Genomic DNA, 61,400 nt, shown 5'->3' on the forward strand with positions numbered 1-61,400 from the left:
CCTGGGATGACAGGTGTGTGCCACTGAGCCCAGCTGGACAGTGTCTTTTGAAGCACAAAAGTTTATGTTTTGATGAAACAGTTTTCTTTTGTTGCTTGTGCTGTGGTGTCATACTGAAGACACTGTAGCCTAACTCAAGGTCATGTAGATGTGAACTTATATCATCTTCTCAGAGCGTTTGAGTTTGGGCACTAACATTTGAATTTTTAGTGTATTTTGTGTTAATTTTTGTAAAATGCTATGACGTTGGGGTTCAAGTTCATTCTTTTGCACTTGGATACCCAGATTGTTTTTTTAATCATTAGCAAGAAACATTGGAGTGGACTTCCTTTAGTTTCCTGGTGGCTTTTTTTTTTTTCAATAAATAGCCATTGAATTTTGCTGAGATGTACATGGAACTAGCCTGGAATTACTAGTTATTTGAAAAATGACTTTTAACATGGGACAGCTATTTCTTTTGTTGTGTGTGTGTGTGTGTGTGTGTGTGTGTGTGTGTGGTGCTGGGGACTGAACTCAGGGCCTCATGCGCCATAGGTAAGCACTCTCTGACTGAACCATGCCCCTCTCAAGAGAGCTGTTTCTCCATTCAGTCCCATAGTCACTATTTATTGAGCACCTACTATGCATTGGTGGCTAAAACAAAGCTTCCTGCTCTCACAGAGCTCATCACATAGTATATGGGAGGGTGGTAAGTACCATCCAGCCACAGGTATATGAGGCTGGGGTGGGGCTTGCAAATTTGAAAAGGGTGGTCAGGGTGGGCCTCTGGGGAAGAGCATTCCAGGTGGAGGCCACTGCCACTGGGAATCACATCAGGCAGGAGTGTGCCTGGCACCTCTGAGGAGCCTGGTTGGCTGGAGCAGGGTCTCTGGGGGGTCTCGCACACTGTCTTAGGGAGTTTGACTTGTACTGTGAGGGGGCTGGGGATGCACGGGGGCATCTGAGCTGAGCCCTGAGCTGATGTGGCTGTGGCTCTAGGCGTCTCTCTACTGCTGGGTTAAGAATGGATTGTGGGAGGAGCAGGAGGCGGTCAGAGGCTTCTGGAAGAGTCCAGGTGGGAGGGAGGGTAGCGGGGCCTGAGAGGTGGCAGCGGAGGTGGTGGGAGGGATCTGGAGTCCCAGCTGTCCTGGCTGACTGGAGGGCAGGGACGGCCAGGAGTCAGAGGTGACTGCGGGGATTTGGGCCTGGGCACTGGAAGGCGGGTATTGCCGTCAGCCATGACGGGAGGTGGGTTTGGGTGGAGAGTTCATCTGGGACCTTGGAAATCCTCTTCGACTTCCAAGAGGAGTCAGGGAGGCACTTGGGTATTTGAAAATGGGAGGTCGGGCCTGAGATGTAAATGTGGAGGAAGCAGACGCAGGGAGATACCTGAGAAGACCGGCCGAGAGCAGGGCCGGGCCGCACCCGAGGACCCTCCAGCATCCAGAGGTCAGAGGTGACAGGAAGAAGATCTGGAGGCTGAATCCAGGGCAGTCCTGCTGCTGCCTGGGAACGTCCTCTTCCCCCCCATGCCCACCCTCCTTTCCACCTCCTTCCTTTAGGTGGGCACCTCCGGGTGCCAAGAACTGGAAGCACACGCTTGGCCCTCATCGACTCACGGCCTCCCACAGGAGAGAAGGACGAGGCACCCGAGCGATAATGTGGCCACAGGCAGCACCACAGTGTGGGACTGGGCGGCCAGCTCCACGCAGGGAAGCAGCAGGCGTCTGGCATCGCAGCTTGGGCCTGAACCAGGAATCGCGTCACCCTTCCCCTCCGTGTTGACTGTAAGGACTGTTGGAAGACACTCACGAGATCACTGAGCTGAATCCACTCCTAGTTGTGGAAAGGAGGACACAGAAGACAAATCCAGATCCCCAGTGTGTCCCCTGTCCAACACAAAGCTAGCCAGGCCAGCCCCTGGGAGGCGAAGTCACAGAAGGCAGCATTTGGCGCGGGGCTCCCAGGCCTGAATCACCAGGACCTTCTGAAATCATTCTGAGCCTGGCACCAGCCTCGGCAAGCCAGAACCTTTGGTCTAAGAACCGAATTTTATTTTTCCCCCTTTCAGAGATGGGGTCTGGCTACGTGGCCCAGGCTGACTTCAAATGCCTGGCTCAAGAGACCCTCCTGCCCCAGTGCCCCAAGCAGCTGGGACTATAGGAGTGTACCACTGTGCCCAGCCAAGATGAAAAAATTTAAAAGCTTCAAAGGACTTCCTAAGGTACAGTTGTGGGAGACCAACCTCGCACGTGCTGGGCGATGTGGCGTCAGGCACCCGTGCTGCTAGACTGCCCCGCTCTTCTAGGGTTCGAGTGACTGTGTCTTCCTGCCCAGGCTTGTCTTGCTACAGCCCCATGGGTGGAGCTAGCTCACCTGTTCCTTTGTAATATAACCCCTTGCCCTGTTTAGGATAGAATCTTCCATGGAAGTGCTTTGTGTGTGTCCCCTTCTCTTACCGTGCCCTTGGGTGTGGCCTACCCAGGTGTCAGTCAACCTGCTGACAGTGACATCATGAAGATAGACTCAGCCCCCTGAAACCTGACCCCTTGCCTCCTTTGAATAGCTTCTCCTCAGTAACAGGGGTCGGCGCGCGCGCTTGTGTGTGTGTGTGTGTGTGTGTGTGTTTTCTCTCTCTTCCTGCGGACCCTTAAGGTCAGAGGAGCCCTCACAGCGATCCCAAATAAAAAGGTATTTGTGTCTCTTGTGTGGTTATTTTGCTCAGCCCAGTTAGCCCAGTTCAACTGGAGTGACCTCTGAGCCTTTTAGTCATGAACAGAACCCGGCAATATAGTCAGGAGAACCACCTAAGATTTTATTAAATAATACTAAAATTTGGGAACCATATAATACTTCCTCAAAGTATGAAAATCTTTTTTTTTTTTTTGGTAGCAGAGATTGAACTCAAGGGCACTTGACCACTGAGCCACACTCCCAGCCCTTTTTTATATTTTATATAGAGACAGGGTCTCACTGAGTTGCTTAGCACCTCACTAAGTTGCTGAGGCTGGCTTTGAACTTGCGATCCTCCTGCCTCAGTCTCCTCCGACGCTGGGATTACAGGTGTGCACCACTGTGCTCAGCTAAAGTATGAAAATCTTAGTTTCGGTTCATTCCTTTGGTAACAGACCTTAAGGAAATGGTTATAATCTGACTTTGCAAATGATCCACAAATCGGCCTGCTCTGGGATTAACACGTCCGTCTCTGTTCTGGCTGCTGGAACCAAACAGCGCAGGCTGAGTGGCTTATAAACACAAAAATGTCCTGCTCACAGTTCTGGAGGTCCTGGAGTCCCAGGTCAAAGTGCCAGCAGATTCGTGTCTGGTGACGGTCCCCTCCACAGAGACGGCATCCTCTGTGGCACAGGGTGGAAGGGCTGTTGAGGCGTCTCAGGCCTCCTGTATCGGGTGCTAGCTCCATTCCTGAGGCCTCTACCCCTGGCCTGGTCACCTCCTAACGGCCCACCTCCTAGGACCTGTGGGTGGAGGACAGTGTTGAGACCTCAGACCCCACCCCAACACACACAGCTCAGAGCAGAAACAATGAGCCTTCAGCTGACGCCACGGACTTCATAATCTTGCTCAGTAAAACTTGAACCTCAGGTTTTAAACTGCCATTTGTCACCAGTGAACTCCAGCTTTTCCCCCTTAAAGGTCCCTGAGGCTGGGAGGGAGCCCGGGGTACAGCACTTGCCTAGCAAGCTAGCGGCCCTGGGTCCCATCCCCAGCATCACAAACGGACAAAAAAAAAAGATTCCTATTGACTTACTGATTCATTCTTGAAGCTGAAGGACAAAATTAAGCACGAGACCAAACAAGGACCCGCTTCCTTTGCTGCAATTTGAACGGACCCGGTGACCTATGAGCCTTAGGCGTCAGGCTGCAGGAAGAAACCAGCACTGGAAAGCTTTATTAACGAAAAACGAAAAACTTGTAGTTTATTAACAAGATTCACATAATAATAACTGTACAGTTCCTTCTCCGTCAGTGTCACTCATGAAACGGCCACTGTCTTTACAGAAGGGAGGAGTAGGCAGACTTTAAAGTCGTTCTGATAAATAGATCGCCGCGCTGCACCCGGCCTGGATAACGCTCTTCAGGACGACGTATGCTGGGGCCTGTTAGAAACCACAAGGGGGGTGGAGGGGTGGAGGGTGTGGAGGGGTGGAGGGGTGGAGGGGGTGGAGGGGGTGGAGGGGTGGAGGGGTGGAGGGGGTGGAGGGGTGGAGGGGTGGAGGGGGTGGAGGGGTGGAGGGGCACCCTGTGTAGTAAAACCGACCGATGGTCCCACCCACGTATGAATGGCCCTCTGCAAACCTACCTTCATGTGTCTACAGAGCACTGATTTAAAAATCAACAAATAAACTAAAGGAGTTAAAGGATACAGGGGAGGGACGAGAGGCGGGTAAGAGGACGTACGGGAGACTCAGACGGGTCTAATGATAGTCCACGCACGGGGTTGTCAAGATGAACCCCACTAATAAAAACACATCGCAAAAACAAGAGCTGGAGACGCAGAACGCGTGTCCAACACTCGGGAGGCCCTGGGCTCAGACCCAGCACTGCACAGCAGACAAAAGCCACAGGAAACATGCCACGTGCTCACTTCTGTGTGAGTCAGGGCCACCAAGCAGAGGGGACTTCTCTGAATCAGAAAGAAGATCTGGGGGCTGGGGACGTGGCTCAAGCGGTGGCGCGCTCGCCTGGCATGCGTGCGGCCCGAGTTCGATCCTCAGCACCACATGCCAACAGAGATGCTGTGTCCGCCGAGAACTAAAAAATAAATATTAAAATTCTCTCTCTCTCTCTCTCTCCCCTTAAAAAAAAAAATTTAAAAATTAAAAAAAGAAAAAGAAAAAGAAAGAAGATCTGGGGAGCAATTTATTTTAACTTGGGACAAAAGCTATTTGAGAGACAGGAATGCGTCTGCCACTGCCAAAATCCTGGCGTCACCCCGTTTCTCACAGGAAAGGGGACGTTGCCAGGCCCTGGGGACAGGACAGGGATCAGGCAGAAGCGGGATCCCCCTCTGGAGCAGCGCGCACTTGCTGCTCTGCTTTAGCGAGGGGCGGGGCGGCTCCCCTTGGGCCAGTTCTTCTGGGAGCAGAACCCTCCACGCCCCACGCGCACCGTGACGTCAGCTCCTACCGATTCCGCGTCGTGCTCCAGGCCCAGGTCGTGGTGCTCAAGCTCTTCATCTCGAAACTTCTTGATCACCTACTTAGATAAAAGGGAGGTGCCGCAAGTCGGGCGCCACTCGCCCCGAGGTTCACCTCATTCCAAAGGCCGACCCTCCGTGTCAGGTCTGGGGCTGGGGAGGCCACTGTCCCCAGGAGGGGCCACAGAGTGCCAGCGAAGGCGGCTGGGGTGCTCCCTGCGTGCAACTGCGGCACTCCACTCCACCACTGTGCTGTGTGCAGGGGCAGCCCCAAGGCAAATGGTGGGCACGGCTGGTTCCAATAAAACTTTATTTATAGAACAGGGGTGGACACAGGCTGGGGTTTGCCAGCTTCTGATTTGGGCTTTAAAAACTGCATGGTTCCATAGAGCTGGGTGTGCAGGTGCACACCTGCAGATGCAGCCCACGGGAGGCCGAGGTGGGAGGATCACTGGAGCCCAGGAATTCCAGCCAACCTGGGCAACGCAGCAAGACCCCATCTCTAAGAACAGGAAAATGAAACTACCCAATTTAAACAGTTCCCCAATTTGCTATGGGAAATTATCTGAGGACATCTATTACTTCATCTATTTAGTCTCATTCACTCTTCAGAATCCACCAATGATAGGGATGTGCAGCAAAGCACAGGAGACATGGGGTGTAGCCCCGCTCACCCCAGGCTATGTGACCACAGCAAATGGCTACACCTCTCTGTGCTTCGTTTTGTTCAAATCTTTTTATTTTTATTTTTTTTTTTAGGTACCAACGATTGAGCTCAGGGGTGCTCGACCACTGAGCCCCATCCCCAGCCCTATTGTGTATTTTATTTAGAGATAGGGTCTCACTGAGCTGCTGAAGCTGGCTTTGAACTCGCAATCCTCCTGCCTCAGCCTCCCTAGCCACTGGGATTACAGGCGTGTGCCACCGCACCCAGCTATTTTGTTCAACTTTAAAATGAGGAGCTAACAATTAGTTGTCTGAGTCATCCCTTAACATCCTTAGTCTGTCTTCCCGCCAACTGTGCCAATCTGTCCTTCCTCCCTTGGGCAGCCCCTTTCAAACGCCGTCAGTCACCTGAAGAAGCTCCTGGTACTTTCCAGGGTCCTCCTCCATCAGCGTCCTGATCTGGTTGTTGTAGTGATGCGCTATGGACTCCTCCACCGCCACGGTGCAGGCCATAGCGCCTTCCTTCCCCAGCAAGGCAGTGCCGGCCCCTGGAATCGTCAGACGCAGAGTGATAAAGTAGCAGTGATAAAGTACGGGACAGAAACCCCCGGGAGGCAGATCGCCTTACGCCAGGGATTCTCTGCACAGGACATTTGAGGCCGGGTCATTCTTTGGGGCAGGTGTGTGCTGAGCACTGTCAGATATCTGACATCCCTGACCTCTGCCAGCTAGATGCCACGGCACCTGCTCAGAGGTGACCCCTGAAAGCGCTTTAGATGCTACCGTGTGTCCTCAGGGGCAAAGTTAGAGGTGAGACGGGACCCCCCTTAGACTCTGAATCACAGGGTGAGAAAGCTCTTCCTGTTCCTGTGCTTCCCCCCTCCCCTGCAGGGCTGGGCACGGAAACCCAGGGCCTCGCTCAGCACGCTCGGCACACGCGCTCTACGGCTGAGCTGCCCCCCAGTCCTCTTGAAACTTGACTTTGAGACAGGCTGGCCTTGAACTTGAGATTCTCCTGCCCCAGCCTCCCGAGAAGCTGGGAATGCAGGCGTGAGCCGCCTCATCCAGCTCCTGAGGGTCTCCGAACCTGATTACTGCCAAGAGGAAGTCTGCTCTTGGGGTGAGTGTGACCTTCTGAACAGGCTACTCTCCTCCCCGCTCCCTGATTAAAAGGGCTTGCAGACCTCAGGTTTAGATCTGGGCCAGGGACAGTGTCTGGCTACAACTGAATTAGGCTGGCTTGTTCCCCCTCTTGTTTGTTTTTATTGTACTTTCTATTTATAAAAGAACACTTAAAGAAATTTAAGAAAAAGAAAAAAGAAATCCAATCAATTTAACTTAAAAAAAAAAAAAAAAAAAAAACCTGAGTAAACAGGACCCACGTGATGAATCACCAGACCCGGAAGCTCACACAAGCCTCACCCAGGGCAAAGCCCACCACGTTCCAAAAGGGCATGAGAACCGTCGGCCGGACCCGGAAGGCGACCATCAGCTCGTTAAACTTCTTCAAATGGTCCTTCTCTTGATCCCACATTTTCTGTAAGAAGCAGAAGAATGAAGACAGGCAGGCGCTACGGAGGCCACCCTGGCAGGTGGGAGGTCAAAGGGAAACGGGGACCAGGACAACCGCTGTCTCCCCAGTCCCCAACGTCACTGAAAAACTAAAACATCAGATTAAAAGGAGTCTTTGTCACCGAGAAGGGAATACCAACAAACCACCAGAGGAGCCTGTCATCTCAAGTGCAGCTAAGGATGCCATGGGCCATGGTCCCACAGGGTCCCCCAGAACCACAACGCCCACTCAGTGACACAGATCCACGCACATGAGCAATATGTCTCACCCATTTCAAAACCAGGAGGACGGAATGTTAACTAGTGCTAATTCCCTTCCAGATCACTAGAATGTGAGCACAACTGCTATCAAATGCAAAAAGTAGAATGGAAACAGCCAACACGCAGGTGGCCCTTCTTAGTGCCAGCTACTGTCAAATGGCTTCACACAGGTCACATGCTCAATCCACAACCACCTGGTGAAGAGCAAACTATCATTATCCCCATTATACAGGTGAAGAATGTGAGGCACAGAGAGGTTAAGTAACTTGCCCAAGGACTCAGAGCAGGCAACTCATCTTGGATGGTCCCCACACCCCAACCACTGGCTTGAGTGAGCTTTGAGATCTGGGGTGAAAGCACGGGTGAATGTAAGTACTATTGGTATCAAATGTTTGTTCATTATTCTCTTCTCAATGTTCTGGGTCACTGCCTGTGCCCTCCATGAAATCTGAATGCCACCCACACACGGTTGGTCTCCTCCTGCCCTCTGCATCTGTGCTCCACACCTTGCCCCCAGGAACCAGCATGCGCTCTCTGGAGGGTGGCGGCACCTCCCTGGGGAAGGAATGCGTGACTGATGTGGTCATTACTGCAAGGCCTTCAGATCCACCCATCGGGGGACCAGGCTGAGAAGAACAAGGAAGTGCCCACCTGAATGACCGGCCCGACGCTTGTCCGGCCCAGGATGGCCATCTGGCCCGCATAGATTCGGTTGGCTCCATATTCACCTGCATGATCCACCCGGATGATTCGGTCCAGGGCGACGCGGTTGACGTTGTCTAAGGTCATCCCAGAACTGTGGGCCCTCGCGGCGACTCTGCCTCCGCAAGCTGCAATGTGGGTGTGGGTCCTTCATTACTCCCAGGAGAAATCCAGACGCTTCTTTCTCCCTCCCTTCCCGCCTTCTGCACTGGGGATGCGACCCAGGGCATCACACGTGCTAGGCCTCTACCACTGAGCCACATTGCCCCAGCCCTTCTGATTTTATTTGGGGACAGGGTCTCGCTGTGTTACCCAGGCCAGCCTTGAACCTGCGATCCCGTCTCAGCCTCCTGAACAGATGTGCCACCTTGCCTGGCTGAGATACTTAACAGACAGGGGGCACTTTAGGACGAAGGTCATGAACGACCTCCTCTGGGCAGACGTGCCCACGGTGCGTTCTGCAGTGTTAAACGTGGAAGTGTTTAACAGTGTTGGACAGTGTGAACCTGCAGTGTTAAAACACAGAAGATCTCACCTAACGATCTGGGCTTCCACTTCACTTTAAGGGTAGAGATCTGGAAAGGCCAGGGAATGGTGTCTTCTCACCAGGGAATGGTGACCCTGGCGGCTGCTTCCAGGGGGCATGGTTCCCAGTTCACCCCCTCCTCCTGCTGTTCTCTCCAACCCAGGCTGTGGAGTGGCTGCAACCTCGACTCAAAACCACTCGGCCCCTCCCCAGCTGATCTCCAGGAAGCTCCCGTCCCACCCCACCACAGGTATTCTACAAGCCTCTGCAGGCAAAGGTGGAAACCACAGCTGACGTCCTCCTAAACACCACCCTGTGGGCACTGGGTCTTCAGAGCCTGGCCTTGTGACTCAGGTTTTTTTTTTTAAATCATTTGGTCCCAAATCACTTCAACTGAACTCCTCTTATCTTCAAAATGTAAACTCTTTAGGACACACGGGATTTAATTTATTAAAACATCAATAAATGGTTAATCTGAGCCGCAAATTAGGGGATCTCAAGAAGTACCCCCCCAAGAGAAGGGTATGCTTAGGTGTCTAAGGTGGGTTTGCCCCATTTGGTAGATAGAAAAATTGAGACACAGAGGTCAAGTAGTTGGTAGTGTCAACTCTGACCTACACTGGAATCATTTTGAAATGTGTTTCATGGCACTTATGCTGTGACTATTTTATCTTTTCACAACCAGAATATGTGTGAAAAAACTTATTTTGGGTACACCTATGGTTCTTCCATTTAAAAATGCCTGAGGGCTTTGGACACAAGGCACATAGGCTTGGTAGAATCTGGGGTGGTTCTTAATTTGAACTTTTCTACCAGTTCAGGTCTTTAAACAAAGAAGTGTGGAGATGAGATTCCGAAGTATCCTGACTCTGCTTTGGTCTCCTCCTCTGCATGACCTGCTCCGTCTCACTGAGCATGTCTGACTGAAGAATCTGGATTGAGTCCAAGAACCAGAGATCAAAGACCAGATGGGGTCTAAGACCTGCCAATCATACTACCCCACTCAGGGCTGTGCCATCAGACAGTGGGTCACTGTTGCCATGGTCATGTTTCATGTGGAGAACAATATGAGACCTTGCACAAAGTCAAAGTAGCCTGACATAAGTTTATGCCTCCAAGTCCAAGGACTGGTGCCTCCAGCAGACTGATCTCCTTGTAGAAAGATGGGATCTAATAGTGGAAGTTGAAGAGTTGGCTCAATTTTTCAAAATTATCTCGTTTACTTGTTCTTTCACTTGTACCAGCACCCAAAAACATATTATGGGAAACAAAGTTAGGGACAACCCAGTACATTTTAAAAAGTTACTGAGAAATAGCAAGGGGCTGAGTATACAGGTTGAGTTCAAACCCACACAGATTAACAGGGCTATTAACAGGCAACAGGCAGGATTATGTTTGTATTTAAAACAGACTAGACTGTTCCCTAACATGACTTCACTCTTCCAGATTCAGGCACCCTGCCGCGCATGATGGTGCATGCCTATAATTCAAGCAACTTAGGAGGCTGAGGCAGGAATATCACAAGTTTAAAGCCAGCAATTTAGTGAGGTCCTAAGCAACTCAGTGAGACCCTGTCTCAAAATAAAAAATAAAAGGGCTTCAGTGGTTAAAGGCTCCTGGGTTCAATCCACAGTACCCAAACAGAACAAAAAAGAACCTACCAGATGCAGGTACTTGATAAGTTGAGGTTTTTTGACAGGGGTGGTGGTGGGGGTAGTGGGGTTTGTGGAATGGTGGTGAGAGGCCTGGGTATCATAATATTTGCTATTTCCATTTTTTCACAATCTCAGCAAAGTATCTTTGTAAAGCATGAGATGGGCCCCAGAATGAATATGCCTAGAATCAGAAATACATGTCCCTGGGTCTGCAGATAGCAATCATTTTTTTTTCTGCAAAGCATAAAAGGACCATGTACAATTTAAAGAACAAAGAAAATGTTTTTCCAATTTCTAATTATAAATCACACAAATCAGAATATTTCTTACATAAAAAAAATTCCCAATAATCAGGCTATCCCCCCATCCTCCCAGCAATGGGGACTGACCCAGGGGAGTTCCACCACTGAGCTTTGTCCCCAGCCCTTTTTAGTTTTATTTTGAGACTGGGCTTACTAAATTGCCTAGGCTGACCTCACACTTGGGATCCTCCTGCCTCAGCTTCCCACACAGCTGGGATGATAGGCATATGCCACCACACTGGCCAAGGTATTTCCTTTGAAGGGAAAACATATAATAATAAAACTTTTCTTCCTGAGTTATCATGAGGATAAAATGTGATCTGGGAAGCAAAGTAACTTTATAAATAAAATGAATGATTCTTATTATGTTACGCTCATCGGCTCAGCAGGACTGCATTAAAATCCACATTCAACAACTCTTTGAGTTCTGATCGCATTATCACATACTTTGCAATCTAGGGTCAGTGCCCTCAATTTTATCATTTTATATCCATGTATCCCATATCCAATGACGGTCCCTGGAAATTCTTCAGTGGTATAGGGGAGGATTTTAAAGCAGCTTATGAATTGATAGTAAATAACACTCGTCATTTTAAAATTTAAAAATTTTAAATTTAAAAATTCGAATCCATTTATTAATCAAGGAAATATCTCCACTTGCAGATGGCACACTGTAAACATTTTCATGCTAATCTCCATTTTAAAATTAGCACATATTCATGAGAATAGTGGGTATCGTCTCATATTTGTAAATGTATATAATAGCGACATTTTTAGCAGAAAGAAAAACGATCTCGGGCTCAAGCCTGGGCAGGCAATACTGTCTATGCAAGTTCAACATTTCGGTCTTCAGTGTATTTCAGGGCAGGTCTGCGGTAACGTCATCACCCACCGAGCCAACCCTAAGCCGAAGCCCCAACCAAGCTTCACCTCCGAAATCCACCTGTCACTCTCGCGGGGTACTACAAACCCCGCCCGCCGGATGACGTCACGCAGTCTCGCACCGTCGCGTGCCTGTGACGTATAAGAACGTCTTCCCCGTGACCTCTCCGACCCGAACCTGAAGCTTTCCCCGGCCCGTTGACCCAAGGCAATATTGCGGCCGCGCGTCCCCGCTTTACCTGAGAGAGGCCGCCGGGCGCCCAAGCGCAGAAGCCATAGGGAGGGAGCTGCCGCCGCCCCGGCGCAACTCATCTCCCGGCTCACAAAGCAGACGCTCTTTAGCTCTGCGGGTCAGTTTTGCTCTTGGCGCGGAGTGATGATGTAGGCAGACGTAAAGAAGACGCAATTCGCCCTGGTACCAGTGGAAGCGCCCCGGGCCCACGCTTTCACGTGATTGGCTGAGAGGTGCAAATGGACCCAGTCTATTGGATGCGGTTCCTATCAATCACTCAGAAGCAACCTTGGGTTGCTATGGCGATAAGAATGCTAAATTGCTCTTAAGAAAGGTCTGGACAGGCTCAAGTTTTCTCATCGAAATTCCCGGGAAAGACGACCAGGAGGGTTATTGACATAGCCGTTGTAACTTTTGCTTTACCTCTGTGGAAGATTTTTCTGTTTCCTACTTCTCTTAAAAACTAGAAATTAGTGGGGTGCAGTGGCGCACCCCGGTAATCCCAGGGGGGCCGAGGCAGGAAGATCCCAGTTTCAAGGCCAGACTCCGCAATTATTAGCGAGGCCCACAGCAACTTAGCAAGACTGTCCCAAAATAAATAGCTCAGTGGTAAAGCGCCCCTGGGTTCAATGCCCAGTACCAAAACAAAACGGAAAACCAAAAACACACACAGTAGAAATTACATAGTGAAACTCAGGTGGCCACGGGGTCAATAGTGTTGCCTTCAGTAGGCCCGACAGCCCACTTTAACTTTCTTCCCAGTCCTCAATTTTCAGATAGATTTCCTACAGAATATATATTGTACTTTGTACCCACTTTATTGCTGTGCCTTTATACTGTTGCAACTTTTTTTTTTTCAAGAGGGAAAAGTTGCAACATGTTTTTTTTTTTTTTAGTTTTAAGTGCCTTTGTTTATTTATTTATTTATTTATTTATTTATTTATTTAGAGAATTTTTAAATATTTTTCAGCTTTCAGTGGACACAACATCTTTATTTTATTTTTATCTGGTGCTGAGGATGGAACCCAACGCCCCGCGCATGCCAGGCGAGCTCGTTACCGCTTGAGCCACATCCCCAGCCCCCTTTATTTTTATGTGGTGCTGACGATTGAACCTAGTCTAGGTGAGTGCTCTATCTCTGAGCCACACCCCAGCCCTGCAACATGTACTTCTGAAAGCATATTTACACTAAGATGACAGTCCTACTTGTAGGGGATCTACCCAACAGATATAACTTTTCAAATGAGTGATGTATTATATGAGGCCAGAAAAAGAACCAAAGATGCACATCTGGAAGAATATAAAATACAACGTTTGATATTGGTTAACATCAGAAGGTTGAGACTTTCAGAAGGGGGAACTTTCATTTTGCACCCTTGGATTTTTTTATATAGTTTTCCCAAGTTTACTATAAAAATTTTTAAGATGAACCGATCTTATAAAATTGAATTTAGATTGCTAGTTGTCTACAGTGTTCAAATTAATACACTATATATACTAATTCAAACTTATGATGAATCTTAAGTTCTTAATAATGATGCAATGTAACAGTCTCACATAAAGCTACTGAAAATATAAATTTGGCTCCCAAATGCCTTAGCATGTTCAATATCTTAGAAAAGTGTTGACAAACATGTATGATGTTCCAGTCATTTATTATTGGGATAATTTGGAAATAAGATATTAAGAGCTAAGGGAATGTTAAAAACGGAATCATCTGACTGCTGTTATATTATGTAGCCCACTGCAATGTTGATAATGAACTTTTGATAACACAACTCTTTGGTGAAAAAGAAGAGAGAAGACTAAATTTTTCTTTCTTTCCTTATTTCCGGTTTTCTTCTCTTCATAACTTTCTATACTAAAAGCAATTTTGCCAAGATTAGCAGTGGGTGTCCATACATGGTACTCAGGAATGATTTTAAATTTTCTCTGTAGTTTCCATTTTTTTAAGTGACACAACAAAATCTCAAAAATAAAAAACATTACTCCCTAATTCAATTATTAAATCTAAAATCAATTTTTGTATTGTTTTTCTATTTTAAAAATAAGGGGGGGCTGGGTTGTGGCTCAATGGTAGAGTGTTCGCCCAACACATGTGAGGCACTGGGTTCGATCAGCACCACATAAAAATAAATAAATAAAATAAAGGTATTGTGTCCATCTATTACTAAAAAGAATATTTTTTAAAAAAATAAGGATACTTTATTGCAGAAAAGACAATTGTACAAAATCACAGGATGAGGGCTGGGATTGTGGCTCAGCGGTAGAGCGCTCACTTAGCACGGGCGGGACCCGGGTTCGATTCTCAGCACCACATAAAAAAAAATATAAATGCATTGTGTTGTGTCCATCTACAAAAAAGAAAAAAAAAAAGATTCTCTCTCTTAAAAAAAAAAAATCACATCTTCTTAAATGTGTATTTAAGATGCAAAGCTATCCATGCCCCAAGCACATTGCATACATTAGACACAAAATACACAAAATAGAACTAAGTAAGTAAAGTCACACACTACATAAAGGAGATAGGCTCAGAAGTTCTCATTTCTTAAGAATTGGACCTTGTATTGCTACCCTGGCGACATTAATTCCTTCTTCTCCAATACCTAACACAAGTGGGTAGCGGCAATCTGATGTGTAGCTGCAGGAATTCACTTTGCCAACTGAAGGGTTGATGCAAACTAAAGACTTGCCTAACTGGATTCTTTCCTTTGCTGGGATAATAACATTTTATGATTGCAAGAACCTGCAAGTCGGCCTTACGAAAAACAACAGAATGGGGCAACACAGAAATGTTTGCAGGAGCTTTAAAAATTCTAGCTCCCAGTGTTTTGCAAAGGGTGAGGGGGAGGCAGAAACAATCCAGACATCCATTAATGGTTGCATAGTTAAATATCCACAGGTGCAGTGGAATGCTACGCAGCCATAAAAAAGAATGAGGTCACTGCTTACATGGAAAGGTCTTCAAGATGTTATTAAGGAGAAAAAAGAAGTTTGGAAATCTGTATTTCACAACATACACTCACATGTATATGCCTGCAAGAATGTATCAATTTTCTGGAAGAATAAAAATGAATATTATCAGTGGTTTTCTCTGGAAGTGGGATGAGGAATGCCTGAAATAATTTTATGTGTTATAAGTTTAAAAAGCACAAGTACACTTCTAGGCTTCAACAGAGCCAAGGAGTCTTAAAAGCATTCCTCTGATGGTTACATTAAACAGTTCTTTCATCTAATTTTCAGAAAAGGCCAAGAGCAACAACAGACTTGTTTTTCATGATCACTTGATTGCCAATGAGAAGCCTCCATGGGTTCGAATATATACAATTACATCTTAAAACCTTAAAGATGCTGTTTAATCAGTAGTTTTAATGCACATGTGTTAGACAGCCATACTTTAAAAATTATACAGACATCACTTGGAATTATTAAACTTATCAAAACATTCAAGTAAGAGGTATGCAAATTAGCAGCATTTTAACTAAAACTACTGTTATTTGTTTCAGTATCAGTTTTAAAACGGAATGAAAACAGCAATATATTTTCATTTTATTCAACACACACACACACACACACACACACACACACACACACACACGACTCTCTTTAGAAGCCTGGTACAGGCAGAGACATAATACATACAGAGGCACAGAGGCACTATGCAGAAATGCTTACAATTAAAACTTGTTTTTTCAGAAATGCTAGAATGAACTTTTGGTTTCTCAATATGCCATGACGCCAGTTACATTTAGAAACTCATCAACTGTAACAAAACTTGAAAAACTCATCAGTCCAACAGGAACAAAAATATTCCTGTTAATACGACTTTTGTGGAAGAAGAAGGTTGAGTTGGAGCTGGGGTTGTAGCTCAGTAAGAGTGTGTGCTTAGCATGTGTGAGGACCTGGATTTGATCCCCATCCCCAAAAAGAAAGAAAAAAAGATTGCAACAAAGGAACACGAGTATAGAAATCTATAAGCTCCGACAGCTTGCTTTCCCCCTCAGAGCAAGGAGCTAATCAGTTTTGAGTCTGGGATGATGTTGAGGGGGTAGGTGGACATTATTCTTAGAAGCAGCTTTCCAAAACCTGTATGCAACTTTAAATTCCAGGAAAGGTTTGGAACCAGAGAAAGGAAGAAAAATAATGGCAGGAAGAAAACGGTCTATTACAAAATTACAGTACTTTAAGAAAAGATTTTGAGACATGTAAATGAAAACAGGTTATATTAAGCAATAACTTAGGCCTTCTACTAAAAGGTCCAGGGTTATCAATTTCAGGTACGTTTAAAATGAGGTATTTATTGCATATGGTCTTCACCATGACAGAAATTGCTGTTACCATAACGGAAATCTTAAGAGAGATTCTGCTCGTGTAATGCAAAATAAAGGCCTATGCATTTAAAAATGTTCAGCACAGGAAAGCAAACAATAGCTCTTGAAAATGTGGAAATGTGTATTTAAGAAACCAGGGCTGGCTGATCCAGTCTGGTTTGGTGTATTTTCACTGGACTGTTGGACTGGCTGAGTTGTGATCTCCACCCTGGAACACTCAGGCATGTAACTCTCAGCAGCAGTTACTCAACAGCTCTTTCCAGAAAGCCTGGCTCAGGAATGTGAAGTGTCCTTTAGAAATGGGGACCTTGGGGCAAGAAGGGCAGTGGAACACTGAGATGAACAAGCCTCCTACTTTTGATGGTACAGGTTCCTCTTGCCAAATCTCAGAACTCAGGACCAGATGGAAACTGAGGCTTGTAGAGGAGAGTCTGCTGAAGGAGGTTTTCCCCTGAGTGATAACTTAAGGCTGCAGGAAATACCCAGATAGCTCAGAAAACAAGGCCACAAGGCCCCTCCTGGAGAGGACTGATAGGGACACTTCAGGGACTGCTTATTCATGTATTCACAAAGCAGGGACCCACTTTCCTTCCCTTCTGCTAGCAGGTAGCAGATCATGATGATCCTCTCCCTGTTCTCACCACCTATTCTAAACATCAAGATTCAAGGATTTCTCTTCAGACCATTCAAGAGGGACACGACTTTTTTTTAAGGAACCCTCTTCAGTTTCTAGACCTGGGTTCCAATGAAACCCAGTTTCAGAAATGGATGACCTCTGGTTAACTTCAAAAGACAACACAATAAGCTTTTTAAAAAGTATGTCTCTCCCATTCGGATTTTGTTGTAAAGGCTTAAATGGCATAAGAAGTTCGTTTCTCAGGTAGGGTCCTCACTGAGCTGTTGGGTCTACAGGCGAAGACCTGGCACTTGACCTGCTTTTACCATGTCACCAAAAGCCCTAATTAGAGGCTGGGTTCTGTAACCAGGCCACCGGAGCTGCACAGAGTCCCGTCAGGAAAAGCCTAAATTCCAGAAAAATATATTTTGAAATTTCTGCTCAAAACCCAGGGGGGGCTCCGTGGGTGCGACAGTCACCAGCTGAGAAGCACGCAGCGCGGCGTCTCCAGGCTCAGCCTAATGGCTCCGCACATCCTTCTGGGCTTCTGTTAGCTTCTGGATCAGATAGCGCTTATCCCGACTCTCCTAAAACCAGAAATGAGTTTGAAAGTTACATTTCACGTACTTGAAAGCGAAGATGCTTTCTACCTACTGAATCACCTCTCAGATTCAGGGCCAAGGATCCCAACCCCTGGGCTACTACAGTGGCTTCCAATGTAGTCTCTTCTCCTCGCGTCCCTCACCACCGTCCTGTGTTCACCCAGCAGCTGGTGAGTTTCCAAAAATGCACATCTGACTTCTCCTTCACACTCTGCAATGGCTTCACACTCAGAACAAACCCAACCTTCCTGCCAGGTCCCCCAGGCTATGCTAGGACTCTGGCGGACGTCCCAGGACCCTCTTGCTTCTCCCCATCATTTAGCACCCTCTGGCCGCCGCACACCCTTCTCCTGTGCCCCAGAAGCGCCTGGCTCCTTCCCTGGCTGGAGTCCCCACATCCTACTCTCTTCCCTAATGAGGACACCTCCAATAACTGGCTCTGTCTGTCATTCAAGCCTCAGCTCCAGTGTCACCTCCTGTTGTGGTTTGGATATGAGGTGTCCCCAAAAGCTCACGTGTGAGACCGTGCACGAAGGTTCAGAGGAGAAATGACTGGGCTGTGAGGGTCTTAACCTGATCAGTGAATTAATCCCCTGATAGGGATCAACTGAGAGTGACCACAGTGGTGGGCGTGGCTGGAGGAGGTGGGAATTGGGGGCGTGGCCTTGGGGTGTCTATTTGTATCTGGCAAGTAGAGATCTCTCTCTCTCTCTCTCTCTGCTTCCTGATCACCATGTGAGCTGCTTCCTTCTGCTACACTCTTCCGCCATGATGGCCTGCCTCACCTTGAGCCCCAAGGAATGGGGCCTGCCTCTTATAGACTGAAACTTCTGGAACCATGAGCCATGAGCCCCCATGTAAACCTCCCTGCTCTATAATGGTTCTGGTCGGATCTTTTCGTCACAGCAGTGAAAAAGCTGACTAAGCCTCCTTAAGTCTGCCTTCCGCTATAGCAGCTTCTCGCAGGCGGGGTTTGGGGACAGTGGTGGTGAGCAGGAGCCACAGCAGGTCCACTCCCTCCCTGGGAGCAGTGCAACTTTCCACACCAGGTCCTGGTTTAGTGCCACCAGCATGGCCCTTGGGCCCTGAGCTTCCTCACCAGGGACAGCTGCTCTCGGAGCTGGACAACCACCCGTTTGTGCGCTCCGGCCAGGGCGATGAAGTAGAACATGACGAGGCTGCAAGGCAAGAGGACAGGTCAGGGGACGCCCGCCCCTTCTTTTCTTTTGCTTCCCAGTCATCACGAGGTCAACTGACTTCCTCTGTCACATGCTTTGGCCTGATGTACTGGGCCACCGCATGACCAAAGCAACAGGGCCAAGTCACCATGGACTGAAACTATGAGACAAAATGAACCTTTCCTCCTTTTTAAGTTGATTACCTCAGGCATTTTGTCCCAGGAATGGAGAGATGACTAACACACCTTCCATTTCCCAGTGGGGGAGCCATGCGTTTCAGTGGGAGAGAACTCTCCAGGGTCGGGGCGGTTCTCACTCACCAGATGATCATGAAGAAAGGCACCGCAAAGGCTTCCGACGTGATGCCATGGACCAGGGACTGCAGCGAGCTGGGGAAGGTGCTCACCGTCCGGGGGACGACATCCCACGTGGTGTTGAAGCTGGTGAACGGCCCACAGGCTTTTGAGGAAGGGATGCTGCAGAACATGAGCCAGAGGGCTCAGGGCCAGGCTTGCAGGACAGGCCACGTCCCACTGCTGGACACCCAGAATGTCTTGTAAATCAAGGCCTCAGAGGAAGTGCCTCATCCCCAGGCCTTCTGGAACATTCTGGTCAAAAGTGCTTACCATAAAATTTTCATCAAGTTTCTAGGTCTAACTGCCAGTTTAAAGAATGTTCAAGAAAGAAGAACAAGTGAAATGTCTTGTAGGAAAATAACCAGACAAGTCCAGAATTCTACTATCCAACCTATAACTCAACTCTGATGAAAATGGTCTAAACTATTCATAGACGAAGTTAAAGCAGACATAACAACTGAAAGCAATGTGTGAAACTTGAAAGATCAGTATTTTAAAAGCAAATTTTTTTTTGGTGGGGGTTACTGGGAATTGAACTCAGGGGCACTCGACCACTGAGCCCCATCCCCAGCCCTATTTTGTATTTTATTTAGAGACAGGGTCTCACTGAATTGCTTAGCACCTTGCTTTTGCTGAGGCTGGCTTTGAACTTGTGATCCTCCTGCCTCAGCCTCCAAGCTCCTGGGACTAGAGGCATGCACCACCATACGTACCCAGCAGTATTTTAAAAATAAAGCTAGAAAAGATAATTTTGGAACAGTTTTTTGAAAATGGCAGGAATATTAGTACTAAGTTAATTAAGTGTAATAATGTCACTGTGTGTACACGTAAAGGAAAGTGTCCTTATTCTTGGGGACTCACATGCTGAAGCTTTTAGTGGTGAGATCGCATGGTGATCATAACTTCATTTCAAATCATACATCATTAAAAAACAAAAATTATGTAGGAAAAAATACAGCAAAATGTTAACTGGGACATTCCATTGAAAAGAATACGCATTTCCCTGTTGCTATTTTTCTCAGCTTTTCCATAGATTTGACAGTTTTCAAAACAAAAAGCGGAGAAAAGAAATGTCAAATGCACTCTACTCCACGTCTATCTAAAAAGAACAAATTTTTAAGATTACAATGGAAAAACAGTCAAATGAAGACCTGAAAGAAAGGCCCACATTTATATCACAGAGGGTATATGTAAAATTGTTCATTGCTGCCCTGTTTTGTTTTTTTTAACTTTTTTATTTATTTACGTGGTGCTGAGGATCAAACCCAGGCCTCATGTATGCAAGGCAAGCGCTCTACCACTGAGCTACAGCCCCAGCCCCTGCTGCCCTGTTTTCATGGGTAAAAATAAATGCCTGGAAACAACCCAACTGCCATTTAAGAAAATGGATGAACAACTTATGGTCCATTCATAGGACTGGATACTAGAGAATCACTGAGCGAGAGGGAGAGAGAGAGAGAGAGAGAGAAGAGGCGGTGGTCACAGAGGGACGACTGTCTCCCAGGGAAACAAATCAGCTTGGAAACAGAGTTAGAAAATGAATTCCACCATAGATTCTTTTGCGCTTCTTAAATACTGTACCATGTGAATGTATTTATTATAAAAAAAAAAAATCAAAGCTAAAATCTTATTTAAAAGAATAAGTGGCAATTTTTCTCTCCAAGTTGTATCTTCTGCACTGTTTAAATGTTTTAATATAATATGACTGTCATGCAAAAATTAAGGCAAATATAGAATTGAATTGACAAAAAACTTTTTAAAAATCTGAGAGAGGGACCCAATGCTTTATAGTCTTTTAATTTAAAGAGATGAAACAGAATTCCGTGAGCACTGAAGGCAGGAATTGGCAAACTATAGCCCATGGGCCAAATCTGGCCCGCCACCTGTTTTTTTTTTTGTTTGTTTGTGTGTTTTTATAAATAAAGCTTTATTGGAACCCAGGCATACCTATTTGTTTATATGTGATCCATCATGATCCAGCAGAGTAGTTGCTGAGACCATATGGTCTGCAAAACCTGGATTGTTTACTCCCTGGCCCTGTCTAGAAAGTCTGCTGGCTTCTGGTGTAGGCGGTCACCACACACAGAGCCACATCACCGAGGTTCCAACTCTTAGCTTCAGATCCTTAGTCCAGAGCATTTCTCTCTCCCCAGTTCCACACTAGATTCTCCTCCGCCTGTGTCCTTAAGGTCTTCGTAACCTCGCACCTGGCTCAACACCTGGCGTGCAGGAGTGTGTGGTAAATGTGCGCTAGGGGTGAGACCCCCTCCCTCAACCAGCCTGTCAGGAGGTGGAGCACCTTACTGCTCCTCTCTGCCTCTCCCAACCGGCCAGGTCTTCTGCAGTGACCACACATTACTTTGACAATCAGAAACAAGTGACCCAAAAGGGGACCAGAAGAGAGGTCCTTGGGAAAGGGTAGGAAAGACCCAACTGGCCTTCACAAAAATGATGCCCATGCTCCATGCCAAGTTCCAGGATTGGACCAAGACCCTCCAGGGCCCAGAGGGAGGTTCTGAGAGGAGGTGGGTCCCTGGAGAAGCCAAGAGGGGGACTCACTGACCTCTGCAGGTGGACACCGTGAGAAGAGCCAACAAAGAATGCAGGGGACCCTTTAACACAAACGACAAAGCAAGGGAATGTTCTAGAAAACCAAGTCACACTTACCGGGACATGCTGATCGTCAGAGGTATTATCGCCAAACACAGCCCAATCAACAACACCAACAGGAAGAAGAAATTGGAATTGGATGCTCTGAATTGCCGTGGGGAGGGTCTGCAGGTATAAAGAAGACTCAACTAAGGGGAAAAAAAAAGGAAAGAAAAAGTTAAGGAGCAATCAGCATCCGAGAGAGTCAGTGAGCACATTACGCATTACGGTGGGCATGAAAATTAGTCTCAGCTTTCTAGAGGAGATATAAATCATAAAGCAAAATGTTTGATCCAGACTCCAGCCTCAGGAATCTCATGCTGATGAAATAAGAAAAATGGACCAAACACCTGTATGTGGAGGCTGACTGCTGCCCTTGATTACAGAGAACAACTGGAAGCATCCTGGATATCTATCAGTGGGTATTCTCCACACAGCAAAATACCATACAGCCCTTAAAAAGGTTGAGAGAACATTACGTCACTCATGAGGCACTATGAAATAAAAATGGCAGACTTCAGAACTTTACATGGTATGAACTCATTTAGGCTTTTAAAGGATTCATCCTTTATAGGAATTTAAATTTGTATAAATGGGTCTATAATAATGGCTACCAAATTAAGAATTATTTTGCTTAAAATTTTTTTACATGCTCATATAATTTTCCTACATACTAAAAGTAAATATTTTGGGGCTAGGGATGTAGCACATTGGTAGAGCATTTGCCTAGTGTGTTCAAGGCCCTGGGTTCCATCCCCGACACTGGTGGGGAGAAGGGAATGGTCCAGGGTATGAGCCCCCTACTCTCACCTCCCCTTACCTCTTTCACGTAAAAGATAATAATGAATTTCAAGGTTGCAATTGCAGGAAGAAGGGGTGAGAAAAAGGCTCCGATCCAGCAAATGGTCTGCCCGTACACGATCCCCAGGACATTATCGGGAATGGCAAATTCCTGCTCTCCCCAGCACCGAATCAGCTTCCAAGAGGAGCAGTAGGTCACCATGAGCCTGGAAACAAACCAGAGAATTTCTCACCTGCTGCAGGTGTCTGCCAAGGTCACAGAAACACACCCACCAAATCAAGGTCATCTGCACAGAAACTGCTTTGCCTGGGTCAAACATACAGAGAGGGAACTCCGGAATCACTTAAGTGTCAGGTCCATAATTTAGCAGCCAAATCAATACAAGCTTCTGGATTTCTTCAAGCCTCATCTTTCTCACCTGGAGTTTGGGGGTGGATTATACTACAAATACTTGTGATGAACCTCAATGACACAGGGGCCTCTGTCCCCTGGCTTGTAACTCAGCACAGAAAGTGCTGAGCCTCTGCACAAAAGGACCCTCCCCGCTAGCAACGCCACTCCCCAGGACCCTGGAGGCTTCCTATAGAGACCAGAGGCCCAAGGACCTGAGATCAACACACACAGCTGCTCCCTGCACCACGGCTGTGCATTAGCGAAAGTACCAGAAACAACCAATGCCCGCCAGCGGGAGCTGGGCTTATAAATGAGAAGCCATGGACGCAGTGAAATGGACATTCTCTAAAATGGATGAGAGAATCCACATGATTGACAGGGAATGTCGTTCATGATATTTTGTTTGTCTGAGGGCTGGGAGGTGGGGGGCAAGATGCAGGCCAATATGGGTGACACGGGATTCCTTATTTCTTCCAATAAGACCATGCGACTAAACTGGGGATTCAGCTCCGTGGGGAGCACGTGCCTAGCATGCACAGGCCTGGGTGCAATCCTTACTACTGAAAAAGAAGTAAAAAAAGGCTGTATATATTTACACACACACTTAAGTAGATCTGTGTTTTCACATATTAGAACCGATCCATCCTCCCTCAAAGTATGGCCACCCTCAGAGGGGAGGGTAAGATTGGGGAAGCAGGGGTTACAGTCATTAAAAAACTCCCATATTCTCTAGACTACTATATTTGATTGTTTATTTATTTTGGAAGAAGGGATTGAATTCAGGGCCACTCGTCCCCTGGGCCACATCCCCAGGCCTGTTTGTATTTTATTCAGAGACAGGGTCTCACTGAGTTGCCCAGCACCTCCCTTTGCTGAGGCTGGCTTTGAACTCGTCGTGATCCTCCTGCCTCAGCCTCCCCCCCCCCCCCCCCCCGAGCTACTGGGATGACAGGCGAATGCCACAGCAACCAGCTTGTTTAATTTTTAATAAGTACATATTTATTATATTCATATATTTTTTTCAAAGTTTCTCTTTTTTAATGTTTATTCTTAAGGTCGCACTGGCCCCTCTGGCCCAAGCCAGAATTTTATGCATGTGTGGTTCCGTGAACAAAGACACCCCTGACTTAAGACCACACTAAGGACCATAAAAATGACATTGCAGTCATGAAAGTCACAAGGGCAATGCTGAACGTTGTGGTGGGTTCTCAGGGCTTCTGTCTGTATTATCTCATTTAACCCTCACCACAAGGTTGTCACTGGGGTCCTTCTTCCACTCCCAGTATCACAGGTGGGAAGCAGGCAGCAAGCGTAAGTTGCCCAGGGTCACGTGACTAGAGCTGGGGTTTGAATCCACATCAGGAAACCCTGCCTCCACTGCAGCCTGGGGGTCTACACTGATGGAGCTGCAAGCAGGGAGGCCCCTCAGGGAAGACTCAGAAAACGGCACCTTTCCACCCTCAGTGCCACCTTAGATGGGGCAGTTAGCAGGGCCTGGTTTTCAGTGGTCCTGGGGCCGTGCAGTCACCCAGCGGCCTCTAGGGGGCAGCTGTGAGGGACGTGTCCGACGTGGGGCAAACTGTAGGAGGGGACCCCTCACTTACTTTCTTGGGAAATCTATAAAGATGGTCACAGCCAAGATCATGATGAAGTCGAAGATCATCAGCTTGTACATTTCCTGCCCGACTTGGGTCTCCCAGCACTGAAACCAGAGAGCAAGAGACACTGAGTGACCCTGTGGGGCAGAGGGAGGCAGGCCCCCAGACCCCTGCCCCTCAAGATCCTGCTGCCCACAGGCTCCGGCACAAACCTGGGTGATCAAGCCCCTGAACGTGTGGGGCAAGGTGCAGACCTGCCTTGAGACTAGAGTTAGAGGGAGGAGCAACTTTGCGGCTGCACTCTTGACCATGACCCTATGGCCAAGTGACACCCCCGCCGGGCAGGTTGCTGCCACCCCCAGGGCTCACCGGGTAGAGCTTCTGGTTGTAGCCACAGAGTTCACACAGGGTGTCGTTATCACAGGACGTGATCTTGGAGCCCAGGGTGAACACCAGCACACAGATGGTGGCCAGTCGCATGAAGACACACCTTCACGGAGGAGGAAAGGAAAAGGGACAAGGAGGAACTCAGAGCGGGCAGGCTGAGAGGACCTGGGGTTACAGAAGGCAGAGGCCACCTTTTATTTATGTATTTATGTTTTGGTACCAGGGATTAAACCAGGGGCGCTTTACCACTGAGCCACATCCCCAGCTCTTTTTATTTTTATTTCGAGACAGGGTCTTGCTAGTTTGTTGAGGCTGCCTTCAAACTTGCAATCCTCCTGCCTCAGCCTCCCAAGTTGTTGGGATTACAGACATGTGCCACCAGGCCCGGCCACAGGCCACCTGCACATGGACACAGAGGTTCTATTGGGGGTGATGAAAAAGTTCTGGAGACGAACAATGATGATGGGAATGGACTTAAAGCCATTGAAGTGTGGACATTAAAACAGCAACTTTGATGCCATCGATCATTTACTATCCTTTTTTTAAAAGGCAAAAAATTTTTAAAAAGATGAGAAAGCTGGGAACTCGTGATTCCTGGTGAGGCCGTCACACAACAGAACACTACACGTTCCTGAAAAGGAGGAATCAAATCTTTCTGTACGGGCTCTGAGGGACATCCCATAGAGGGAAGTGGAAAAAAGCTAACTATAGAGTGTCACGTGGACAGGATCCTATTTTTCAAAGTTAAAAATAAATGTTGGTACAAACTGCAGGAACCATAGGAATGAATGCACAAGGACACGGGCCGTCCCCATGGGTTCCTGGAAGAGTTGGATTCATGGGAGGTGAGAGAAGAGTCATCTCTCTCTCTCTCTCTCTCTCTCTCTCTCTCTCTCTCTCTCTCTAGGATGCTTTTCTACTATTTGGTTTGTAATTAAATTAAATTAAATGGAAATATTCAAGTGGGGGAGGGGGTAAAAGGCATCCCCACACCCTCGCTGGCTCACCTCCCTCTTTCCTAAGCAGGTCCCACCCCTGACCTCTGGCTGCAGGTGACTTGCATCAGGTGGGAACACCTGGCTCCTGGACTTTCCTAACACCAACAAACCTGCAATGGGACCCTGGTGGCACCTGGCTGCGCAGCAGTTCACAGCCTCTCTGGGCACGGAAAGCCACACGGAGCTCACCATGACCAGGCGACAAACAAAATTCAGACATCAGGGGCATTCCACAGCGCAGATGACCCCCCCCCCCATCCTCCCAAGGTCGAGGGCGGAGCCGTGAGAAGGAACCACCAGCAGGCGCAGAGCCGACCACGTGAACAGGCGCCTGCGGCTCCATCGGGGACAGCTCAATTCCAAGAGGTGTGACAATGGGGCTCATGTTAAAACCAGTCCCCGTCACCCAGAGGGCTGCTGAGGTGTTCACAGGGGAGGGGACAGGACATGTCGTTGGATATTTGCTTAAAATAATTGAGTAAAAGTGAGGCAAATGGATGAAGCAAGATGGGGGCAAAAGGTTGGGAACAGCTGGAGCTGACCGACGGGCAGAGGGGCGCTCATGATACCATTTATTCTGTTTGAAAATGTCCAAAATATAGTTTTTTGAGATTGAAAATGCAATTTCAGGGATTTTGAGAAGGAGAAAGAAAATTCTCCCATTTCACACATTGCCCCCCCCACACACACACCATTTGAGTGACCTCAAAGGACTCTGCCTTATGTAAACTGTCAATTCTGAGATATTCACAGCAGTGACTCCTCCTAGGGTCCCATCCTGTCCCCTCAGCTGTCAAAATAAATAACACATGGACCGAAAGTACAATACTGATAGGTAGACTCTAAAGTCAAAGAGGTTTCACTGCATGGACAAGTTCATTCCTTCATGAAGATTAAGGAGGACCCAGCTCAGCAGGAACATGTACCACCACCGATTGGCATCGTCTGCCACGGCAAGTCGGTGGCCTGGCCGGCATGCCCACAACCAGCATTACCTAAGAATGGTCAGCCGGATCTCAAAGCCTGGGGAGTAGTCCTCGTAGTGGATGATCTTGGCGAAGATGATGGGGGTGATAAAATTGGCCAACGTGATCACAATGGATGGTAGGTACAATATCAAGAGGTTCTCTCCAAAAACCATCTTGTCGATTTCCTAGAAAGACGATCAAGCGTACTGGTCAGTAATATAATAAAAGAAAATGGCAAACGGTTAACTGAAAAAACTCGACTATGCCTACTGGGCACACAAACATAAGAGACCTGCCCTTCGACACGGCCTGTAAACACAAGCCATCTCCTTCCTGTGGTGTTCAGATACCTAGTGCCATGCCAGAAGAAAAATGAGCGCTATTGGACGTGCTAAGGATTTTAAAAAATCCATGTATTCTGTATGAACGGGGAATTTAAAATATTTTCAAGGATGCAGTACTGATTGGAATTGTAACAGGTACTTTCTCCTTCTTCCCTAGTAACAGGTTATTTGGCCACCTGTGCAGGTGCAGCTGGTCCAGGACAAAGATTTAATTGCAGCAGGATGCACTGGTGCATGCCTGCCATCCCAGAGACTCGAGAGGCTGAGGCAGGAGGATCGCAAGTTTGAAGCCAGCCTCAAAATAAACAATAAAAAAAAGGCTGGGGATGTGGCTCAGTGGGAAAGCACCCCTGGGTTCAATCTCCAGAACCAAACAAACTAAGAAACAAAAACCACCTAAATGGCTAAGGCGTCCTTGAAGCTAGGTGCAGCCACGAGATTAAACTCTGGCCAAGGAAGAGGAGTGGAAATTTTAAGTCCAACTCCAGGTAGTGACCCTGAAGGTGCACTCTCCCCAGCTCCTTCTCTCTCTTCCCTCTGGCTAGATTGTGGATGTGGTGGGGCGCTATCTGAACATGCAGAGGAGGACCACACCCTCTGGATGGTAGAGCCACCAGGTGGATGGCCCTGGGCCCTGATGACTGATTTCACCAAGCAGAGCTGCTAGACCAACTTGGATTGTGTGTGTGTGTGTGTGTGTGTGTGTGTGTGTGTGTGTATGAATAAGGGATGGAACCCAGGAGTGTTCTGCCTCTTCGCTACAACCCCAGACTTTTAAATTTAATCTTATTTTGAGACAAGGTCTTGCTATGTTGTCCAAACTGACCTCAAACTTGAGATCCTCCTGCCTCAGCCTCCTGTGTAGGTGGGATTACAGATTCATGCCGCTATGCTCAGTTCAACTGGATTTTTAAAACTGCCACGATTTTAGGTAAACTGAGGCTCCAGATAGTGAGTAGATGAGGGATCAAATGCAAGCAGTTCAGCCTGAATTCGCATATTGTGAATTTCTGGAAGAATGGGGTATCTCGAAAACAACTTTAGATGCTTTCTAAAATTTCTCTTAAAAGTGATCACTGATCACCTCTGATTTTCAGTTCTCGATCAGTCAAACTTCAATCTCCGTGTGTATGCAGAAATGACGTGGGCATCGACCACTCAGGTTTGCACTTCACATAATGCCCCACACCAGGGCACCCAGAGTGCACATTAAATTGACTCTCGTGGGGGGCTTACCTTCTTCATGTGTTCTTGGGAGAAGATAGTTGCTATGTAGATGGCATAGAAGCATGCTGCTAAAACAGCCAGAACAATACAGTTCAAAAACAGTCTCAAAGAGTAAATGCGTATCGTTTCTTCTGAGGTCCTTTCAGCTATTTTCTGCCGTATTCTTTCTTCCTCTAGATCCGCCTGAGGACCAGAGAAAGCTCATTTGTGAGCACTGAGACACAGAGATATTAGGGAATGGACACGGTGATACCCTCCCCATCCATTTACAACTTCCTTTAAATATTCACAGCCCAGAAGACACCTTCCCAGACTAAGCCCAGCTACATTTTATGTCTATTAATGGCCTATATTCAAGGTAGAGCCTTTTATGTAAGACAGAAATTAGGCTTTACAATAAATATGTAAACTAAACCATTAATTTATTAATGACATTACTCACACATTTCTTTAAACAGCACATAGGTGGATGCTATTTTTTAGGTCCATCTGGTAGTCTCTGATTTCAATAGGAAAATTTGATGTGTTCATATTTAGTGTAAGAAATAACACATTTGATTTTATTCCTGCCCCCCTTACCTTATTGAGCTTTTGGTTTTGGCTTGTCCCACCCTCCATTTTTTTGGGTGGATTTTACCAAAATATTCTTCATCACTCCTTTTCTCCTTCTTAATTTGGAAATTCTCTTGTACTTTCTCATAATCTCTCCACTCTACCCTATCATTATAGCATTCCCTCCTTCGTCCCATTTCTTGGCACAAGTAACATTGATGACAGGCTTTCATCAAGTGGGGAAATAACAGGGTCAGATACTAGGGAAGAAACCCACTGGGTCCCTGCCTCCCTTCCTAGCCCCCATTCACCAGAACCCCTGTGTGGGTTGAACGTAATCAACCCTGATGAGCCGTTTGCTGCCAAGAGCCTTGGTAATGACAGAGGGGAAGCAGGCTAAGCACCTGAGACAGGTGGGCCCTGTCTAGATCCTCTAAAAGCTGCAAACAGCCTCCCAAGGCCTGACCTGGCTGATGAGGACCCCCCCCCCCCGGGAAACCCAGCAGCACTCACTCGGAGCTCGTACCGCAAGCTGCTGTGTTTCAGGTCCGCCATGCTGCGGTTGGTGATGCAGAAGTCCCAGCCCGCAAAGATCTTGTTGCAGTAACTCTGGAAGTGCTCCTCACTCCGAATCAGGTTGATTTTGAACCCTTCCACCGACCTGACCCCCAAACACAAACATCCTCCTTATAACAGCAGCAGCAAAATACAGGCCCATGAATAAAGCGCTTTATCCAAAATGAGAAATAAGAAGTTAGACATGGGTGTATTGGGGGCCCATTTTGATAACGTCAAGTTTTGGACCATTCTAAACGTACGTCACAGCTGACCACATAGACCATTGTTGAAAATAGTCTTCTTTTATACATCTAGTAAATTCTATCATCTAGTAACTTTTATACATCTTGGTTCCCAAGATGCCACTCAATTCCCCTCTGTCCCAGTGAGACAGAGTTGGATTTCCGCCACTTGCAATGGACGTGGAATTGCCAGATATGCCCAGTAACAACTGACTGAAGAACTCCAGCTCTCCAATCCTGACTCCCTTTTCCTCCAGGGCTTCCCCACAAAGCCCAACCTGGACTCTGCTCATCTTTTGGGCAACAGTTTCCAGAGTCCACAGAGTCCTAAGAGACTCTAGTCACCAACAGTAATTCTTTTTTTTTTTTTTTTTAAAGGCAATGACAGAGTAAACTTACCTTTTCACGATCCAAAGGAGGCTCAAGGCCAGGTAGGCAATTGTGCTTATCAAGTAAGCCAAGGGCAGATCATAGGTGAAGTTCTGGAACTTTATACCATGGATGGTGTAATGTCCATAAAAGAGGCTGGTCTCCTCCAAGAAACCCTGAAATCAAGTCAAGGACATGAGGTTGGCCTGGTGAGCTCAGGGCAGGCAACCAGAAGAGTAGTCTCTGACTCAAGGAACTCACATACCATGTCTTTGTTCATCTCTATATTCCCTAGACATCAGAAGAGCCCCAGGAGACTAGGGGGTCCTCAGTTAGTGTCTGGGGAATAAGGCAAAACCCAAGCATAAAAATATGGGGTGAAATCATTCAAAATAAATTTGTGCCACAGCACCAAAAAAGAAAAAAAATAATGGAAGTGCAAATCTTATACTCTAAATACTATAAATCATTGTTGGGGGAAAAAAATCAAAGTAAACAGGAAAACATCCCATGTTCATGGATCAGGAGATCCATGATAATACTCTATAAAAGGATCTACAGATACAACACAAACCCTGTGAGAATCCCAGCTGGCTTCTCTGTAGAAATTGACAAGTTGATCTTACAGTTTACAAGCTGCAAGAGACCCAGGAAGCTGCAAGAGACCCAGAACAATCTTGGGAAAGAAAGAACAAAACTGGAGGACTCATGTGTTCCCACTTCCAAACTTACTACAGAGCAACAGTGACCACGATGGTGCAGCACTGGCAATAAGAATAGACATGTTCATCAACAGCACAGACCTGGAGTCCAGAAATGAACCGATATATCTACAGCCAATTGATTTTTTTTTTGATAAGGGGAAACAGCAATCTTTTCAATGAATCACACTGAGACCATGAGCTAATCACATGCAAAAGAATGAAGTTGGACCTCGACCTCACATTGCATATGAAGATTAGCTTAAGATGGACCAAAGGAAAGAGCCCAAACCATAAAGTGTTTAGAAGACAACAGAGAACTGAATCTTCATAACCCTGAACAAACGATAGCAAATGCGATATGACTCAGTCTTGGGAAGGCAGGAAGTCCTACTTGCTACAACTCACACAAACCTTAGGGACATTATTCTCAGTGAGAAAATCCAGTCACAAAAAGACAAAGACTGCAGGATTCTTGATCGTATGAAGTCTCTAGAGTAGTCAAGTTCACAGACACACAAAGTATAATGGTAGATGCCAGGGACTTGGAGGGAGGGCAAAGGGGCAATTGTTTAATGAATATAGAATTTCAGATTTGCAAGATGAGAAAGCTGGTAGAGATCTGTTGTGCAACAATGTGGATAACCTTGACACTTCTGCATTTACACTTAAAAGTGATTAAGATGGTGAGTTTTCTGCTATGTGTTTACCACGATAAAAATAAAAATCCTCATGCCTTAGATTTAGTAATAAATGCTTAAGGACACCCAAAGCACAAGCAATAAAAGAAAAAAACATAAATTTTAAAAATTCACCAGCAAAATTAAAAACATTTATGCTTCAAGAGTTGTACCTAGCATATATAAAGAACTCATAACTTGGGGCTGGAGTTGTGGCTCAGCGGTAGAGCGCTTGCCTTACACGTGTGGGGCACTGGGTTCGATCCTCAGCACCACATAAAAATAATAAATAAACAAAATAAAGGTACTGTGTCCATCTACAACTAAGAAAAAAATACACTTTGAACATTGTTTTAAAAAAAAAGAACTCATAACTCAACAATCAAAAGACAGATAATCCAATTTTAAAACAAGCAAAGAATCCAAATAGATGCTTGTCAAAAAAAAAGATGCAGAAATGGCCACTGAGCTCATGGAAGGATGCTCAGTGTTATTAGTCATGAGGGAAATGCAAATAAAATCCACAAAGAGATACCACTCCACACAATCTAAGATGGCTAGGATGAGGTCAGATAAAGACAAGTGTTGATAAGGATATGGAGAAACTGGAATGCTCATGAGCTGCTGGAAAGAATGCAAGGTAGAGTAGGTAGCTTGGAGGAGGGGCAGTTTCTCAAAATGCTAAACCCAGGGTTACCATGGGACCCAGTGGTTCCATTCCTTGGGTATCTACCCAAGAGGAATGAAGGCATATGTCCACACGATGGCAGCACTGTGCATAGCAGATCAAAGATGTGAAACAACTCCAACATCCATCCTGAGCAGATGCACACCATGCAGACTTCCTCCATAGACACATCCTCCAACAGGATATTGCACCAGGAAAAGGAACAAGGTACTGACCTCTGCAGCCTGCATGAACCTTGAAAACGCGACAGCAAGTGAAAGAAGCCATTCACAGAAGGCCACATAGTATATGATTCCATCTGTTTATTTTTTGTTCTGTGTAATTTTTTTTTTTTTTAAGTTCTGGAGATTGAACCCAGAACTCTGTAAATGCTAGGCAAACACTCTATCACTGAGAAGATTCCAAAATAGGCATTTTTGAGACGAAGTATATTAACAACTGCTCAGGGCAGATTTGGAGACTGGGAGGTAATAGCTAAGAGGTATAGGCTTTCTTTTGAGATAATGAAAAGGTTTTAAAATTGGCTGTGGTGATCATAGCATGCCTCTGAACATACCGAAAACCATTCAACTGTATGTTTGAAGTGACTGAATTATAGGGCAAGTGGATGTTATCTCAATGCAACTTAAGAAAATAATAAAAAAACAGGCTTGGGGGTATAGCTCAGTGGTAGAGGCCTTGCTTAGCATGCAAAGCTCTGCAACAACAACAAAAAAATAAAACAAGGATTTATTTTCCAACCCCAAAGGTATCCTTTGTAAAAAACAGCACAGAAGATTCTTCTTATGGTGTGAAGGAAGGGACACTTCAGATAGCTCCGTGGGTGGCAGGGACATGCCAAGGAAGGGAAGAGGCCACACACAAGGAAAGTAGGAACAGGGCAGGCAGCAGAGAGATGTTCCCCACGGCGTGTTTACCAAGGGGAAAAACAGAGGCGACCTGATATCCATCAACAGGGGACGTGAAAAATCCACACCACGAAACAGCAAGCAAGACCATGAAGTGGGCTGCGCTCAGCGGTGCACAGCAGGTAATCCCAGCAGCTCAGGAGGCTGAGGTGGGAGGATCGCGAGTTCAAAGCCAGCCTGAGCAACTCAGCAAGGCCCTGTCTCTAAACAAAATACAAAATAGGACTGGGGATGTGGCTCAGTGGTTAAGTGCCCCTGGGTTAAATCCCTGGTACCAAAAAAGAAAAGACCATGAAGTGTATAAAGATCAGGGAGAGGCAAACCCTGGTGTGGAAGGTCTGCTGCCCTCTGGTGGCGGGGGGAGGCACTTTCACTCTGTATACATTCTTTTTCACAACAACTATGCAGCAGTCTCACATTATCTAAGTAATTAAGTGAATCTTCTAATAGAAACAAAAGTACACATTCTCTTCTCCTCTCCCAAAGCCTTGGCACACAGACCATAAAAAACTTAACCCAACTACATGAATCCTACGGGGCAAAACTCCCCAGGGCCTGGAAATATAAGATTTATTTCATCTGAAGCCAAGGGATTAGCCTGGGATCAATAAACATTTAAGGGATTTCCAGGGAACTGTGTATGTCCACACGTGTGCACCGTGTGTGTGTGCCTGTGACGGGCAGGTGGCCACGTGTGCTCTGAGTCTTCGAATCACACGTCTCCATGTGGGGTTTCTGGGTACAGGAGCCTCAGCCTCAGCCACGCCCTAAACTTTTCAGGGTCAGAGGAATCAATCGACTCTCTCCAGCTCTGTTGTCTCTGAACCTTCTTTCTGTGGGCAAACTCAGCCTCTTGTTGTGGATCAATATGAAGGTGGCAGGGACAAGGGGAAAAGGACACCGCTGAGAGCCACAAAATGCATTTCCCGTGGGTCCCAGCAGGTCACCACGCATCCTGCTTCTTTCACCGGGTGAGGCGTCCACACTGGTGTTTGGCTCTCACCGTGGACATGCAGGAAACCGAGCTTTGCGTCAACCCCCTTCTAGCACTTGGAAGGGTCCAAAAGAAGGTTGGGTTAAATACTTACAGTGCCAGAAAGCAAGTCTATGATGTAACTGTAAAAGTAAATAAGTCCAGAACTACTTATGGGGTATATGGTGCACTGGATATCTGCAAGACACAAAAGCAAGAAGGTCGGTTGGCCACAGTCTGCGGTCTCTGGGACTCCTTCCTCTGTGGCAATTTGCGTGCATCAGCACATAACTATGCACATTTACATGTGTCTCAGAGATCTGCATATCTGTGCATGCATGTGTGCATACCTTTCTGATTTTTTGTTTCCAAACCCAAAGCATCTAAATACGATAACATTTATCTTTATTTCTATTTTTCTTCTGCTTCTCTTTCTAGCAGTTCCTTCATAATTCTTCCTGGACTTGGAGGCCATATATCTTTTCTGTGCATTTTGTACTGAGTTCACATTCAGAACACTTTCTGCTTGTGTGTCTCCTGCTTCTGTGTTCATGTTTGTACGTGCTTTGAGATATGTGATTGACAGAACTGTTATCCCATTTTAAGCACAGCTGATATATAAGATCTTTTACATCTGTATCATCCCTTCAGTTTCATTAAAAATGCATATATTTACATATCTGTAATTATTGAACACAATCCTAGCACCGGTTTTAGTGATACTACCGTATGCTCGGACCACTCCCTCCCTCCCCTGATGCATGTATCAGCTACCACTGCGTAACAAATGATCTCGCAGTCTCAGTGACCAAAAAAGTCAAAGGTTTGTTGTCTCACTCGTGGGCTTGCAGCTGCAGTTCATTCAGCTGATTTAGGCTGAACGTTTGTTGGGCTTGGGTCTATTCCACAGAACCTCACTCTGGAGCCTGGGCTGAAGAGGCAACGTGTACCTGGGGCATGCTCTTCTATAGGATGTCACAGGGACACAACAAGAGGGCATTTCAAGTCAGCACTTTGCTAGACAAAATGAGTCATGCAGCAAGGGTCAGTAACCATGAGATGAGGAGAATTCACTACCCACAGTGGGAGTCACCTTAAAGTCACACTTACAGGAAAGTGACAAATTCAGGAAAAGAACTCAATCTACCACCTCTTTTGGACGGCTTTGGTTTCCCCTTTGTTAAAATAAAGGCATTACCGGGTGCAGTGGCGCACGCCTGCAATCCCAGTGTCTGGGGAGGCTGAGGCAGGAGGAGCAGAGAGTCAAAGTCAGCCTCAGCAACAGCGAGGCCCTAAACAACTCAGTGAAACCCTGTCTCTAAGTAAAATATTTTAGAAGGGACCTGGGGAGTGGTTAAGACCCCTGGGTTCAATCCTCAGAACCAATAAATAAATCAAATAAAGGTGTTGAATCAGTTCCCCCAAAACCCAATCCCAGCTCTACCATCTTTTAATTCTAACATGAGTGTGTCTGTGTATTCATTCAACAAACGTTTCTTCACCACTATGCCCTAGATGGATGTTGGGGATAAAAACATAAATCAGAGGTGTTTCCTGCCCTTGGAAAGCTCACCACCAATGGCAGAGAAAGACTAGCAGCAGTTGGGTGTAGATAAGGTGCTCAAAAGGCTGCATGAGCCCAGGAAGGTAGACAGAGGAGACGCCATCTCTCTCTTCTGAGTCAGGCCTGCTCTCCTTCCTCACCATCCTCCAGCCCAGAAGTCGGTGGCCAAGTGCAGCTGGCTGCCCTGGGTTGTTAATAAGGTATTACTGGAACCTGGCCACGCCCACTCATTACCTATACCTAAGGTGCCAGGGCAGGGTTCAACAGTCAGCTAGCTTACAAAACAAAAAAGAAAGAAAGCCAGACACAGATGACGTCTAAGCTGCTTCCCAGCCAGCCCTGCCCTGTGCAGGATTGCCAGCCGGCATGCCAGGCTTCCAGCCCCTCTGAGACGCAGGCTCATTTCCCGGCTCTGAGCCTTGGCAGAACCCATTCCTTAACCTAGAAGTTCTCCCTGTCCTTCAATAGCTGCCTCCTCCTCACCCCATCCCCCAGGCTCTGCTTAGAGGCTCTGCCTTCAGAGAGGGATCTGGGGATCCTTCAGCCTCCAGGGACCCAGTGTTCAACCTAGCAGCACCCTATTCTTTGCCCCTGCCAGGGCCAAATTCATGTTACATAGTTCATCGTGTGCTGTAATTTCACAAAGCTCATCTACTGCCAGAGCACACAGACGCTGTGGATGAAGACAGGAACTGTCTGCTGAAGTCCCAGTGGCTGGCTGTCATCCAGCACATGCCGGTCGGTGCTCCATGAATATTTGTTCAAGGAATGAAGATCCTGAGCATCACCCTTAACAGAGATTAAAACCTCAAAGTCCTGGAGGAGGGTGTTACATTATGTTTGCTAAACATTTCCACTTTCCTACCCTGCACTGCTCCTCCCAAATGCTCTGATGAATTCTGAAGTGGCTGAGTGTCTTGCTTTGTCCACAGAGATATGGCAGAAATAAGGCCACGTGGCATCTCCAAGCAGAAGCATCAGGAGCCAGTACTTTCCCCCTGAGCCACAGTGACTATGGCCAGAGAGTGGCAGCCCCATCAGCTTGGGCTCCAGAGTGTAGACCACCAACCCATGATAGAGAAGGAATGTGAGTGAGAAATAAACCTTTGGAGTTATTAGGCACTGAGGGTTATGGGGTCATTTGTTTCTGCAGCACAATCTCACTCATCCTGACTAAATACAGTCACCTAAGACTCAGAATGAAGATTCCTCATATAGGAAGCTCTGTAGTGAGTTCACAGTGAAAAGAGTAAACCAGTAAACTAGTAAACCAGGCCTCAAACTTACCCATATCTTTTAACGGAATGAGCACAAAGGTGCTGTTGGTGATTTTGTATTTGGTCAACAAGATAGGGAGCAGGACCAGCATAAAGATGATCAGAAATATCACCAAATTCAGCAACACCAGGAACCGCAGGAAGGAAAAATAGGACTGAATTCCAGTGCCAAATTTCCCTGGGGAAAAAAAAAAGAGAAATTTGGACATCATTCATCAGGAGTATTGTCCTACTACGCACAGGAGATTCAATCAGCCAGACAAAGCTGAAGATGGAGGAGTCTTGGCGGGGCGCAGAGGGAAAGAATGTCTTATTCTCCTGCTGCCTTTCAAGTTCTAATTTCCAGTGTTTGCATTACTCACATACAGACCTACTCCCAACCTTGAACCAAACACTTGAGAACCCTGTAAAGATGGGGAAGGGGCCCCCTGTCATTTCCTATGTGAATATCTGGATGACTCAACAGCACCGACGGATCCTCCCACTTTTGGAAATCCGTTCACTATATATGCACGTACATTTTTCTGAACTCTGTCCTGTTCCACGGGTCTATCCTTACCTCAAATACCGGACTGTCTTAATTATGGCACATTTATAGTAAGACTCCGCGTGTGGAATGGGGCATCTTTCAGCTAGTTCTTCCTTATGACAGCCCTAGGACTGTATCCTTGACATTTTGCATTTCAATACAGATTTTAGATCAATGCTTTCTTTTCACCTGCTGGGATGATCATAGTTTCTCTCCTTTATTCATTTCCACCCACTCACATTCACACTCACACTCACACTCCCACACACTGCTGAGATGACATGAGGAGAAGTGGTAATATGGAATCGTCTGCTCCATGAACATGGTATATAGGTTTTCTTTAGTTTCTCTCAATAATATTTTATCATTTTCTGCACATAATTATTATACTCCTTTCTTTAGATATGTTTATAGATATGACTTTGGGTGCTATTATAAATTATATCACTAAAATTCATTTTCTAAATATTTTTGCTGGTATCTAGAAATGCAATTTAATATAATTAATTGATACAACTGATTTTATACACAAAGCATGTTAAATTAACAATCTTGCTAAATTCACAGGTCAAGGCTAATGAGGGTTAAGTCTGATAATTGCTTTCTTACTTTCTATATCCATACCATGTCATCTGCCAAAAAAGGATGGTGTTTTATTTCTTCTTTTCCAATTATTATCCCTTCGAACCCCATTGTGTTGAACCAGGCAGGACATCATGGATGACGCTGAGTAGAATCTGGGATCATGAGCACCTTTCCTTCATTCTCAATCTCAAGGGGGCAAGTTTTTTGATATTTCATTAAATCTGGTATCTGCTGTTGAATTCCCATAGACTTTAAAAAACCAGATTATGAAAGGTCTCATCTAGTTCTCATTTGGTTAGAATGAGAAGTGAGGTTTGATGGATGCTTTTCCTGCCTCTGTTGCAAAGAGCATGATTTTCTTCTTTCTTCCTGCCGTCAATCACACTGACTGAGTCTCCTACCAGGTAAAAGGCTGAGCAGGGTGAGAAGCATCCGGAGTGAGCATGCTGGTTCTTGGTGGGGGCGAAGAACTTACCTCCGGAGACTAAAGGTACATGACACAAGCTCTGCCTCCCACGCCCAGCAACCTTGTCAGAGGAAATGAGTGATACCTTCGATCCCTGCCAAAGGAGCACCCAGCCAAGGAACGTCAGGAGAAGAAGAGCAACAGGAGAAAATCAAAGTCCCAGTCCCCAGGGAGAAGCTACCCTCTAGCACACACGTCATTTCCTGACCGAGCTAACGCCAGGCTGTCTGAAGTCTGACTGCAGAGCCCAAAGCCCAGCCTGTCTCAGCCAGGCTGAGCGAGTTGGCACAAGTACCTTAACTCCTCTGAGCCAAGCAAGTGATGCATACCTCTATGAAGGGTGACTGTGAGCACTGAGATCAGATGAGTAAACGTGTAACACAACACCTGGTTCATAAAGACGAACAAAGACTAGCTTCTATGATCACATTCCAAACAAACGATGCTTAAGTCTCAAGAGAAAAAAGTACAGAGTGTGTGGTTAAAGTTTTAAGGGAACCTATGAAGCCCCTTTAGGCTCACACCTGTAATCCCAGCAACATGGGAGGCGGAGGCAGGAGGATCACAAATTTGAGGCCAGCCTCAGCAACTTAATGAGGCCCTAAGCAACTCGGTGAGACTCTGTCTCAAAATGAAAAATAAAAAAGGGCTAGGGTTCTATCCCTGGGTTCTATCCCAGTACAAAAATCAATCAATTGATCAATGAAAGGTAATATATTACCAAAGGTAAAAGGTCACCAATTGTTATATTTTTTAATAGGAATAATGGAAGCGATCCATTCTTCCATACTTACCCTGCCACATTTCTTATGAACACCTTTACAAAGTTTCCGCCTTAGCAGTGTGAGCTGGTGCTTGTACATCCTTGTGGGTTTTGGTGGAAACTATGTAACCCTGAGAGGGCCCCACCTCCACAACTTGCCTAAGTCACCCAGATATTGAATATTTCTGATTTCATATTTTGGCATAACTTCTCATTTTTGTGCACTGAATATTCCCATATTATCCCCACCTTCCAAATTCCGTACACTGGAACCCCAGCCCCTCAAGGTGATGGTGTTGAAGGTGGGTCTTGGGGAGGTGATTAAGGATGAGGTCATGAGGGCGGGGCCTCGTGATGGGATCAGTGCCCTTGTAAGGAGAGACACACCAGGGGGCTCCTGCTGGTCCCTTCCAGGGTCTCCCAGCCTCTTAACACTCACAGAGTCAGATGGGCACTTAGCAAGGCTTGTCCAGCTTCTAGAACTCTAAAGAAAAACATTCCTCTTTCTTCCTTTGTCTTTCTTTTATTTGTATTCATTCATTCATTCACTCACTCATTCATTTAAGACAGGGTCTCACTAAGTTGCTGAGACTGGCCTCAAACTTCCTATCCTTCTGTCTCAGCCTCCAAAGCCACTGGAATTACAGGTGTGTGCCACAGCGCCCAGCTCGAAATTCATTTCTATGAAGCCCCCGTCTATGGTATCCTGTGACTATAACCTGTGGCCCCTATTCTCCCCATCATGGGGAAGCTGCGATTCCTAGTGTTTCCATAGCCACCGGCAGCTGTGGTGGGGTGGCAATACCTCTGACCCCTGTCCCTCGATACTGCTTATAAATGTATAAAAATGCAGACACGCAGTTTGGTGACACCAAGCGACACATCTGGGCTGGAATAAGAGGAACATCCTGAGCATCTCCATTAGCACAGCAGATACCCAGGCGACTCCGGAGCAGGGCCCCTGTGCTTCTCCTGGTGCCACTGGCCCTGCTAAGCCCAAGCGTGGCTTGCTGCTCACGTCTGTCGCAGGAGGAAAAGCTCCCTGTCGGCTGAGCCTGGGGAGAGCGGGGCCGGGCGCCTGTAGCGGGACCGACTGTGCGGAGCCAGGTCCAGGTACCTTCTATGCTGCGGATGTCCTTGCGCCACAGCTCCAGGTGGGTGGTCATCTCGCGCGCCTTCTCGAGGAACCGCTTCCAAGACTTGCTGCTGTACTGCTTCCACTGATCCCACTCAGACAGGTACTTCATCTGGGTCTCCTGAATGTCCCTGCATTTAAAAAAAAAAAAAAAAATGACCATGACAATGACAGCAGCAACAGCGTCAGACCTCGGCATCCGCATCCAGGAGGGCTCCAGCAGAGGGTCCTCGTGATCAGCTGCTGGGCACGGCCCCTATGGGAGACAGTTGGCGGTTCCTCCAAATGTCAAACACAGACTTATCATAGAACCCGGAATTCCACTTCTACCTACGATTCCAGAATAAATGAAAAGAGGGTTCTCACATAAAAAACTCACTCTGAATGTGCATAGGAGCATTATTCAAAGCCAAAAGATGGAAACAACCCAAATGTCCACGAATGGAAAAACAGATAAGCAAAAAGTAGTCTGTCTCTATGTGGTGGAATATTACTCAGCCATGAAAAAAAAATAAAGTAATGATACCTGATAGAACTTGAAATGACTCCAAACACAAAAGGCCACTTGCTGTATGTTTCCATTTACATGGAATGTTTAGAACTGGCAGATTTATAGACACAGAAAGCAGGTTCCCAGTTGCCCAGGATTGGGGAGTGGGGAACAGGATATGGCTGTTTAAAAGGTACAGTTTTCCACTAGGTTGGAGAAACCATTTCTGGGAGTGGACAACCACGACGGCTGCACAACACTCTCAACGCACTCAGCGTCACAGAATTAGGCACTGTCGGTGATTTAAGGGGTCAGTTTTATGGGATGTGCACTTCATCACAATGACATCCACGTGACGGCTACTCTGCACCCAGTAAAGTGACTCTACAGAGCCACATCTGACCTGGTCCTCCACCTCAGTAGGTCATACTCAGTAGGTCAGGCTCCCCGTCCTCCTGCTCAGGACACCCCTTCTTTCCATACCTCATCCTCCTCAGTGGTACAGTAGTTCAATGTCCGTCTCCCCCTCTACACCGCAAGCTCTTTAAAGCTCAAGAATATGTGGGATTTGTGGTTGTGGCCTCTGTGCCTAGCACACAGCAGGCTCCGTGACAATCCTGCCCAGGGCCTGCTTTGCTGAGCACTCTATCCCCAGCACCTAGCATGGCACCTGGCACTTAGTAGGTGCTCATTAAGTATGTGTACCCTGATGAGCACAGAGTTCAGAGTCCCCGGATCAACAACACGCACTGCTCCTGTATCCACGGGAAGCAAACCGCCTTCCCATGAGTGTGGATTACATTCAGGTGCATAGACAGACAGACAGAGAGATCAGAGATATAGTCTAGGTTATGTCCCATCACTATGCACAGAATGAACAGCTCCTCCTTACGGTGAGGATCCAAGTCCTCTCAGGCAGGCAGCCTCCAGGCCCCTCTGTCTTACCGTGGTCTCTCCCTCGATTTCCTGACCCTGCCCTCGGGGTCTTGGTATGTCCTGCTGTTAAAACCAGTCTCGCCTCCTCTGTCAGCCCCTCCATCAGCCCCTCCGTCAGCGTCCTTGTGAGTCAGGCACCAGCTGAGCCGCTACCAGCTGCTCAACCCCGCATGGCTGACAGTCCCTCACCAGGGAGCCGTCCTGCGCACAGGAGGAGGCTTGGTGGCCTTCCCACTCTACTGCCTCGATGCCAGGAGCTCATCCCTCCGTTGTGACAACTAATCCATCTCCACACATTGTCAAATGCCCTCTGGGGCCCTGGGGACAAAACTTCCTGGCCGATGAGATGCACATGTCCTGGCTGACAGGATCAGCAAGTTAGTGACCATGCACCACACCGAGCCACCAGCTGTGACTGCCTTTCGCAGTTTTAAATGGTTAAAAAAATTAAAAGATGTTAAAAAATTAACATCGGGAAAGCACATGAAATTCTCATGTCTGTGCCGGTAAATGCAGGGCTGCAGGGGCCCGGCCACGCTGGGCCACACTGGGCCACGCCGGTCACTAGGAATTGTCTGCTGTCCTGCTACAAAAGCAGAGCCCAGGGGTGTGACAGAGGCCACGTGGGGCCCCGCAGCTGCCACGTTATCGTAGCCTTTGCAGACAATGTCCAGCCATCCCGAGGTCCCACAACCACGGCTCCCTGGGGAGATCTGCAGGAGGAGCCCAAGGCCAAGGTGGTGGAGGGGCGGGGGACACAGGGGAAAGAGAGGGTGCCCAAGGCCGGCAGGGGAGAGGGGGGCGGGGAGGAGTGTGGGGAAGCATACTTGAGCGGCACAACCAGTGACTGGCTTGTCCCCAAGCATGTGGCACCCGCCTCCACCCTCCCTTCAGCCTGTCCTCCTCCATCCGACAGGGGACTCCGGTCCAGGGGAGAGGCTCGAGCCTTCCTCAAACGAGCCTCCAGTGCCTGATGTGTGGTTGGGTTGATAAAGTACCGACCCCTCCACTAGCAGTTCCGACTGGGGACGATTTTCCCCACCCCAGGGCACATCAGGCCATATCTGGGGACACTCTTGACTGTCACAACCTCTGGGGGGAAGATGCTATTGGCATCAGCAGGTAGAGGCCAGGGATGTGGCTTCATCCGACAAGGCAGAGCCCACAAGTCACCTGTCCCTGCAGGTGGAGGACCAACAGTGCAGAGGCTGAGAAACCCAGGCTGGGGGCAGGTCAGAGGGAACCAGGGGCCCGGACAGCACCGCTGGGTCATGCACAGGAGCTAGCAGCTCTGGGGTTATCATTTCTGCCGTCCTGTGTCCTGTGGTCACCAAGTTCTAAGGTTCACTGTGAAATCAGTCAGACCCGGCCCTGCCCTCGGGTTCTATCAGTGCCACTTCTACAACCAGCTCGGGAATTTCTGGGCAGAAGGAAATGCAATTTCAGTGGTGGCACACGCCTGTCATCCTGTCATCCCAGCGGCTGGGGAGGCTGAAGCAGGAGGATTGTGAGTTCAAAGCCAGCCTCAGCAAAAGCGAGGCGCTAAGCAACTCAGTGAGACCCTGTCTCTAAATAAAATACAAAATAGGACTGGGGATGGGGCTCAGTGGATAAGTGTCCCTGAGTTCAATCCCGGGTTATTAAAAAAAAGGAAAGAAAAATAGAAAATGTGTTTCCTTCTTGGATGTGGAGAGGCTTGGCATACAGCAGAGGTATTTTACAAGAATTCAAAATCCATCAGTCTGAAATAGTGGGAAATAAAGGATACTTGTAAAGTCTGGCTTTATTCCCATGTTTTTGAACACATATGACAACCTACCCCCATATTCAAAATCAGAGACCTGGGGGTACAGCTCAATGCAGAGCACTCGCCTAGCGTGCATGACCCTGGGTTCCATGCCCAACACCTAAATAAATAAAAAGAAAAGAAAAACCACCACAGGTTTGTAAAGCTACAAGGGAAAGTGTGGCGCCATGCACTATGTCCATGCTACTGCCCCGGGCAGCCTCAGATCAAGCGTTAGGCAGAAATACCACTTCAGCCACTGTGTCAGACCAATGGGAAAAATCCTAGGGATTGAATTCTGCAGGAATGATGGGGATGGCAGACTACAAAGTCCTCCTCTCAGCCAGGCCTGGTGGAGCAGGCTCGGAAACCCAGCTGTCAAGAGGCTGAGGCAGGAGGATCGCAAATTCAAGGCCAGGCTCAGCAACTTAAGGAGACCCTGTCTCAAAATAAAACAAGCTGGGGATGTGGCTCAGGGGTAGAGCATCCCTGGGTTCAATCCCTAGGATTGAGGAGGAGGAGGAGGATGGGGAGGAGCAGGAGGAGGAGGAACATCGGGAGCAGGAGGAGAAGGAGGAGGAGGAGGAGGAGGAAGAGAAGGAGGAGGAGGAAGAGGAGGAGGAAGAGAAGGAGGAGGAGGAGGAGGAGGAAGAGAAGGAGGAGGAGGAGGGGGGAGGAGCATCAGGAGCAGGAGGAGGAGCATCAGGAGCAGGAGGAGAAGGAGGAAGAAGAGGAGGAGGAAGAGAAGGAGAAGCAGCATCAGGAGGAGGAGGAGGAAGAGGAGGAGGAGCAGCATCAGGAGCAGGAGGAGGAGGAGGGGGAGGAGGAGGAAGAGGAGGAGAAGCAGCAGCAGGAGGAGGAGGAGGAGGAGCATCAGGATCAGAGGAGGAGGAGGAGGAGGAAGAGGAGGAGGAGCAGCATCAGGAGGAGGAGGAGGAAGAGGAGGAGGAACAGCATCAGGAGCAGGAGGAGGAGGAGCACCAAGAGGAGGAGGAGCACCAAGAGCAGGAGGAGGAGGCTGATAATCTGCTGAGCTGTCGCGGGTTTGGGTGTCTCCGTGACCGCTCGGCAGCCCTAAGGAAGCAAGGTCCAGTGACGTGAGCTCCCAGGGAACACGGCCCGTGCACAAGCTCTTCCCCGCGCGGAGCACTGCGCAGCCCCCTGCTGTCGCGCACCTCAGTCGCCGCTTCTCGGAGATGTTGAGCGCGTACTTGCGGATGGACTGGCTGCTGAGGTTCTTGGTGATGCCTCCCTCCAGGTGGGAGCCGTAGGAGTCGGCGGGCTTCAGCAGGGTGCCGCTCTGCTTGTCCCGGGGAAGGATGGTGGTCCTCCTGCGGGCCACCGAGCGGTAGCTTGGCAATTCTTGCAGGAAGTTCACAGGTGGCGAGGAGAAGCCTTCCACCGACTGATTCTCTGGGGGAGAGAGGAAAACCGCCCTTCACTGCGGCAGGCCTGGGGGCCAACACACAAACCTGCCTGGAGTCACCAGCCCACGGAGGCCACCACCTTGCAGATATTCACCAGCCAGGGCCAGGAGCAGAGTCACCTGGACCCCATGCTGTTCACAGTGCTCAGCACTCACACAAAATAATAGTGATCACAGTCTGCAAATGCGTTCACTTTCTGCACGTGTGTGTGCAAACGAGCTTTAAGCTGAACAACACCAGAGCTCTAATTCTGAGCAGGACCTGTGACTTATTTTAACCAAAGGACACAACAGGAGGAGTGCTCTCCGTTCCAGCCCTAGGTCATCAAAGGGCCTGGTGGCCTCTCGTCTGTAGCTCCTGAGCCCGGGGCTCTGGGTAAGAAGTTCGGCTTCCCTGGGGCAGCTACAAGCAGGGGCAGACCCTACGCTACAGGGAGAAAGGCCACGGAACTGGGTGACAGCAAGAGCCAAGATCCTGGGCTTCTGTCCCCAGACCCCAGGCCACCCTCACCAGACATGGGAACCAGCAGAAATAACACACGGCTGAAGCCCCCGGGTACTGGAGAAGTGGCCGGGGTGAGACCCAAGCGGGCTTGGAGGGCACGGTCATGACCGTCAGATCAGGTCGTAACCCGGATGGAGGCCACTGAGGCCCATGGCCTGACCACACTTTAAGGGGCTGCTCTGGAGGCTGCGAGGCTCAGGCCGGGTCGGTCGCACAGGCCCGCTGATGGGTAGAGGGTCACAGCCCGGTGCCCAGAGGGCAGTCCAGCTGCGCCCAGCTGTTCCGATCTGGGATGACCGCCCCTCTCTCTGATGGACACATTCAGACACAACAGAACGACTGTCCGGCCACAGATGACACACAGACACGCGCCTAGGGCTCTGCCCACGGCCAGGAACCTCCCACACCCAGGGCCTCCCACATCTGCAGACCCAGCACACCCCAAGGATGTGACACGCGCCATGTGTAACAGCGTCCAGGGCCGACTCAGCCGCGCCCCTCTCTGGGCAGCAACAAAGCGCTTATTAACCGTGAACAAAGGTCTTTGAAGATCGACCAGCACAGAGCTCCTGAATATTCAGCAACTGTGAGGTCAGGACCCGCAGCTGGAGCTGGGGCCTGCCACCCACTGGCCAGGCCACCCCAGGAGAGGCCACAGCTGTGCCAGAGTCACATTTTTCAAAGGTCTCCATTGATGCATTGTAGATAGATATATAACAGTGGGTTCATTCTGACATGATCACATGTGCATGGAATACAATTTTCTCCCTCTATCCCCAGTACTTCCTCTGCTAGAGTCAAATTCTACTCCCCTCGGGAACAGGAGATGCATCAGGAAGAGCCCTGGGTGCGTGACAGTGGGCACGGGAATCCAAACAACAGGATCAGTACTGACTAAGTTCCACTGAGTGCCCACTTGGTACCAAGCTCTTTAAAGTACTTGCTGTGAGTCACCAAGCTCAGTCATCTGAACTGCTCTTGGAACACAACTGCCCCTATTTTACAGACGAAGAAACTGAGGTCTGGGCAGGCCATGGGACCTCCCCAGTCACACAGTTGCTCAGTGTGTGGACCAGGAACTTTCCAGTATCTCAGTCTCCAAAGCTGCACCCTGGAATGAAACCATCCAAGGGTCCACGGATAGGGAAGTGCTTCCCTAAGTGCTAAAATGACACACAGGTACACCAGCTGATTACTGATTAGTCTTCCCCAAACCACACCCAGATCCTGGCAGCAGATGTTCTATTCACACCGTGTCACTTCAATAGCCCCAGGTGGAACGTTCGATTTTCAAATGGCTGTCATGGAGCAGGAATGCTTTTTCAAGACTCTTGGGTCACTCCAGGGACGTCCCCTGTCTTTAAATAGACAAACACACAGCCACACCTTTGAACGTGGCCCGTTATGGTTGTTCCCAGGATCCCAGCGGCCCACACACTATTCAGAGCATGACATCACCTGATTTCCCACGCCCACCTGCAGCGTCGGGCACGGGTGATTTCACTGCCCAGGCTTTGTGGCAGGGAAACTGAGACCCAGAGAGACGGTGACCTGGCCAAGACTTTGACGTTGAGGCAAACCCTCGCCACTGCTTCTTAGAAAGGCAGGTCGCCAGCCTCGCTGGGCCTTGGTGAGCTCAGCTTCTGAAACAGGAAACTCGCTCTTTTTTTTTTTTTTTTTGGTACCAGGGATTGAACTCAGGGGCACTCAACCACCAAGCCACACCTCCAGCCCTATTTTGTATTTTATTTAGAGACAGGGTCTCACTGAGTTGCTTAGTGCCTTGCCATTGCTGAGGCTGGCCTTGAACTCATGATCCTCCTGCCTCAGCCTCCACTCCTTACAGGTGCCACATGCCAGGCTGCCTGCTCATTTGCATAGGAGATTGAGGGAACAGATTTCAGATGTTAGGTGCCACCGTCTAGGAGCACTTAGAACCTCTTGGCTATTGGAGCCAGATTTCAGCAATGAGGAGATTATTAAGGTGGGAGGATGCCCGGGGCCAGGGGACAAGCATAGGAACTTTTCCTATCATGATATTCTTCGAGGTCAAGGTCTAAGTTTAGCTGGGCTTGGTGGTGCATGCCTGTCATCCCAGCGACTTGGGAGGCTGAGGCAGGAGGATCGAGAGTTCAAATCCAGCCTCAGCAAAAGCAAGGCTCTAAGCAACTCAGTGAGACCCTGTCTCTAAATAAAATACAAAATAGGGCTGGGGATGTGGCTCAGTGCTCGAGTGCCCCCAAGGTCAATCCTCAGTACCCCACCATCCCCCCAAAAAGGACAAAGTTTAGAGAGGTGCTTGTCCCAGAGGGGGCTCCACCTGGGGAGGAGAAGTGACTGGCAGGCACATCTGGAGAGCACCCTCAGGTCCTGCCGGAGGATCTTGGCAGCTCTTGTTGACACGACAACGAATCCAGCCAAAGGACATGAACCCTCCCTGGACGTGGGCCAAGCATGATCTAAGTGGCACCGGCAGCAGCACCAGCGAGCGTGCTCAGAGCCTGCCCCACCGTGGTGGGTGCTGAGCTCCCTGCAGGGTTCTGCTTCCCACTCACAGGACCGTGGGAACTCTGGGTAATAGGGCCTTGTAGGTCACCGGGTCCAGGCCTGCGCTGGCTGCCGTGGGAATTAGTAGACTCCCCTGATCCTCAGGAGGAGCCTTCCAGACCCCAGGTCAGTGCTCAAAACCAAGATGGCCCAGAACTCTACAGATACTGTTTTTTCCCTTGTGTATATATGCAAATTTGGCACCTTTTCCATCTTAACTGTGGCTCTAACTTTTGCAGTTTGGCAGAAAAACCAACATGGATTTCTTTTTCCTTCTTCTTGATTTCATGGATAGAACATTTATTCTCACTGTAGATCTTAGCAACCTGAGCATACAATTTTTTTTTTTCTCATTAAGTCAAGAACTTCCACTTTTTCAATTAGAGGAGACACTCTGTGGCTTCTATTGGGCGTATCTGAATTGCCAACATCACTATTCTTAGGCTTTGTGGCTATTATTAAAATAAGTGTTACTTAAACACAAGCACCGAAGTACCTCCACAGTTGAGCTGATAACCAAGATGGTTACTAAGTTACTAACGGGCAGGTGGCATACACAGCATGGATACTCTGAGTGAGAGGGTGAGTCATATCCCAGGTGGGAGATGAAACAGGAAGGAAGGTACCCACTACTCAGAACTTAGGAATAGTTTATTTCTGGAATTTTCTATTTAATATTTTTGAACTATGGTTGACCACAGGTAATTAAAAAGCCATGGCAAAGAAAACCTCAGATAACTGGGGACAACTGTAGTTCTGCTTCACAACTGGGGCTCCAGGACTCTGGAGAGAAAAATGACTTGCTCTCCACCTGGATGAGTTTTTACTCACTCTTCCACCTCCACACACCTCCCAAGGGCCCACTCCACAATGACCATCTCCATCATTAGCCCCCCTTCAACTATGTGATGTGTTGGACCCCTCCCCCCATTAGCATAGGAACCCCGTCTCTACATCACCACCTGCAGGGTCTCACAGAGCTTGGCACATGCCAACACCAAGAAACACCAGCTGAATGAGTGAGTAAATGAGTGCATTATGAATGAATTTGGCAGCCTAGCGCGGTGGCACGCGCCTGCCATCCCAGCGGCTCGGGAGGCTGAGGCAGGAGGACCCAGAGTTCAAAGCCAGCCTCAGCAATTTAGTGAGGCTCCAAGCAGCTCAGTGAGACCCTGTCTCTAAAAAAATACAAAAACGGGCTGGGGATGTGGCTCAGTGGTCGAGTGCCCCTGAGTTCAATCCCCAGTGCCCCAAAAAAATAAAAGTTAAAAAAAAAATAAATGAATTGGGTGCCGAGGATACAGGCAACACTGAATGACTCACCAAGACAACCACAGTCCATGGTGAGCTTCCCAGGAAGGCAGGGTGCCAAAACATGAGAAAAAGATTTAAGAAACTTTTTAAGAACATATTCTTTTCTATGTGTCTTTTTCCAAAATGGAAAATTTTTAAAGGAAAACAAACGGACTGAGATGTCAACTGTATACGACCTTTTTCTTATTTCAGGTTCTTTACACAAACCAGCCCTATTAGGAACACGTTTTGCTGGTTCTTCCAACAGGATAAAATGCGGTGTGTACACACACACACACACACACACACACACTCACACACTATTGGGTATGACTGATAGCAGCAACAGACAGCTCGATTTCAGGACTTCCTGAAAACCTTTCCACTCACTGTCCTTTGGTATGGCCTTTATTTGGGAGGCTAATTAGAGGTGGGGTACCCAAATAATTTGTGCTTACATCTACTGAAGGGTCTTAACCCAGGAGTCCTACAGTCCAGGGACCCTGGCTGGGGGCCATGACATGTTCATCAAATGCTAAAAGACCTCAAGGCCAGGGACCCATCACGACTGCCCCCCTCAAAGACCACCCAGCCACTCACACACCCGTTCACTCGGCCACCGGACCACTGGGAAACATGGACTGAGCATCTACGGTGGGTCAAGCCCTGCTTCGGGATTGGGACAAAGCCCTGAATATGACGCAAAATTGCCCTTTCTTTTGACACCTATGTTCTATTGCAGGAGACTTATGCAACTGAGAACCAGATAGTTTAGTTGGTGAGACAACTTTAAACAAAGCGGCCAAGGTCAGTCTCCTGAGAAAGTGAAATTAGAGCAAAGACTGAAGGCCGGGAAACACAGCCACACAGCCACCTGGGGGAAGAGAATTCAAAGGTGACAGAAGAGCAGTGCAAAGGGCCTGAGGTAGAATGGTGCTCGGTCAGTTTGAGGGATCGTGTGGCTGGGGAGTCAGCAGGGAGGACGGCAAGGAGAGACAGAGAGTCAGGGGAGGATTGGACCAGGCCACATTGGGCCCTAGGGGTCATGGGAGGACAGTGGCTTAAATTAGGGAAGGTGGGAGCCGTGGCTATGGCAGAGGAGTGATGATCAGATTCAGGTCCACACGGGGCAGCATGGTTACAGTCCAGCTGGGGCACACGGGCTGGGTTGGCTGGTCTCCTGCAATGAAGGAAAGGCTCTCTACCTGTGCTGTCCAGCATGGTGACCCCTGGCCTCATGGGTCCATGGAGCAGTTGAGAGATGGCTGGGGTGATGGAGGCAATGAATCTTTAATGTGGCCAGACTGCATTCACGGGGACCCGTGGCTGCTGCACCAGAGAGTGGAGGGGCCCAACCACAGCAGCCCAGGGCACAGGAGTCAGGGCAGAAGCCAGAATCCCCTGGGGCCTCCTTGGTCTGCCAGACTCTGAGCAGCAGGGCTGGGAGAGCCCTGAGTCATGCCAACCAGCATGGGGTGGGGCCTGGGGCCAGGGTGGGGCCTGCTCTTCCACCAGGCGAGCAAACAGCCCCAGAGCAGTGACGTAACTCGCTCTTCAGAGCCTCGGCTGGACCCAGGTCTCCCGGTTTCCACCTGGCTGGCTGGCTTCCTGTGATTCTGTCTGGGGAGCAGAGAGGCCACCGGCCTGGGTAGGAACCCCAGCCCCACCCTGGGAAACCCAGCAATTTTCTTCACCATTCTGTGCCTCCATTTCCCCTCCTGTGACATGGGGACAACAGCTCCTACCTCCTACAGCTGCTCTGAGGACTGGGAGCTTGGACAAGAGCCCAGCAAACCTCATCTACCAGGAGCCAGACAGTAGATAATTACTGTGTCATTCAGTCTCCATCTCAAGTCGGGGGACCTGGTAGGAAAGCAGCCACCGAGGATCAGAAAATGAATGAATGGCACAGCTGTGTTCTAATAAAACTTTATTTACAAAAGTCGGTGGCAGGCTGGATTTGGCTTTACAACAGTGGCTGATCCACTGTGCCGGACACCTGTAGGCTGGGACTCGGGTTATTTATTGATAAGCTCCATCCACATGAAGAGCTTAAGTCTGCAGGGGGGGTGGTCTTGCTGCGCATCAAGCTCTTCTTTAAACCAAGCGTTCTCTCTCCTCCACCAACACCTCTCCCAAAGAGAGACTACCAGTGTTTCTGGAAGCAACAGTCATAAGGAGGCTTTCCTGAGCAATTAGCATGCCCCAGGATGTAGCCGTGACTTGGACATCTTGTCACCTGTGTGCCCCACAGCTGCTTTAAGCACACAGGTCTTTCTGACCTAGTATCTTCACTGTGCAGACATGAAAAATTCAGGGAATTTTGCCCAAGGCTGAGCGAAGGTCTGACCCATAAAGGCAAAGATGTCAGTGTGTCAGGCTCCCACTGTTCCCAGCAACTAGCATGACGCTGGCCACATAATAGGTGCTCAGCAAACACTTGTCAAATGAGCTTGGGAATATCACTTTAGTGGGGTCTTGGTCTGTTTTCCTCACTATCACTAAATACCTGAGGCAGGTGTTCTTCTTCTTTTTTTTTTTTAATACTGAGATTGAACCCAGGAGTGCTTAATCACTGAGTTACATCCCAGCCCATTTATTTTTTATTTTGAGACAGGGCCTCACCAAGTAATGGAGGCTGACTTAGAACTTGCGATCCTCCTGCCTCAGCCTCCCATATCAGTGGGATGACAGGTGTGTGCCACTATGTCCTACTAAAGCAGTCTGAATGAAGGGCACAGCTGTGTTCTAATAAAACTTTATTTACAAAAGTAGGTGGCAGGCTGGATTTGGCCTTGGAACAGTGCCTGATCCACTGTGCTGGACACCCGTAGGCTGGGACTCTGGTTCTAAGGAGCTTTACTTAGGCTAGTTCTCGAGATTCAACCTGTATCAGCTCAGCCCTGATGGGGACTCCCCCCACCGCATCACGTGATGGCGGGGGTGAGGGGGCATTGCACTGCCAAACAGGGAGCACGGAGGAGACAGGGTCCCACAACCCCTTGGAGGACACCTCTACAAATGACTGAGGACCTCCCATGAGGCTCCACCTCTTAAAGGCACCACATCACTCTCAATACCGACACCCTGGGGACCAAGCCTCCCACACAAGGACTCTTGGGGGACAGTCCATACCCAAACCACAGCTGGTGGCTTGTCAAGTAACTGCTCAGAGCCTCGGTTTCCACAAAAGTTAAGCGGGCAACTGATCCCCATGTTATGGAGTTGCCATGAGGTAATTAAAGGATGTGATTCCACAGAAAGTCCAAGGTGCAGACCCGGGCCACCACCAATCCTCTCCAACTACTTCCTGCGTGACTGACCTCGTCCCCCCTGCTGCTGCCCTAAGCTCCAGCCTGAGGTCCCTGTCCCTGAGTGCCCTGACCGCCCCTTGACATCCTGCAGGCCTCAGCTTATAGAAGTCACCCCCTGGGTGGCCTCCACCACCCCGGGCCCTGCCTCCCTCTCTCTTAGCCCTAGCCACTGGGGCCAGCTCCATGACCCGACCTGTTCTTCCTTCACCTCCTCGGTGGCCTGCCTTGAGGTCAAGCTCCGGGGAAGCAGGGACCCTGCCTGCCGCCCAGGGCCCAGTACAGGGTCAGGGCTCAGGGTTGGTCCCCTCCCTTCCTCCTCCTCTTCCTCCTCTGAGGGTGGAGGGTGCTGCTCTGGGTGGTCCCCCACCCAAACAATGCTCCAGGGGAAAAGCAACCAGACACCACAGAGGCCAGGACTGGGCCGTTATTTCCCCCTTTTATCTCTCTAAATTGTCCACTTCCTGAAACAACAAACAGAGCAGGCCAGCCAGGCCGCCCGCGGGGCCTAATCTGGGCCCGTGTTGCTGGGCAGAGCTCAGCCTCCGACCCACAGAGGGAAAAAATAGCCCACGTCAGAGGGAGAGTCCCAGGGAAGCCGTCCAGCAGTGACCAGGACATTCCACCCTCCTGACACCTGGAAGGGGGACAGCCTCAGAGAGGAGGGGCCCAGCAGATCAGGGGGGATAAACAGGGCAGGTCAAGGGGCTTCGTCCTCAAAGGCAGCCTGTCACCCTGAGGGAGCCCAGGGACACGGGTTCTCCTCTGCCACCCTTCCACCTGCTTCTGCCCTGCAGCCTGCCCACCATGGACTCAGACTCTCTTTCCTCCTCTAAGTTGTTTAGGTCAGGTATTTTGTCACAGAGAGGAAAGGCTGACAAACACCAGTCACCGGTACGGCCGCTTTTCTCACCGTAATGCAATATTGGAAATCTGTTCAGGTAAACTACCAGCACACAGAGCCACTGTACTTATCTCTTTTTTTTTTTTTTAAATATTTTTTCCATGTTGATGGACCTTTATTTTATTCATTTATTTATATGCAGTGCTGAGGCTCGAACCCAGTGCCTCACACACGCTAGGCAAGTGCTCTGCCACTGAGCCACAACCCCAGCCCCTGTATCTTAATGCATTTATTTTTGTTATTTTGTTCTGTTCTGTTTGGGTTTGGGTACCAGGGATTGAATCCAGCGGTGCTTAACCACTGAGCCATATCCCCAGCCCTCTTTATTTTTTATTTTGAGACAGGCTCTTGCTAAGTTGCTTAGGGTCCTCCCTTAGTTGCTGAGGCTGGCTTTGAACTTGTGATCCTCCGGCCTCAGCCTCCTGAATGCTGAGATTACAGGTGTGTACCACCGGGCCCAACTTGATACGTTTCTTAAATTTAAAAACTGGACACTCGGGCTGGGGCTGTAGCTCAGTGGTAAGGCATCTGCCTCGCATGTGAGAGGCACTGGGTTAGATCCTCAGCTCCATATAAATAAGTAAAATAAAGGCATCATGTCCATCTACAACTGAAAATTTTCTTTAAACTTGACAGTTGGCTTGATAAAAATCCTTAATAAGCTAAAGAGAGAAGAGAACTTTCTCAGCCTAAAGAAGTCAACCACAGCCGGACGAGCTGGCATACTCCTGTCATCCCTGCAGCTCAGGAGGCTGAGGCAGGAGGATGGCAAATTCAAAGCCAGTCTCAGCCACTTAGTGAGGCCCTAAGCAACTTAGTGAGACCCTGTCTCAAAATTTAAAAATAAAATAAAAAGGGCTGGGGATGTGGCGCAGTGGTTAAGTGCCCCTGGGTTCAATCCCCAGTACCAACCACAGCATCAGTAGTGGCCGGTGGGTCACCACACATGTCCTACCCACACTAACCCACAATGTTAATAACAGGAGACACAAGTGAGACAAGAGGGGTTTGTGGGAAGTTTGTTTCTCTTGCTCATTTTCCTGAGAAGCTGAAAATGCTCAAAAATAAAAAATAACTTAAAGGAAAAAAACAAGGTAAAGAAAACATGTTTAGACGGGAGCTGTGGTTCCCGCCAGTAATCCCAGCCCCTCAGAAGGCTGAGACTGGAGGATCTCAAGTTCAAGGCCAGCCTCAGCACTTAGACTCAAAATAAAAAGTAAAAAGCGTTGGGGGTGTGGCTTAGTGCTCTGGAGGCCCTGGGTTCAACTGAAAGGAAGGATGAGAAAGAGAAAGAACTCTGAGGAAATGAGTTTAGAATGCCTTTCTCTTTGTAATCTAGAAGCACTCATCAAGCCCTCCCCAGGAGTGGGGAAGGGTACCACCCCCCCACCCCCGCAGTGCTGAAGGCTACTGTAGGGTGCCCAGTGCCTGTTAATGAGCAGTCTTTGATCCCTTTAAATCCTCTCAGTGACTAGTTATCCCCATTCCACAGAGAAAGCTGAGGCCCACAGAGGTTAAGAATTTGCCCAAGGCCACACAGCTGACAACGGCCAGGCAGTCCTGTCCACCCACCAGCCAGAGAGGTTCTTTAGGTTTCATCAAAACAAAAGGAAAAGGTTCCACCTCCTCCCTCCGCAGGGACCATTTAGTGCCTCCCTCTCCAAACCCAGCTGTGCCCTCCCCCAGAGGCCCACGTGGCAGCCGGCCAGGTCCCGCCCTCCCTCAGGCAAGGTCAAAGCCAAAGGTTACATCATGGCTCTGCAGTTCTCCTCCCAGAGCAGAGGCCGCCGAGACAGGGATGGGATCAGGGCTCTGCAGCCACCACAGAGGGCTCAACAGTGCCCAGCAGCAGCCACCTGGACACCTGGGCTGAGTCGCCTGGGTGTCGCTCCTGAGCCACGGAGTCAAGGTCACAGTCTCGGGCGGGTTCAGAGACCCACTGGCCCTCGGCGACTGCACGGCCAGGCAGAAGTCCCCAAGAACTAAGAACAGATGTCCAAACAAAAACGTGTGCAAGGGTGTCCACAGTTACACTATCCCAGCAGCCACACGGGGACAATCCAGGGTACCTCGAGAGACACTCGGACAAACGGCGGAGTACTATTCAGCCGTGCAAGGGCATGAAGGGTCCCGCTACACAGCAGAGGAACCCAGTGGAGGGAAAGCGCCCAGGCTCCCACAAGCGCCCCGAGGAGGCGAATCCACGGCCGAGGGCCGGCGCTGGACATGAGGAAGGCTACTTAACGGGCACGAGGTTTCTTTCTGGGGTGATGGAATGTTCTGGAACTACACAAAGGCAGTGACTGCACATACAGTGAGCATCCAAAATGCCAATGAGCTCTACACTTCCTGTGCTTTAAGATGGTTAATTTTATTGGGCTTGGTGGCCCATGCCTATGATCCAGTGGTTCAGGAGGCTGAGTCAGGAGGATGGTAAATTTGAGGCCAGTCTAGGCAACTCAGCAAGCCCTTGGGCTTTTTTTTTTTTTTTTGGTACTGAGGATGGAACCCAAGGGCTTTACTACTAAGCTACATTCTCAGCCCTGTTTTTTAATGTAGAGACAGGGTGTCGCTGAGTTGTTAGGTGATCACTGCTAAGTTGCTGAGGCTGCCTTTGAACTCGTGATCCTCCTGCCTCAGTCTCCCGAGTCTCTGGGATTATGGGCGTGGGCCACTGTACCTGGCACCGAGTCCCTGGGCCTGGGGGAGAACGAGGACACAGCCCAAGTGCAGAATGGGGAGGTGGCAGTAGCCCTGCAGTTTCTAACTCCTAACAGAATCTCCCCTTCACAGGTGAGCAAACTGAGGCTCAGAAAAAGAAGTCATTTCTTCAAATCCACAAGCTTAAGAGGCCAAGTGAGCATCTGAACTCAGGTGTCTCTGCTCTCAAAAAATGACACAGCTCGCTGGGCATGGCGCACACCTGTAATCCCAGCAGCTTGGAAGGCTGAGACAGGAGGATCGCAAGTCCAAGGCCAGCCTCAGCAACTTATGGAACACCTTAGCAATTTAGCCTGACCCTGTCTCAAAATAAAAAATAACAAGAGGCTGGGGTTGTGGCTCAGCGGTAGAGCGCTGCCTCTCTTGTGTGAAGCACTGGGTTCGACCCTCAGCACGGCATTAAAAAATAATCATAATAAGTAAACAAAATTAAGTTAAAATAAATAAATAAAAATAAAAAGGGCTGGGGAGGTTGCTCAGTGGTTAGTGCCCTGGGTTCAATCCCCAGGATGGAGGTGAGGGTGGGAGGGGACATACAGCCCAAGAGAAGCGACAGTAACATACAGCTCAAGAGGTGCTTTGAGGATATGGGCTGAGGGCTGTGTGGGCACTGAGAAGGGACACAGAGGCCAGCCTGGGGGAGGCGAGGTAGCCAGGAGGAAGTGATGCCCAGTCAAAGGAGAGGAGTATGTGTGCCTTATGAGGAAGCAAGGTCACGGTCCCCACGGTGGCGGGAAGGGGAGCTTAGCAGCCTCAAGAAGCAAAATGGGGACCATCAGGTAGGCCTGAGGTCAGAGAGGGCAGCTAAGACAGGCCCAGTCAGGAAGGGCAGCTGCTCATTTCTGGCTCATGGAGGCCCACTCTGCCCAGGCTAAGGGGTGAGCTGTCCCCAGCCCTGCAGCCCAGACACTGACAACGGCTAACACTAGGACCAGGACTGGGCCAGGGTCCAGCACAGCCCAGGGCGAGCTCCCTCCCCACATCCTGAGAGTCCCACCCCACGATGGGTGAGCTGCCCAGGGCTCACCGACAGGAAATGACACGGGGGACTCCTGAAACCAACTCCTAAAAGCCATTCCCCCTTCCCTCCTGCTGTCTCTGGATCATCCACGCTCAGAGAAGACCACAGCCCTGTCGCCCTCCGGGAGGTGCACAGGGCAACTGAGCTTCAGCCCCCCTCCGTGTGAGCGGGCCATCAGAGGAGGGCTCCTGCAGCCCCCGTCAAGAGTTCCGATGGCCACAAGGCCATATGGTGACTGCCTGCACCTAAGGGACCCTGAGGCAGAACCACCATGTTGAGAGCCACAGCCGAGTCGGAATGGCCCCTGACATTTTGCCAGAAATAATGGTTGAGAGGCGCGTCATTAAGATGATGCTGGATTGATTCAATTGTATATAGACCCCTGCTGTCCGCCTGGGCGCCCGCTACTTTGGAATTCCTGTTGAGTTCTCGAGGGGAGTGAGTGTGCAGCGAAGCCCAGTGGGTGGTGTTCCGGGAGAGTTTCTGGTTGGTGTGTGGTGTGCCTGGAAGGGCCGTGTGGGTGGGGTTTGCGAAGTTCGGAAATAAAGTTTGTTCCTGCTTGAGTGGCTCATGATTTGTGCCCAGCCAGACTGCGGCACCACTCGGGAAAGTCACTCCCGATTTCTGACCCGCAGAAAGGACTAGATTGAAAGTGATTATTACTGTTCGGAGCCACAAAGTTTTGGGGTGATTTATTACACACACACATACCTGAGGCAAGCGCTCACGAGATCCACTTAATCCTTATCATGACCCCCTGAGGTAGGTACAAATGTTATTTCCACTTAATCCACAAGGAAACTGAGGCACCCGCCAGTTTCTGTCGAGAAGTAACCAGAGCCCAGAGTTTCTGCTCCCACGCAGAGCTGCCGGGGTGGCTGCAGATGCGTCTCGCTCATTCATTCCAAGTCCACCGAGCACCTCCTGGGTGCCAGACACCACCCTAGGTGCTACAGAACAAGACGAAGCCCCCACTTTGGGGCACCCGCCATCTGAAAGGAGAGACCTTCCTTAACGAAGGAAAAACAATCAAATCAAGGGCTTGGACAGAACCGAAGAGAAACTGGTCAGAGAAAGAGAGATGGCCACAGGCCTTCAGACTAGAGGCCCAGAAGTCAGCCTCTCTGAGGTAACTCTAGAGGCCCAGCAGGGGGAGGAAGGGGCTGCCCCAGGAAGATAAAAGGGAAGAGGGGTTCAGAGACAATAGCAGATGCCAAGGCCCCAAGCCAGCAGTGAGCTTGCCAAGTGGCTGGAACGGGAAGGCAGCCAGTGTCACTGGGTAGGACCTGGAGCCCCCCCTCTTCCCCTCCCCACCCCTGCTCTCTATCCTTTGGCCTCCCTGGCCCCTAGGGGCAGCGATGTTCGGCCACGATGAGCTGCCTCCATACGGGCCCAAAGCAGCGGCACCAACTACTGATCACGGACGGAACCTCTAAAACTGGAGTCAAAACACGGCTTGGCTGTAGTTGGTCAGCTCAGGTATCTGTTACAATGACAGCTACACATCCCCACCCAACCCTCCTCCCCTGATGTCCACACAGACAGTCCCCGTTTATAAAGTGCCACAGAGTCCCAAAAGGCCTCTTCTGAGCCTCCTGCCCGTGTTGATGGATACCAGGTCAAAAAATCATCTGTCACTCAGGAGGCTGAGGCAGGAGGACGGCCAAGGTCGAGGCCAGTCTGGGCAACTTAGTGAGACCCTGTGTCAAAATAACAATACAATAAAAAGGACATGTGTGGGCCCCTGGGTCCAATCTCCAGCACTGCCAAGAAAAGAAAAAAATGGAGGGAGAGAGAAACCATCTGTCGGAGGAGCAGGGGAGATCTTTCAGTGAGAGGGACCAGTTGTGATATTAGAAAACATCACTTAGTCCCCTTAACACCCAGCAAAGATGTCACAAAGATGACTCTCAGGATCTCTGCACAGGAAACAGGAGTTGGCATCTTCAACGTAATGAATCGAAGAAGAAGATAAATAGAAACTAATTAGAGAAATGTTCGAATGGCTGTTTTTCCTCGGTAGTGCTGGAGAATGGCACCCAGGGCCTTGTGTATGCAGCCCCAACACTCTGCCACTGAACTACCCCCCAGTTCCCGGCTATTCTTAAAAGGCTGAGGTTGAGCTGAGGCCAGCAGTATTAACACTGAACCAGAAAATAATCAGCATTGAACCTCGCTTGATTTCTCCTCTCTGATTCCTGAGTCCTTTCCCAGGCTTTAGGTCTCTGGTAGATTTTTTTCTTCTAGAAGTTGAGAACAATCCTTGGTTTTGTTATATCTTTGACTTCCAATTGTAATACAGAAAACACTGCAGATAAAATTCACAGCAGATGAGATTTGTCTTGCTCAGGACAAAAATAAGATACAAATGTTACAAGGAAGTCCGCCTGCTAGCAACTTTTCTAGCTCGACTGGGTGCGGTTTTCTATATTTATGTAAAAATTCATGGAGCTGTATTTTGCTGTACATTTTACCCAATAAAAGAGGGGGCTGGGGGAGGGGAGATCATCATGCTTGGCTGGCTATCATTTGTGTGTGCCTTTCTTTGTCCCAGGACTGTGCAGGGCACTTTACAGCTATTTCACAGCTATTTCCACACCATCCTCCTCCCGATTAACTGTTGTCGAATCTGAGGCTCAGAGAAAGCAAGCCACACACCAAAACGCACACCCCAATAAAGTGCCGGGGCAGAATTTTTTTTCAAGTGGTCTGATGGCAAAGTCTGACATGTTTGGAGGGCAGGCACGGAGGGGAGATGACGGAAGGTGGCCAGGCGGGGCTCCCTGGGTCTTTTTATTTAACAGATGAGGTTCCCATGGAGAGGCTGGCTCGGGATCCCGGTCAGGACCGCGGTTCCCGAGGTCCTCTGCACGCTCTCTCGGGATTGGGGGAGGATGGGGTGGAGGAGGGAAGGCAGGTCTAAGAAGGCTCCCTCTTCCCGCCTGCTCTCTCCCCCAAAGCAGGGCTCGGGACCTGCGAGGGGCGCTGCGCGCCGATCCCCAGCACCTGCTGTCGCCGTGCGCCCCTGGCGCCAGCAGCGCCGCCCGCCGCCTACCTTGGTGGACCACCGGCTGCCTGGGGGGCCTGCCGGACTGGAGCGCATTGACGCTGGACTCGCTCATGGCTGCGCGCGCGCTCGGCAGAGGCCGCCGGGGACCCGCAGCCTCCGCCGTCGCCGCCACCGCCGCCGCCGCCCGCAGCCGGGATTCCAGGTTCCGGCTGACGTCACAGAGGCCGGGGCGGGGCGCTGGGCGGCGGGAGCGCGGAGCGGCCGCGGGACCCCCGGGATGGCGCCCGCGGGGCTGCGCCGGGGCTGCGGCAGGGCTGGGGAGGGCTCGGTCCGCGGCGCTGATGAGCCCCGGAGGGCTTCGAGTTAAGAAATAAAATAACGAAGACACCAGACTCGTGCATCGAGTACGTGGTTTGGGTACAAAAAGTACAAATGCAAGTTTGCAAATGTCCAAGATATCGCTATCTATCCCGAGGGTCCAGGAGCGGGCTACTGGGTAGGTCGAGCCTCGGTGGAGGGAGGATCCTTCAGGATGCACAAAGTTTTGGGGTTTTAGGTTTTGCACCGTATCCACGTTCCATCTCTATTCCCGTGCATCTATCTATCCAAGTGCAATTTAAAATTAAAAAATAAATAAATAAATAAAAATCAGCCAGGCCGGGGATTTGGCGCAGGCGTGTAACTCCAAGGACTCAGGAGGTTGAGGCAGAAGGATCGCAAATTTGAGGGCAGTCTCAGCAATTTAGCGAGGCTCTTAGGATCGTAGGGAGACTGGGGATGTAGTTTACTGGTAAAACCCCTGCGTTCAGTACCAAAAAAAAAAAAAAAAAAAAGTAATGAGCCAGATGTAGTGGCCAGCTGCCTGGGGCTGAGGATGACGGATCACAGGAGCCCAGGAGTTCAAGGCCAGCCTGGACAAAACAGAGACTCCATCATAAAAATAAAGAGACAAATAGATAAATAAAATTGCATGCTATAAATAAGCGATTAAAGAAATAAATCGCTGGGGAAATGTGGGTCAAGTATCTCCCGTGCAGAATCCCAAATCAATTGTGTAGATACCGAGAGGAGGTGGC

General features: G+C 48.9%; 2 protein-coding genes across 3 annotated transcripts; both read right to left on the reverse strand.

The window, feature by feature from the left end:
- Positions 1–3,860: 3,860 nt before the first annotated feature.
- Positions 3,861–12,079, reverse strand: Coq7 (coenzyme Q7, hydroxylase). Of its 2 annotated transcripts, none has more exons than XM_027940962.2 (6): positions 11,943–12,079; positions 8,288–8,466; positions 7,226–7,340; positions 6,212–6,351; positions 5,128–5,196; positions 3,861–4,097 (listed from the first exon to the last, which is right to left on the reverse strand). In XM_027940962.2, exons 1-6 carry the CDS (start codon positions 12,013–12,015, stop codon positions 4,020–4,022), a joined length of 654 nt encoding a protein of 217 aa, XP_027796763.2. In that variant the 5' UTR covers positions 12,016–12,079; the 3' UTR covers positions 3,861–4,019. The 2 variants fall into 2 exon arrangements, with proteins under 2 accessions (XP_027796763.2, XP_071461489.1); XM_071605388.1 differs by lacking the exon at positions 11,943–12,079 and adding an exon at positions 11,765–11,839.
- A 3,193-nt stretch (positions 12,080–15,272) lies between these two features.
- Tmc7 (transmembrane channel like 7) lies at positions 15,273–60,498 on the reverse strand. The gene is made up of 16 exons (XM_071605498.1): positions 60,370–60,498; positions 44,762–44,999; positions 40,357–40,505; positions 36,907–37,074; positions 34,171–34,253; positions 30,136–30,281; positions 29,450–29,597; positions 28,394–28,567; positions 26,841–26,998; positions 24,830–24,950; positions 24,467–24,564; positions 22,488–22,674; positions 21,686–21,816; positions 18,983–19,138; positions 18,584–18,662; positions 15,273–17,469 (listed from the first exon to the last, which is right to left on the reverse strand). The coding sequence occupies exons 1-16, from the start codon at positions 60,434–60,436 to the stop codon at positions 17,401–17,403; spliced, it is 2,172 nt and encodes a 723-aa protein (XP_071461599.1). The 5' UTR covers positions 60,437–60,498; the 3' UTR covers positions 15,273–17,400.
- Between the last annotated feature and the right edge of the window lie 902 nt (positions 60,499–61,400).

Source organism: Marmota flaviventris, chromosome 19, assembly GCF_047511675.1.
Source record: "Marmota flaviventris isolate mMarFla1 chromosome 19, mMarFla1.hap1, whole genome shotgun sequence".
NCBI lineage: Eukaryota > Metazoa > Chordata > Mammalia > Rodentia > Sciuridae > Marmota > Marmota flaviventris.

What these genes read in the sequence shown, in the direction of transcription:
- Coq7 (XM_027940962.2), bottom strand. Translation starts at nt 12,015, where the DNA reads ATGAGTTGCGCCGGGGCGGCGGCAGCTCCCTCCCTATGGCTTCTGCGC. An exon ending in CGTGGTGGGCTTTGCCCTGG is followed by an intron (nt 6,352 to 7,225) that starts GTGAGGCTTGTG and finishes TGACGATTCCAG; the next exon opens with GGGCCGGCACTGCCTTGCTG. An exon ending in TGGAGCACGACGCGGAATCG is followed by an intron (nt 4,098 to 5,127) that starts GTAGGAGCTGAC and finishes GGTTTCTAACAG; the next exon opens with GCCCCAGCATACGTCGTCCT.
- Tmc7 (XM_071605498.1), bottom strand. Translation starts at nt 60,436, where the DNA reads ATGAGCGAGTCCAGCGTCAATGCGCTCCAGTCCGGCAGGCCCCCCAGG. An exon ending in TAGACTTGCTTTCTGGCACT is followed by an intron (nt 30,282 to 34,170) that starts GTAAGTATTTAA and finishes ACTTGATTTCAG; the next exon opens with GGTTTCTTGGAGGAGACCAG. An exon ending in GCTTGCGGTACGAGCTCCGA is followed by an intron (nt 28,568 to 29,449) that starts GTGAGTGCTGCT and finishes TCTGGTCCTCAG; the next exon opens with GCGGATCTAGAGGAAGAAAG.